Below are 72,089 nucleotides of genomic sequence, written 5' to 3'. Positions count from 1 at the left end.
TCCGTGGGTCTGGTCCAGCCTGCGATAATCCGAATCCACTTTTAGAGAGCGCTGATAAGACAACCTATTAAATGTAATTATAAAATGGGTGGTACAAATTGTTAGTGCGGCGGCGGCGGCGGCGGCGGCGGCGGCTATCTTCAAAATGTCTTAATGTCTTGAAATAGCCCTGGTGATTTAAATCATTTTAGCATTTCCTTGCAATTAGCTTTCACATAATAACACTGAAGCTAATTTCCGCACCGCGTTTGACATTATAAATGTAATTGGCTCCCATTCACATCCCCACTGTGACACATCTATCAAGCCTCTCGGGCGACATTTATGTGTGTGTGTGTGTGTGTGTGTGTGTGTGTGTGTGTGTGTGTGAGCCGCTGTGCATCTCCACCATAAACAGTCACCTCTTTTTTTTTTTTTCCTTTTACCAAAATCTATCAACCAGCATCATCATAACAACCCGCCATCGATCGCCTCTCCCCTCTTTCAATTTAACGCCCCCCAATAAAAATAAGAATCCACAATGCATTCTAATTACACTTCTTAGCTGACCTATGTAACGACTGCTTCCCAATGAAGGCTCATTAATTGGCCTGTCACAGTTCAGTTGGAGGCTATTGTGGCACTGTCCTTTTCGTAGGCACGCCGCCATGACCGGCATCGCCGAGCGCTCGTATATAAGAGCTCCAATAACAGTTAAAATGCTATTAAAGCGGATGAGGCACAGCTCCGCTGCTGCTCCCTCTAATTTGAGACGCTGACTGGGAGGCTGTGTGGAATCGTCTCCAGGGAAAACTATTCCCCACTGACTCCAGCATATGTTGTGACCACACACACGCACACACACACACACACTCCGGTGCACATCTACTGTATGTACATACGCACACAAGCAGATATTCAAATGGCCACTGGAGTGTAAAGTCTATTTGATAATATTATGGTCTTAACAATCTCCCTCTTAAACAAATATTCCAATGCATGTAAACACAGGGAGACTAGTGACCACTGCACACAGCCAACAGCAGATTCATATGTTATATTCATAAAGGACATGGGTTGAATGGACCACGAGTGTATTCATATACACTAGCTTTTGTTACGCCTTTCAAAGCCATTTATGGTTCAGGGACAACGCAAATGATCATCTCCTCATGAGTAAATAAGTGATTTTGCCACACTAGAACACATCTTTCAGAGGTTTATTATTCCGAGGAAATGAATGGTCAGATTTGAATACAAGGCAAGGTAATCCTTTGATACGAGGCAGAGCTCTGTGAAAAGCAGCCGGCTCTTGATGGATTATTTGGTAATTTCAGAGCACTTTGTTGATTTGAAGCTAGCCTTGCAAGGGGATAACAAAGCAATGCTTTTGACGTGTGAAAATTATTCTCTTTTTTTTAAGGGCAATCTGTGACCAAGTTTTTCAAAAGAAAATGAGTAAGAGAATAGAAGGTTATTTCTGCTGGATAGATGCCAGTTTTCAAGTAGCCATCCGTTCCTACCCGAGCTCCGTTCTAAAAGACGGCCCTTTGTTTGGAGTTTGAATGGCGCGTGAACATGAGTGGACACGGACCAATCCACTTCCACCAAAGCGCACAAATCACTTTGTCCAAACAGAATGACGAGGAAACAAAAGAAACAATCAGTGATGATAACCATTAAAAATGCAAAATCCAACATCTCAGAAAAACACGCAGAACAAACTAATTATTTTGAATGTGTATATGCTCGGTCTGACTTCAGCGTCGTGTCTTCATAACACAGATTTAATGGACTGGTATTTAGAAATAAAGACTCTTCCATACGTACGTAACACCATTAATGACCAAATTAACCCAGAGTGGATCTTAATTACATTTAGTTCCATTTGGTTAGTCATGCAATTCACACAGATCCGGAGATTGTTTTTTTTCCAAGGAAGTTTGCTCTCCGCTCCGGACTGACACCGTATTGACGTCTCTTTATGGGACGTGCGGTGATGGATATTTCTCTTATTGTCAACAGAATCCCATGAAACACAAACACTATTCAAACACATCACTGTTGCACTGGGTGACATGTTCCTTTATTACTGTGAACACACGCGACGCAACTCGGTCTCACATCGCCCACTGGCTTCGTCCACATTTCTACATTTTGGTTTGGTAATTTCACTTACCGCCCCTTTAACTTAAGATAGCAGCGCTGACAGGAGTGAGGAACATGTCCCAGTTAATTCTACTCGTGTCTGGTTCCTTCGTGACGAGGTTGTTTCATGACGAAACAATGTTTTACCAAAGCGTAGTGGACGAACAATTTAAGAAACACGTGTTTTGGGAAGTTGAGCAGGATTTAGCCATTAGCCTAGCGCCGCTACTTTTGTTACGCACCCTTTTTTACAGATTGACATCTTCAGTGGGATTTAGAAGACAGATTAGAGGAGATGGATAGAGAAAAATAGTTTGTCGGCCTTAAGTATGTAGCTTTTATGTAAACCTCCACAAAGCGTGATTATCTCCTCCTGAATTATTATTTATCCGACTAAAGGAACACTTAGTATTAGTGGTTTGATACAGACCCGTCCATTTCTGTGTGACACCGTCCCCTCTTTTGATTAACATTCACTCCGTGACAAGCTCTCGACTGCCACTCACCCAGTCATCTGTCAGCGTGATTCAGTACTATACAATATTATTCAAAAGCATACTTGAATCCTAATGAGAATCCCATTGACAAGTTATTGCTCGACCCGCTGATGGACATCGATTTAAAAGAGAGAGGGGGTCCGGTTTGGAGTGGGAGCCCCCTCGTCCCTAACCCCCCGAGCTGGAACAGCCAGCAGGGCAAAAAGAACAGCCACCGGCTATGAAGAGTGCATGAAAAAAAGAAGAGTCATCGTGCGAGAGGCAGCGTTTGATGGGATCAATGGTCTCTGAACATTTAAAGATTCAATACAGATGTCGAGCTGCTCTCTCCTTTCATCTCCCTCCATTCAGGCTTGTTTTTAAAAGCTTTATTGCAACTTTCGTGTATATTTGCTTACAGCTTGTTTATCTGCCCACCGGAATGAGGCGTGTCCTCATACTTATGGCCCCTCCAAGTCCAAGGCTGGCATGTAATAACGAAGACAGCACTTTCAATAACCTTGACAGACAGATTAAAAAGAGGATTCAATAGCTACTCTTCCCCACGAGCACTCCATCACCGAGGCCACCATCCTTCAATGCCGCTCCTCTCTCGCTTTATCGTCGGCTCCTGTCAGTCACTCGGTGGCTTGACAAAATGGCCTCTGTTGCTCCCGAGGAGGCAGCGCCGCCGCGTATCTGGCTTATCCCTCCGTTTGCGGGTGAGAGAGCTGCAGAAACAGCGGGAGAAGAGCCTTATCGTTGAACGTGAAGGGTTGCTGGTGTGTTGCTCGCGAGGATATCACCCCACTTACCGCACGTGGGGGGCTGAATGACGCTTCCATGACGAGGTCGCCATTGCGCTGTAACATTGTGTGCACATCGTGTCATTCCCATGCAACCGCTTCTCGTCTGTCACAGTCGTTGCAGCGTTTCCCCCACGTAGGTGGCCCCGTCAATCCCCATTACGACCCGCTTTTCCACGGGTTTCTAAACAACCCCGGCTAAAAGCGCCTCCGCCAATCCCAGCATCCCTTTCAAGCGCGGAGCCCCCCTGAGCTCGCAGGCTTTAGATTCCCCCCTCTCCCAGTTTCCAGCGCGGCTTTACTCGCAGCCTTTGAAAGTTCACAGCCTGGCTCGGAGGCACGGAGAGGCAAATCAAACTGCTCAAGGTGGGCTCGGCTCACAGGTGAAAGAAGAAAAAAAACACCCTGATGTGAATTCAGGAGACATGTTGCCTGCAGACGGGGCAAAGAGTTGAAAGAGTCCTACTCGATGCCAGGCGTCAACGCCGAGGTTCACTTACTTACTTGTTATTTCCAAGAGCGTTCGGACATTTTTGTCCAGTTCTTAAGGTTATTTAAGGAAATGAGCTTAAAAAAAAACACGGGTCGCAATTATTTTAAGCCTTAACCTCTGGACAACTTTCCCTCCTCATCACATTCCTATTATTTCCAGGTCACAGTACACAGTCTCTACCAACAACAGTGTTAGTGATATATCGGCTAATTAATGGTTCCTACTGCTTCCTAATTGCCGTGCCCTCTGACCTCTGTTACCTCCTAGGAGCCGCTTTCCGTCCCAAGGGCATTGGCTATGCCTGTGCTCAACCAGTCGCACACACACACACACACACACACACACACACACACATCTATGCGCACAGCGAGCTACCCCTGTGATCCCTGAATGTCAGGCTGAGGGCATCCCGAGGCCAGCAGGCCTCTTAGCCTAGCATACCGGGAGTTGATAAAGAGCATGGCAACACACAGTGGGCAGTTTAGCCACTATAATCTTGGGGATTACGGGTCAAAACGATTCCAGACACAAGAACATACAGAGTGTGTGTGGCCACGGCGCGGAGAGTGAATACAACGTGTGCTGCCTCATACATCAGTGAGCATCACTTGCCAGAGCTGCTTCCGTGACCAAAGAAAAGAAAGCTGCACCGATCAATATTTTTATTTTAACGACAGATTGTCCGAGTCAGACGCGTTTCACACCAACAGGAACATTTCCAGAACATTCTGGCAGGAAACCTTTGGAAAAATGTCTGGAGCAACATTTTGCGTTTACATGTTGAATTTTAACTTTATTGATGAGTTGGAGAACAAGGTTCGTTGCAGATACAGTTTAAAGAGAAATAAAGCACACATAACCATCAGTCAACACAGCTCAGCACTTTTATCAATCATCTTTGCTCTCATTAAAGAAAATGTACAGAGCAGCAGAAATACTCAACACATTAAGTGTGACGTTTAAGATTTATTGAAATAGTTTCTGGTGGAAATGCGGACGTCTCTGTCTATTTTCGACCCCATTAGATATCCACTGACTGATTCCATTCTGCTGTTTATTAAGGCACTCGTGGGATTCAATGCATTAAACATCCCCTCAAAACTTAATCTATCGCTTAATTAAAGTTGTCGAATATGAAAACAGAAGCGGCCTCGCGAAAGAATTAACTCCAGCCCTCCATTGTGCCTCCATCCGAGCTGCAGACACTTGTGAACCGGCTAATGAAGATGTGCTAAGATACAGATTCAGTGCCATTTGCATGCAATTACAGCACATTGCTTAAACGCCAGAGCTGTCAGCATCCATGCGTCCGCATATCCCGCATCCGCCGTTCTCTGGAGAATTCCCAACAACGACCACCTCCTCCTCCTCCTCCTCCTCCTCCTCCTCCTCCTCCTCCTCCTCCGTCCCTCCTCGTCCGTTGCTCTGCCTTTGCAGTTTTGAGGCAAATGGCTGTCGTCCATTCAAACGTGTGAAATTGTAATCATAGCTGTCTGTGGCTGGGTGTAATTAATGTGCTCCATCACCAAGGGTTTTGATGGCCAGTGGTGGAGGACGTGGGGAGGCGAGCCAGCGGAGGAGATCGGCTAAATGACGTTCTATTATGTGGAGTGTTTGGTCATTTGTAATAGCATGCGGTACGGAATGAGCGGAGAGAGAGGATTGTCCTCCTGGTGCCATCATCATCTCATCATCATCATGGTGTCCATTAATTGCATTGTTGATGGCGGTCGCTAACGCGGCAGGTTGGATGTGATGAGTGTTTGTGTGACGGAAATATCTCACTTTTCTGGCAATTTTTTTGCTTTTGCAGGGAACTGAAAGTCGTCTGCTGGGAAATTGACCTGCCGTGTTTCACAACAACTTGAGTTTTGTACCAGTGATAAACCAACCTCTGCCTGGATGGGAGTGAGTTGTCTGCCGACAGCAGAGTCATTAGCCGAATGAGTATAAGAGGATTCTGTGTTTCAGTGACGGTGTCAGTAAACAAGAGGCCAACAGGGAGATAAGAAAACGGCAGCGAGGGGAGTCGGCAGAAGACTGATGGGAGAACACGCGCTCGGCGGCGTATCCCATCAGTCTGTGCGTCGCACACCCGTCTCCGCTTTAGACAAATTAGGATTGAGTATGCGGCTTGACAGAATAAATATATCTTCTCTTTGTGACGGAATCACTGGGACTAAACATGACGAACAAGCATTAGTGTCACGAGAAGCTGAAGCAGGGAGCGAGAGGGAGAGGGGAAGGAGGGATGGAGGATTGTGCTCAGCTGCTCTCTGCAGGTTTTTCCTGTTATGAAGTTGTGGAATTCCTTATACGTTATGATGCTGTAGCGTCATATTTTGGGAGAATGTTATTCCTGCACATTGGGATGTGCAGATAAGTTTCAGCAGAATCAAATTCCTCTTCCTCACCGTTATTTATCACGTCTGCTCCAAAAAATTACATTTATATTCTATGAATTTGTTTTATCGGTTATGTTTGTTTTGTACTTGTTTGCAGATGTTTGCAGGTAAAGTTCCTCCATCGTAGGAGGTAAAGAGGAAGACTGTGGGCGAACAAAAGCACTTTTGTTAAGTGTTGGGGTAAGATCAAAGTGTCAGCAGTATATATATATATATATTAAGTAACAACGCTTCCTTCAGCAATTTTCTGCTTCTGTTATTAATCTCCTACATTTCCCAGAATGCCTTTTCACAGTATATATGGGAACTTCAGCTGCCGGCTTCACACTGGTACAGAGAGCAAACGCATTAGTCATAATGATCGCAGCATTAGAGGAGGAGGTCGCGTGGTCCAGTGAAAGTCCGAACACGTGTGTGTGTGTGTGTGTGTGTGTGCGTGTGTGTGTGTGTGTGTGCTTGTGTGTGTGTGTGTGTGTGTGTGTGTGTGTGTGTGTGCGTGCGTGTGTGTGTGTGTGTGCTTGTGTGTGTGTGTGTGTGTGTGTGCTTGTGTGTGTGTGTGTGTGTGTGTGTGTGCGTGCGTGCGTGCGTGTGTGTGTGTGCTTGTGTGTGTGTGTGTGTGTGTGTGTGTGTGTGTGTGTGTGTGTGTGTGTGTGCTTGTGTGTGTGTGTGTGTGTGTGTGTGTGTGTGTGTGTGTGGATCAGAGAGACGACGCTCGGTGCAGACACTTCGTCTCTGTCTCCCCATGATGCATTTCTCATTGTGTAATTGCTGCAAATGGATGAAAGATTCCGTTCGTCTTTGATTCTGAAGGACTGACACCAAAACCTGACATTTACTGTGGACGTTTAGATGGATGCAACAAAAATGTATATATATATATATATATATATCTCTCAAGGTGAATAAGAGAAACGCAGATGCAGCTGGTGATCCGCTCTCTGATCTCTGAGATAGTTAATCCTGATACTTCCTGTGAGTGCTGACCACACAGGTTCACTCCTCACACGGGAAACCTCTCTATGAGTGTAGTCGTGCTCAGTGGAGGAGAGGGGACTCAGATCATTACTTATGATAAGGTATAACATTACAAAAATGTATAAATACTCTATTACAAGTCCTGCATTCAAACTCCAAGTGAAAGTACACAAGTAACGGTAACGCCTGACGTCCACACTACTCCAAAGTTTTCGAGCGGTTTTTGGGGAAGGTGGGAAACGCTGCTGGTCCCGTTTGGATGAAAACTCCGGGGTTACGTTGTCGTATGGAACGGGAAAAATGAGAGAAGTTTAGAATCGATGATGCAGTCACCTGTATTTGCTTCCTGATTGGCTCTTATCGGTTGCAACCCGATGAAAGCGTCGGTCACACTTCCTGTCAGTGACAGTTCCACCTCGTCGTCGTCGTCGCTCCAAGACCATCCTGGAACCATCCCTGTTCCTCGTCCGTGGTATTTTCTGTAACTAAGCAACCAGCTTCCTGTTTACACCGACACGCACGTGAATGTGCACAGGATATATATATATATGTATATAAATATATGTTTTCAGATGTGTTAGTGTGGACGGAAGTCACTTTTTAAAATGAAATGGCAGTGGCCAGTGGTAGCCGGATTAAAAGGCCTTCGACGTTTATCAATGAAAGAATTGAAATGATAAAGATCAGAAAAATAGTGTGTGTGAAAACCCACTGGACTAAACTACCTGGTCACATCAGACCAGAGCAACAGAGTCTCAGCTGTGCAAAGTTTTTCCTCAACACTTTCCCACCGTGGCAGTAACAAGTGACACTGACGGCGAAGGCAATTAGGATACCTGATCTCAGCTCCGCAGAGCGGGTGTGGACTTCAGTGGGATTAGGCAGATCTTTGTCATGTAGATCTGTGGAAGGCCTCCGGCTTCAGAGATAAAAAAAAAAAAGGAAAGAAAAAAGAGGAGTAGGACTCCTTGGTGGAGGAGGAAGAATTAAAAGAGAGTGATGGGAGTGGAGGACACAGAGCTCTCAGCTAATGACAGGGCTACTCTGCATCACTGCACTGACTAATGAGCACTCCAATAAGGGCGAGCTTAAAGACCATGTGTGGGGATGGGGTGGCCGCTACGCACACCATGAGTATCGTACCGTAGGCGACGTGAAGGTACGCGTGAGTAGAGGTGTGTGTTCATGTGGGGGAAAAGACGGACGGAAGGGAAATGAAGGAAGGAAGGGAGGATGAAAACATGAGGAAGGAAGGAGGGAGGGAGGGAGGGAGGGAGCGAGTGTTTCCTGAGAAGATCCACGGTGCGTGACAACGGAGGAAGCGCTTAATAATTCACATGATATTGATTTAGTTACCTTACTTCCTTCCTCACTCCCACGCCCCGAGAGAAAAAAAGGCCCACCTGTAGGTTCTTACTTCCCCCAACACACACACACACACACACACACACACACACACACACACACACACACACACAAATTATGAAAATATAAACAAAGAGGCTGTAATCAGATTAATGACCTTCGTGCAGATGGAGTCTGTTCGATCTTGAAAACAGGTAGAGTGATGGAAGCAATTTTATATTTTTGCATTATGAGATTTAAAGATTTTTTTTTTTTAAATGACATCTATATTGTCCGATCTAATCTCTATCTCTCCTGGTTCTGAATATTCATCATCCCTGTTTCATAATCCAGACGCAGCCTGGGTGGAATGTGTGTGTCGACACTTTAAGGAGGAATTAAAAAGGTGTCGTACGCCTCGAGTATTAACGGCTCATCATTTCATCCACTCCTTGATTCCACACAAAGAGATCAGGGATATGTTTTATTTTGATATATTTTAACTTTCTGTTTCTAACAGTATTGAAGCAGAATGTTCACTGACTGTGATGACGAGGAGATTTCCTGTTCTTCATCGCCACCCTGAGGATTCGATGGGTAAGACTTTATGAGAAAAGGCCTTTTCCACACGAAACTCAATGTGGAATTCAAATCCAGGGATGGAATTTACAGTATTTCACACAATACACTGATGCTCGGGCGATCAATGCTCTTTAGCATGTGGAGAAGAGTTAATTAGGACTATTAGGTATATTTTCATAAGACCAAACCCATATTAGCATTGTTGAACGCTATATTAAACGGATTTTATTTAGCTTTACTCAAGCATTTTTTGGTATTTGTTTTTCCAACTAAAACATCCACGGTTGGTGGAATAATTTATAGATTTGTAGTCGTGTCAAGGGAGCCTTTCACAGTCACATCATATCTGCATTTATGTTTGCTGATATGAAAACTTTTAATATACAGAAGAAACTTCTATACATATATTTATATTTTACTTAAAGTAAATTATAGTTCTTCATATATTGGTTGTATTTATTTTTTATTTTTTTGTTCATAGTTATTTATAATGAAGTAAAATCATAAAATCAAAATCAATAAAATAAAGCCTCAATCACAACTATTTTGTCACAATGGTTTGATAATGACATATTGGGAATCAATTAGTTTTGATATATATAAATATATGTCAGCCATTGTATTGATAATGTTTTACTTCCTAATATCAATATTGTCTCCCATAAATCCATACAGCTCAGGCTATAATAAAAACTACCAGATGAATAATGATAAAGGAACAATGCAGCAGAAAACAACATTATGATATTACTTGATGGATCCGTTGTGATGATATTTACATATTAACAAAAATGAAATGACACAAACTGGACTTGAAAAAGCTTCAACTTAATAATAACAACTTGCACAAAGCGTTATAAGATTTTACATTATGTGCAGAAATATTATTTATCAAGTATATATATATATATATATATATATATATATATATATATAGGTGATTATTAGTTACTTTGTTGTAATGTTTCTTTATGGTATTCCCAAATATTAAAAACAACAAAAAAGCTTTGAAGGAAGAACTTAATGTATTTGTTAGGTAAATGTATTATTTATTGTTTATTCTAACTTTATAACTTTATTTAGCTGTTAGGAACCTGATTTGTGCCAAAACATCAGTGCACAACATACAAAGAGCTGCCAACAGTGGTCAGCGCAGCTTCTGACTGTACAAGTGAACAATAAATAGTGTTAAAATCAAAACATGAAATTAATATTTGATATATTTATATATGAAAACAATACATTAAATGATTTGTTGAAAAAAATTACATATGATTCCCCAAAGATGAAGGAGTCACGTAATGGATCTGATGAAATTCAGTAATTATTTGCTGCCCAACTATTTTAGATTTTTCTTCAAATAGTAGAAGAAAAATGATTTTATTTGTCTTAAAAGATAAATACGTCAGTGTCTGTACTTCTTGAGTGCAGGTCTCACTTCTAATTGAAAATATATTTTCCTCCCTGTTCTCCGACAGCGATGTTCGAGTCCGCAGAAGAACGTTTGTGTCGTTCATATCACACTGTCTATTTATCATCAGTTTGGACAATATGGATGTATCAGACAGGCGTGACATGGAAAATTAAGAACAATCAGTAAATTTGGTGTTTTTAGCAACATTAATGTTTGAAATTGACATTTTCGTATTAGAAGGTTTCAGATTATTCATCAGGGAGGATTAGCTGTAATTTCAAGCATCTGTTAAAAGTTTATTAAACTAAAAATCTGAACTAGAATTATAAAAAGTATTATTTGTCTTAAAAAAGTGTGCGGGACATTTTTAAATTATTATATATTGATAGCTCAAGAGCTGGAGGCCGCTGGATGAACAAGAAAAAAAAACTGTCATCAAAGTGTTATTATTTCAGCTTTGATAGAAAAATCACCATTAATATCTGAATCACTGAGTCTGGTTCCATCATTTATGCAACGGTGCTGCCACCTGCTGGATCCTCAGGCAAAGAACACTCATATTATATATTATAGCCCATTAAGCTTCATATTCATCATCTACTGTTACTGTATATCCCACCCCATCACTGTAACTGTCATATACCTGAAACATAAACTTGCTCAACAATTGTGATTATAATAATTTTCTGGAGGTTTCACATTTTTTTATTTCTTTTAAAATTTTTGATGCATTTAGTAAAGTCGGGGATAACAGCCTGTAACATATACTGTTTGATAGAAAGGATGATTACTGGAAGGAGGCGTGTGTGAACATTAAATATCACTGTGTTGTTCTGCATCTCTCTATGATCTTTTATCACCTTTGAATGACTTATGACTGAGAGAAGAATCAGTTATTCAGTGTCAGTGTAGATGACGAGTTAATGGATCTGTACAGTAAGTCAGGTCGTAACGGTGGTTTTCTGAGGCATGATGATTGTTTTATTGATAACGTGAGACGCACTGAGAGGAAACTTGGCCATTCTCTCCTTACAGAGTTTCCCCTGTAGCATGAATATTTAAAAAACAATCGAGCAGACGGAGGGTTCTTTTCCACTAAGCTATTCACCACAATACATGAAAGAAAAAGAAAAGAAAAAACCTTGAAAATCAGACGAACAGGGAGAATGAAATGAAACCTCTGTCTCCTCCTGCAGCTCACACATCCAGAGAGGGGATTGTGTTCCTGCGACCCCCCCCCCCCCTCCTCGGAGAGAGAGATTGGATTGACAGGTGAGCCTACGGAGATGTGACATAGTGCCGTCCAGTAAGCATTCCTCTTGAAACCTTGAACCCCCTGCTCTGACGTATCCCAGGTGTATTAGTGCCGGTAAACCTATCGCCCATATGAGGTTATTGCACCTGGGGGGGGGGGGGGGGGGGGGGGGGGGGAGTTTACTCACTTTCCAAGTGAAAAGAGCTGTAACACTCGAGGAGGTCGAACAAGAGGCATTCCTGTTCCTGTTTTGTCTATTTAGGATTTTTTTCCGAAAGAAGCAAATCAAAATAGTGTACTTTATTTTGAACCAATCCCACATGTACATGCCAGCTGTGCATCAAAACCACAGGGGGATATAGTCCCTGACACATTCACTATTTCCTCCTGTTTCATTAATATGTGCTGAAATCCACAGTGCCTGACTTTAAGAGAAGAACTTTTTAAAATGTTATTTTAGTTTTTTAGGACAGAAAAGGGAGAAAAGACTTTACTGTCTCATGGGCTTCACTGTCCTTGCACAGCGCGCTCCTCCTGAACGCTCTACTGAGCAACACTGAGGAGATAAAAAGCGAATCTCTTCATTGAACAGTTTGGTGAACGTGGCCCGAGCCTGTAAACCTGCGCTGCATGTGGAGGGTGACGGGTTGTAACAGGTGATGAGGCCTGTGAAGCTCCCCAGTGTGACAAATGTGTTTTTCCTCTGAGCTCAGCTGCTTCTAAAGAGGAGACGAGGGGGGAAAAGAAGAGCGGCAGAATCCCATCAGCAGCTCTTGGGAACGGAGCATGGAGGCTTTTGGAGATAGAGTGAACTAACAGGGCACTCAGCCGCTATCGGTGGCTAAACAGTTGCTCCTCCAGGATCTTATTGTGCTGCGCCAGGACGTCTGGAGGCAGCTCGGAGCGCCGCTCCTCCTCTAAGTGACCTCTCCAGACGCGACAGGGCCTCTCGTCTCCGCCGGGCGATCGAGCCGTAGTGACGGAGGGAGATAGAAGTTAATTCGACACGAGCCCCAAGATGAAACCGAGCTCGCTGCGAGTCGCGAGGTCACAGCTGAGGTCACCCGTGATGGGGCGGTTGTGCCAAAGCCATGGCTCCTCTTTCAGGTGCGATGCGTAGCGGCCTTACTCTGCTCATTTAGGGTCTTTGATACTGAAATTCAGGGAAAATATTGTACTTTCACTCAACGTCAGAGCCCGTAGGTCAGAGGACAAAGGAGCGCAGGATTCATTTGCAAATTTGGTCGATAACTGCGCCGATACAAAGGTTAAAAAAACCACAGAACTGTAGTCAAAAGACATTAACATCAGACAAGAGGGGGACATCGTAACAAATACTTTTACTTAAAGTAAATGTTAATACTTCTGTACTTTAACTAAATTAGTTAACTTACAGTCCATCTTCACCCCAAACAATATGGTTGTTTATTAATGGGTCAGAATTATGACGATGTGTGAACCTAAAACCTGGTGTGTGTAAGTGAAATGGCCAACAGAGGGCGATGTGAACCTTAGTTCATCCATGAGAGGAGCCCTCGTTCTGTCCATGCAGCAACATAACAACCACAGCTTTCCTTTACTGCCCTGATCAACTTCCTCAAGACACTGAGATGCAACACGTCCCTTCACCTGCTGCTCTTCACTAATCACCCCCTCATTAAATATTCATCCCGGGGAGAACACCGCCGCACAGTGGGTCAGCCACAAAGGGGACTCGTCACCTCCACATAACTTTGCGGGTGAACTGAAACCTCATTGTCTACGTTTGGACGACGCTTCTATAGTTTCCTTTGCCCTCGATAGGCCGCGGCAGGAGCTCCTGTTACACCAAGGCCGTACAAGGTGCCGTGACTCCTCCGCCGCCACCGCAGCAACCACACCATCAGTTGCTTTAATTAATTGTGTTTAATTACATCATTATCATTGGAGAAAACCAGGACTGTGAATGTCTTTGGTTACAGACGACTGGTTGTTTTTCACCCTTGTTTAACCGACAGCAGGTCGGGATCAGTCTGAAAGACCAGGCTGAGTTGATCACGGCAGGATAATGTTTGCGTTTCTAAACAGCAAGGAAGAAGAAGGTGTAATTGGTTCTTTAACTAGAAATGTACACTCCGCTGATGAGAACGAACGTTCGATAGCTGCTTTTCTTATTTTCTAAGTTCTAACTTTTTTTCAATCTCAACTTTCAGCAAGAAAGCTAATTGCTGTATTTTCCGAAATGTCAAACTGGTGTTTGAAGCTATTTTTGCACGGACGCTTTATGATTCCAGGCTTTGGATCTTCTGAGAAACAGACGCAGAGGCGAGAGTCACGACGACTCCTGAAGGACACAGTTGCCTGACTCATTTTCTCTTCACGTACTCACATTTCTCTTTTCACCTTGGTACTGTATATATATAACGGCCCGGGATCCCTAAGAATAAGTACGGTGGCCCTGAGGGTCAAGACACAGAAAGGAAGATGACATTTTAAAGAGACATTCCGCAGCAATACCACGATTCCCTCGCAGATTAAAGCTGCACCATGAATTTTAACCCTTTCTTTCTTACTGTCAATCAGCCGACAGGTTTTCCGTACCGTCCTAGAAGACGAGTGTCAGTCGGCGATGTGTCACTCGATGCCGTCCGTCAATAAAGCTGACTGTAGGAGCTTTCTGCAGTCGTTTCTCGATGCCATTAGCCACAAATCAATGGAGGAGATTGATCTGTGGGCAACTTCACCTTGTATGACATCTTTGAAATGGATCGTGGTGTTTGACAGGGTCGATGGCGTGTGCAGTAATGTCTGTGGATTACTTGGATGATGTGAAATGTCTTCACAATTTTTACATGTTAGAGGCCAGAATTCAAGGGATTTCAGAGCAAGCACTCTCAGAATAAATGACCTTTGACCCCATTAACGTTTCCTTTGGCACCGTGACTGTCGTGTCCTCTTGTTTGTGCCAGGGGTTGTTCTTGAACTTGAGCAGTCAGCTGTCTCTCCAATTAGATTAGATTCAGTTACTAGTTGGCACTACTGTGTGGTAGCTTGTACTTGGAAGAACAGTAAGGTGAAGTTGCTAACAATACGAGATTCAGAACATCCGCTGCTGCTTCCTGGTGCTGCTAAGGGCTTCATCCTCACTTCTTCACGATGTTGTTGAAGATGTTGGAAACATCACTTTTCAAAGTTTAAATTTACTTTTTCTTCGTCGCATGCTGGAAGTAGTCGGTACCAGACGGAGAACTGTGGCCACAGAGGGATGAACATGGTCGGGTACACTGCCCAGGGTCGACTGAGGCATTCAGGCCATGATTGGTTGGAGTTAAGGGACTGAAGCGCGTCGAGAAAACATTCTCCACACCCTCACACCACCATCACACCGGCAGCAGCTTGGACTGTCGACAGGCCGGCAGGTTGGGCCCATGGACTCATGCCAGATTCTGAGCCGACCATCTGCTGCCTCGAGTCGGCAGGAATCCAGATTCATCCGACCGGGATACATTTCAGAGTCTTCACCTGTCCGGTGTTGTTGAGGCTGCTCTCGGCTGACAGGAGCGGAGCCTGACGTGGTTTCCTGTTGTTGTAGACGCGTCCACGTCGAGGAGTTTGTACTTATCGTTCTTTTCTCAGATGATTTTCTACCTTTCTGTCCGTTCTCCTCTAAACCTTCGCTTTTTTTGTAACAACACAAAAGGGTTTTTATCTGCATGCTAATCAATAACCATGTCGTCTGCGTGTCTGTGCATGCCTCCATCTTTTGTCCACAGACCGTGTTTCCGTTACTCTGCACACAGGTATCAGTCTTGGAAACCTTCTCTCTGGCAGCTGCAGACATCCTACTCTTCCCTGGAGGATCCCATTCTTGCCAGTCGCTGACTTCACACTAATTCCTCTGCCAGTGGAGGAAGCACGATGGGAAATCCCAGAGAGGGAGTGTGATCCTGTAGCTGCCACACAAAACCTCAGCTTCCTGAAGAAACTGTAGAGGAAGAGATAGTATTTTTCTCTTTTAGGAAAAATCCTTCCAGGAGAGGCGGAGGTGAAGAAGTTGGCTTTTTTTGTGTGTGTAGTGTTACGGGGAGCCGGCGCTACACAAGCCAGGGATGATCCATCCAGTGATAGGGGTAGGATACGTTGCCACGGCAACCCTGGCTCCTGATCCCGCAGATCGGCTGGAGCTGGCACAGAATGAGAGCGAGCGAGCGAGTAGGAGAGAGACAGACCGGAGGAGGAGGAGGAGGAGGAGGAGGAGGGTGAGATGACTTTAGTTGGCTGCCAGACGTTGTGACAACAGCACAGTAATGAAGAGGAGAAATGGAGCCATGGCAGATGAAGAGCCAGACTCTCAAGAGGGAAAACCTCTTAATGGTGAGGCCGTCCGAAGTCATCAACCCTCCATGAACTGACAAGACTGACACAGAAATACACACTACAGTACTGTGGGGATGAGACACCAAACTGTTTAATATTCATTTGCTTACTCCCACATTTAGGGAAATACAGTAATTCCCTTTTTGATTTATATTTTTTTTTACCAATACCAATATTTACTGGTACCAATACTCTATCTTTTTTAACTCAAAGGAACCCGTCCACTCATTGGACGGTCGGTGGCACGACCCTGGATGATGCTCCATCAGTGGGTGAGTGTGTACGTCTGCTACAGACGTGCTCCATCCCAAAACTATTTGGTGGTGAGAAAGAGTTTGTTGGACAGTTTCCTTGTGAAATACTGGAAACTTTCATCTCTGTGGAGCCTCTAAATTTCCTTAATGGGGTTTATAAGCTGTAGTTGCCTCAAGTGACCCAGGTGACTCTGACCAATACCTTTCTAAGACTTGTACTGAACGTTAACCTAAATTGATGCCTTTGCCTTTAGAGTAAATTGTGGCAAACTGCTTCTATCATACCTGTTTCATGCTGTAGCCAAGAAAACTTTCAATATTATAGGGCTAGATTTGGACCAAACTGTACTTGGTACAATACAGAAGGGATTACCATGATAGAAGGTTATTCAGTAGGTGAACAAAGTCTAAAAATACCTAAGTCTCTGTCAACACCAGTCGCAATATATAATAATCTTGGTCTAATGTAGAATGCATTGTGCTGAGAGTGTACAGCAATATGATCTCCATTCAAATCTCTCATCATTTAATGATCTGGTAAAAATGGTTGGCAAGGTGAGTTTATGGAAGAAAATGAACATATCACATAGCACTTCACACTTTTGACTCTATTCTTGTCCAGTTTTATATTTAAATTTAAAATGAGTTTTGCTGCCAAGTGAGTGATATTTTTTGGGATTGTATTTGGTTCCAATATCATCCATTAGATTTAAATGGCAACTCACCATTATTGCGACAAGATGATTCACCTTGTCACTTGTTTGTGATTGTGTAGCTGGTTGAACATCCAGCTGCTCTGCGACTGTCACCGTCTGTACAGTAAAGGCGATCACCACTTCATTTAATTACACACACACAGTGGAACCCTCAGATGTTACAAGTGGAGCTGAGTGTACAGAGCCTTCTGACACCGCAGCTCGATTTGAAGTGACAGAGAATTTTATTGAGGTCTCTCAGCTCCGAGTCATTACAGGGCAAAGAAATGCTAAATGCAGAAACAGGAGCGCTATGCTCATGGGTTTGGTGCTGACCTGAGACCTGTGCCTCCACTTTATGAAGTTTTATACTGACAGTCACAGAAATTCATGTATGAGAACAAAACACCTCGAGTGGAGCAGCAGTAGGTCCGGGGGGGGGGGGGGGGGGTGACGCATGTCATGGGATGACACCTCTCTGTGGCGATGAGGTGTGCGGTCGCAGGCGTTCAGCTGTGATGGCGACACTGACAGAAGACAAAGCCGCGGGTTTGCGGAGGGAGACGCTGGCGGTATCTGGGAGTGACACGTGGGTTATCGCTGACACGCCAACACTGCGTCCCTGCCACATAGTTCCCATGAACCACTGAGCTCCCGGGAGATAGCGAGACAGGCAGATGAGGAAAGGTGAGACATTTATCTGTGGAAGAGGCCGGCTGTGGAAAAACGTCTGGGACCAAACTGTGGATGAGTGAGCGCACTGACAACAATAACCAGGACAATCTGTTTTTACTTGAACTCTATACCTTCGTCAGTCTCTGACACGTTTGCTGTGGATTCATTCTCTTGTGATCTCTCTGGCCGTCGGCTGGAGATCAGGGGCCAACACCAACAAACCCAGACACAAATAAACCTCGGAAGTATAGAGAGACGGAGATGGTCATTCCTGGGTGTGGGCCGTCGTTTGGCCCCGGCTGATCTGTGGATTAGGGGCCAAGACCCGGCTGCCCGATCTAAATTGCTCCACATACTGAACAGATTAAGCTAAAAATGAATGGACCAACCTCGCTGATGGAGTCGGGCTTATGGGGGGATATTCTCCTTTCAGCAACACTCCCAGCAGCAGCAGGAGGCTGGAGGCTGAAGGAACTGAGCTCATAGGACTTCCATTGATGCTACTGTTCTAGCATCATGGTGGCAACCATTATCACTGTGAACATAAATCATCTACAAGCTGGACACCACTGTCAGCATGATCATCGTTATCATCATCATCCTCATCATCATCGGCAGTTTGACTTGCTGGCAGCAGCAGTCCTGGGTCAATGTCGACCTGTCAAGAACTTTTGGTCCAGGCTGACACATCTCAACGTTCGGATTGACGGCCGTGATGTTTTCTTCTGATGAATCCTTTTCACGTTCCGTCTTTCCTATGAACCCTCCCACCATGAGGTTAACTTCTCATCACAACTTCCTCTCAGGAAGAATTGTTTTTCCTCTGGTGATGCGTTTCATCTCGTTCCACCATTAATGACTTTAAATTTAGTCAGATACTTCTGTTTCTGACCAATCAGCACATGACTTTCCCGAAGGCCACAGCTGTACTGTGTGGAAAGTGAAGTCTCAGGAAGCAGATGATTTTGGTAGAATGATAACTAATGCAAAATGCTATTCATACTAGCACAAAATGTATCTAGAAGACGTTGTTTCTGCGTGAAGCCTGCGGAGATGCCACGTAAAGAGATTACAGTCAAGGGATATCCAGATGCCCCAGATACAATCAGATCCATATAAATATTCATACTCCAACTCACGTGCTGTTCGTCCGTCCCCGAAGTCGTCAATGAGCCGACGTTGAGTGGATTAGGCTGCGCCGGGTTTGATTTACTGACCCCGCCGCATGAGCTTCAGTTCATTGAGCCCCTCTCCCGGGCTGAGGTCAGAGGAAATGCCTCGTAGTAATAGAGATCCTTTACAACCACCAGGGGAAATCACTGCTGATTTGTTGGCAGCCATGTTGGCTTTCTTACACTCACAAAAGCTGCAGAGTAAACCCCACCGTAGGCACTAAGCTCTAAATCCTGTGTCACATAGAGCGGTCGGCGGCTGTTTGACAGCAGACGGCGTCTGTAAATTCTACATGACAAAGCCAATTTTAAATGATCTAGCAGTGGACAGTGGAGGCGTCAACCATGTGGTGTTCGATTGATCGGAGCGGGGAAGCACTCATTTGGGTAAACACGTCGAGAGCAGGTGGGAATTCTGTGTCTGCTCTCGCTCCAGGACGGTGGAGCAGGATGGATGTTTGCTGTCCAGAGGTGGTGAACCCCGCTTGAAGGACAAGGTTCCTACCTCGTGCAACGCTGACCTGGACCTCCTCGCTCCCAGAGTGGCGGTTTGTCACCGGCCGACAGAGTTTGGTAGTCTTATCTCATTGGACGGGCCCAAGGCGAGGTTACTCTCGACACTAATAACCATGTTTCTCTCTCCAATACATCATAATGACGGGGACGATCCCACGGGGCAGCGTTGTAATCATTCATCTGCTGACTCAGTGCCAATTATAAAGTGTTTGTTTCTGCTCCGTCCTTTTTCAAACATGCCCCCCAAACAAAGACGTAGCTACCGACTAACTTTATTGTTTTTGCCCCTCAAGTATACCAGTCACAAGAAAATGGCGAAATCTTAGAGAAAATTCAATTGATTTGAATAAAATTGATTCCCGGGGTTTCAGGAAGTGGTTAGCACTGCTGCCTCACAGCAAGAAGGTTCTGGGTTTTAAACCTCGTGGATTTTCTGGACTTTGTCTCTGCTTGGAATGTTGAAATTCTATAATAACATGGAAGGAAGTTGAGCCATTAAAATATTAATTACATAAAGAAAATTGAGCAAGGGACCAGAGTAAATTATATTCTTACTTAAAAATAATAATAATACATTTCTTACTTCAGCATATAGACTTTCCTGACATTACTCCACTGAAGAGGAATGTTTTTTCCTAAATCCATGACGTTGACATTGACGATAAAAATGCATTTTTATCGTAAATTGTTCTTATTGATGAGATTTTTGCCACCTGCCATATCAAAATATCAAATGATGTTGATACTGATATTTGGTAATAAGCTAGTAGGAATATTAGCTCATCTCCAGGCTTGTACAAGCTTCATGTTGCTCATATTCAGTGTCTATAAATTATGCTTTATTACTACAGAGTTCCAGAACAAAAAAGAAAATCGCTTTATGAATGAATTTGACCTTAACATCTTTGGAGAAAGTGACTCTCTCTCTCTGACACAGCTTTTCCGAAGAGGCAGAGACTTTATACCTGTAACACAGCAAATATCTCCTCCAATATTCCCAAATCCGCCGGCTTCACATGGGAATCCCCCGGCGTGTCTCCACTGAGCCCTCTTCCACTGTTTAATTTCCACTTTATAATTCATTACACCTTTTCACAGCATCTAAGGGATGAGACTTAATTTCCTTCTCTCGGCGTGACTCCTAATCCCGGCCAGTAGGATGCGGTCTCATGAGGCGTATTAAAACAGAAAGTGATGTCTCAGATAAACGGTTAAGTAAATACGAGTTTTTACTGTTTATAGCATCAGTTCCCATAAACCACGGAGCTTCCTCCCCGACGGCGTCCGGCAGGAGACACAGCCCCTCTGGAAGATTTCAGGACCACGAATGTATTTCTTTGTACAACAAATTGATTGCAGTAGCTGAGATGATACTGTCTGGAGCAAAGTGGTGGACTGACAGAACCCTATCCCAAGAGTTGAAAATACGATTGCCACCGTGCACTGGGCTGTTTCTCCGTCTTCACTGTGGCTCGTGTTCTGGCCCCAGGGCAGCGCCAGTCTGTTCCTCCAGTCTCTCACAGTAATGGAATAATAAACGTCTCAACACGGGGGTCTGGGTATATGAAGAGCATTTGGTGCAAACGTACATCGTCTTGATGTCTTTCAGAAAGGAAGACAAAGGTCGACATTTTGAATTGTGACTTCCAGGTGAGATCCAGGTCAATATCAGTGAAACGTTATACCTAGATAAGGTATAAAATACAATGCAATAACAATAAAAATGCTAAATACAGTCACGAATACTAGACACAATGATGTGTTCAATCTGTTGTGAGATATATGAAAATACAAATGGAGTGATTTGGAATAGCAAGTAAGGCTCGTGTAAAAGGGAAAAGAAGTGACGCTCCTCGGCAGCACCATGGTCAGCTCCTCTTCCTCCTCCTCCACCCTTAGCTCCTCTTCCTCCTCCTCCTCTTCCTCCTCCTCCCCCTCCTTTTCCTCCTTTTCCTCCTCTTCCTCCTCCTCCTCATCTCCCTCCTCCTCCTCCTCTTCCTCCTCCACCTCCCTCAGCTCCTCCTCCTCCACCTCCCTCAGCTCCTCTTCCTCCTCCTCCTCCTCTTCCTCCTCCTCCTCCTCCACCTCCCTCAGCTCCTCTTCCTCCTCCTCCACCTCCCTCAGCTCCTCCTCCTCCTCCCCCTCCCCCTGCAGCAGCAGCACCAGGTGTGATTACCCGGATGTCCGACCTGAACCACGGCTCTCTCCATTAACGACACACCTGAGCCGTGGCGTCACCACTCATCGGCGCCTGGAGCGCGTGTGGCCGAGGGGGGAGAAGTAGCATGCGCGTTGCAGAACAACGCAGGGCCACTCACGAGCCGCCGTCGTTACAGTAACGCGTTACTACGGTTACGCAGCGCCGCCCCTTCTGTCTCCGTCTGCCGCTTTGTCTGCGCATCCGCGTGGGTCTCCCCCCTCGCGCCGTGCGCCGCCGTGCGCGCCTCCATCCCTCCTCCCTTCACAACAATAGGTCCTCCTCCGCCTCCTCCACGCGCACGCGCTCGCGTACGCGCGCACGGCGCTTTCGAGGAGCGACGGCGAGATGTTGGCGGAGCCGCGGACTGTCGCCTCGTTCCTCTCCAGCGTCACGTCGGCGAGCAGCGCAGCGGACGCGATGCCTTCACCCGCGGACGCACCGGACTCCGTGTAAAGGGAGGGAAGAAAAGAAGCACGGCAGTACAGAGGAGGAGAGATCTTTTGTTTTCTTCCTGCAAGCATGACTGACTGGTGACAAAGAAACCGGGGAGCCCGCTCCAACTTGACGGACCCCCCCGGTGTTTTCGGACGCGGGGAACCGGCGCTCGCTCACTCGCTCGCTCACTCACTCGCGCAGCCGAACCTCCGTGTAAACACCACGCGTGTTCTTCCAGGGGAACCATGCCGGTCCGCAGGGGTCATGTCGCGCCACAGAACACATTCCTGGGAGTAATCATTCGGAAATTCGATGGACAAAGTGAGTATACGTTTCCCTGACGTCCAGCATCGCGCGGCTGCGCTTTGGTGTCTATTGTGTCTCCCGCTGCTAAGATCATGATGCACATGGACCAGTTCTATTTTTAATACTATGACCTGCTGCGTGTCAAAGGTCCTTGAAAATCATCATAAGTTTGGATGATTAACCTTATCACCCCTGGTGTCTGTCAGTTGCTCTCACTGCTAATTGCTCTTAAGGATTAAAAATGACTTTTAAGATCATAACCTTTAACAATAAACCCCGTAATTTCCCAGATTAAATTGTCCAATTACGTTAATCTTTCATCGATTATTTGCAGTGATGTGTTGCTGGAGGCCTGCAGGGTTAAAAATCATCCACTGTGCAATTTTACATCTGAAAATGTGGGAAAATATAATATAAAATATTTTTTATATACATCAAGTACAGAGCTATGCCAATCATAGAAAACATTTTGAACATTTGATCAAAACTGTTACATTGACTCTGCAACCTTACATCAGAAAATGTGCGAAAATGACCTTTAAAACATTTTATTTTTAATAATCGTGAAGTACAACGCTACGCCAATCATAGAGAATAATTTGAACATTAAATCAACACTGAAAAGTTTTATTTTATTAGAACCTATATTAAAGCACATAATCCCATTTGAACCAATTTCAACAATTTCAATATATTTTTCTTAATCTTCCTGTTTTAATGTTTGAAATAATAAACCGTTTCCTCGTTCACTTCAGTCTTTACATGATATTCCTCTCTAACCTTCACAGATAAGAAATTCATCATTGCGAACGCCCGCGTGCAGAACTGCGCCATCATCTACTGCAACGACGGCTTCTGTGAGATGACGGGCTTCTCCCGGCCGGACGTCATGCAGCGGCCGTGTACCTGCGACTTCCTGCACGGCCAGTTCACCAGCCGCCACTCGGTGGCCCAGGTGGCCCAGGCGCTGCTGGGCTCGGAGGAGCGCAAGGTGGAGATCACCTACCACCGCAAGGACGGTGAGTGTCTGTGTGGGCGGACTGGGTGGGCTCAGGTGGAGGGAACTCGTCTCTCTCCTGTTAAAGTGCACCCTCTTCCACGAGAGGGTGATCATCGCGTCTTGGTCTCATGTGTAAGTGTAGAGGTGAGACTTTTTAACGCCGTTTCACCCCGTCCGGGTCATTTTTAGCTCCTCCGTCGCCTCAATCTGGAGCGTTTTGTAGCAGCAAATCACAGAGTGCACGTATATTTATAACTCTGTGGGGCTGGAGGAGCAGCTGAGGCGGTTTCCTCCGCAGTGAAGTGATGCAGGCGCTGGATGGAAAGATGTGGCTCACTTCCCTGAAGAATAATTTGATGGGGGAGATTTTCTTGTAATGAATGTCATACTTCAATCTACTGTCTCGCTGCTCTTGAAACGCTAATGTACGTGGAGATGCTGACTCAGCTCCAGAGTGACAGTCACATCAGCTGGGACAGTTGGTGTTGTGACCTCTGACAATGACACAGGTACTCAGAGCTTCAAGCCTCATTATGTAATGTTGCAGGGCCGCCGAAGTTTAGGACCAATAGTTTTTTATAATCTCACACACACACACAGATTTAACACAGTATCTGCGTTCGTTTGCCGACATCAAAACTCTTTATTTTACAGGATAAATGAGGCAGAAAAGATCTAAGTTCCTTGATTTAATGAAACGTCTGAATGTGGTTTGATCATCTTTAATGGAAAAAAGGCCTCTTTGTGAAATCAAGAGTTCGTCAGCAGTCGAAAGGGAACAGAATAAGTGAGATGTTTTCTGAGCTGCCACTTTTGAATTAATCTTACTAAAGAAACTGTGGCATCAAATCATGGTGAATCGCACCCAGAGGTGAAATGGATTGGCTTGAGAACGGCTTCGCTTGGCGGTTACAAATGATCGTATCCTTATAGACGTTGGAGAGGTCAAAGGTCGGACGCGGGAGATACAGCTGCAGAAAAATGCTTGAGAGGAAAATCAGAGTGCAACCTCTGTTTAAAGTGGAGTGGTGTGTTCCCCCCCGAGACTGTCAATATGTTAATATATCATCTTTACTGAACTTTCAGTTTCCTGAAACGGTACAGATTAACGCTCCAGAGCAGATTAATCAGGGTCTGAGCCCACCTTTACCGTTACGTTAGTTGGTTCTCACCAAAAAGTTTTATGACACAAAGTGGTGTTGTTAACCTACAAGAACGTAGCACGAAACCTTCAAGACGCGCCCTGTTAAACATATCCTGTGGTAATATGTTTTAAAAAATCAGCAGCGGGACCATTAGCGAGTAACAACAAAAACCTTACGTTATGTAGAAAACCTTCTGGGAATATTTGTTGAGCTAATTAACCCAAACACAAATGTTGTGTGAAGGCTTTCAGGAGGCAGCAGGATGAGCAGCGTACTCTCACTTTTTAATCCTCTCTCCAGGAAACATCTAGTCCCTTTTAGTCAAAGTAAGTTCTGAACGGACGGAGGACCTACATGCGTCTCTTATACTGTACGACGAGGATTCATAGACGAGCCTTACGACTCCGATGCCTCTCCGGGCTTCTGTGTTGTGCAGCCGAGCCAGTCTGCATTGATCCGCATTAATGAGGACACAAGTACCTGCATGTTGCATTGATCTTCAAAACCGGTCCATCGGAGAGGGGAAATCAATGACGGCCGAACGCCCTCCCCTTCCCACCGCCGGGCCGGCCCACAGGAGACCTGGATGAAAAGAGGGGGGGGGGGTCTCATTACACATTCTGTATCCTGTGGCTCTAATTACCTCCGTGTTTTCCTCTCAGCTTTCTCCAGGGAAGGTCGTCCACCTGCTTTAACTAGGCGCACTAAATCACACGGAGCCTCCTTGTCCTTCGACACCACATCATGTTTGTAATCGTGTAAAACTACAGACAAACACGCGTTTTATATTTTATAAACGATCAATAGCCGAGGCAGCTTTGAAAAATCAGGGATCACCGGGAGAAGAAGAAACTCTAAATCATAGAATTGAATTTGAGAAACTTGATCCAACACACACATTTCGGAGCCTCTATCTCCGTCGTCCTGTTTTGGAATTCCAGGGGAATGAGCTGATTGCTCGTCTCGTCCTGGACCGCGGGGTCTTTGTTTTCTGAGGCAATCTCCTTCCCTGTTAATCCTGTGACCCGGGGTCTTCATAAAGGCATCGCCCGCTGTCCTTTACAGTCCGTGAAGGAGATTCTGCTCGTCAGCACAATCTCCGGCGGCGCTCTTTAATGCTTTGTGATTTCAGCGCTCACATATCTCTGTGACCTCTACAGGAAGTAACTGTCATTAAAAAAAAAAAGTGCTGTAAGGCGCTGAGCTGTTGACTGCACTTGCTCCAAGAGCAGCTTTTTAAAAACCCGCATATTCTCCAATATTCTATTTTTTCCTCCTCTTTTCCGCCACTGCTCTTAAATCATCTTTAAATCGCCCTGCTGTTGACAGATGTGGTTTTTCATGAGCCTAGATACAAAGAGATTCCTGATTTTGGTGAGTAATTTTTCACAGCTCACAGTTTAGCCTGGGGCTGCTGCTTATGTCAGTGCTGCTTACGAATTTAATAATAACCCAGAGATACCATCTGAACTGTGCCTCTATTTAACTCTGGGAAAGACAAATGTGTTTGTGCGATCATAGTTGTGCATTTGTTTCCACGTGGAACAAACAAACCTGTGACTTTGTGAGTGAAATTAAGGATACAGAAGTAATTATTATCTGTGATGTAGAGAGTGTAAGATATGAGACTGGTGTGTGTGTGTGTGTGTGTGTGTGTGTGTGTGTGTGTGTGTGTGTGTGTGTGTGTGTGTGTGTGTGTGTGTGTGTGTGTGTGTGTGTGTGTGTGTGTGTGTGTGTGTGTGTGTGTGTGTGTGTGTGTGTGTGTGGACTGCGACGTGGTAATGAGCGATAATGACAAAGAAAATTACACACACGTACAATCACATTAAATAAAAACTCCCTGACAACCAGCAGCGTGCTGGAGAAATCGTCACAAAGTTTGACTAAAGTAAATTAGCAATTAATTATTGGAAGGAAAAACAGGTTTAGATTGGAGGATTGTTTTTAGCCCTTCACTTTAAAGATGTATAACTCCTAACATAATGATCTTATTATTGTTAATTTCTGCACCCTGATACATACAAGCGCAGATTCATGTAATATGTAAATATCTAAAACTTGTGCCTTGTCTTCTGGAGTGTAATATATATATATATATATCTATATATATAGAGATAGATATATCTATCTCTATATCTATATCTATATCTATATATAGAGAGAGATAGTCATTTTATTTATCCCAAGCTGGGAAATTCCAGTGTGTGTGTGTGTGTGTGTGTGTGTGTGTGTGTGTGTGTGTGTGTGTGTGTGTGTGTGTGTGTGTGTGTGTGTGTGTGTGTGTGTGTGTGTGTGTGTGTGTGTGTGTGTGTGTGTGTGTGTGTGTGTGTACATATATATATGTATATATATATACACATTTGAATATGTGAGAACGCAAACAAACAAACACTTCCAGCTCAACATCTTATTTCATCGGCAGCACCTGATCCATCTGCGTCTTCGTTCACATACTCAAACAGAATAATTACAGTGTCACGTTCCCGTGATGAAGAGTGGACTCTCAGGGCGTACAGAGAAATCCATAAGCTCGGCAACGTGGTTAATGCTCTCGCTCGCAAATAGCAAGTACGTCTGAAAATGTCACGCCATGAATAGATTAAAGTTGGTTTGTGCTCCACTGAGATTATTTACTTTTTTTCCCCCACTTGTCTTTTAAAATGTCTTTAATATGGATCCAGAAGCTTCAGATTGTGACGAGTTAGAAAGATTAAAATAATTCAACGAGGATGTACAACGCTTTCAAACCGACTTGATTCTTTCTGTATACGTACAGTAGATGCTGCTGATGTATCTGCCCTTTGCTTTGTGGACGGCTCTTAAGAATAACAACCGACTAGTCAATGAGGCTCAGTAGCCTGAGAGCAGGCTGCACATGATAACTGATGACGCTATGACTTTGGATATATGCCCGAAGCGACCTGAGTTCAATGGAAGGAAACCATTGTGAGTAAAAAAAAAACAACAACCCAACCAATTCTCTCGTAGATCCACTGCCGTGCAAAAAAAGAAAAGCTCTCTCTCTGTTTCTCCCCCCAGTCTCGGGGTTGGGGCCGCGTTGGAGAGCACTGCGGAGTTTGTATCTGTGAAAGTCAATGGAAGGTCGTGAAGGCGAGTTTGACGTGTGTCGATGAGGGATGAAGGGAGTGAGCAGAGTACATGAAGGTGTCGAGGAGAGAGGATCCAGCAGCTCCAGTTGTATGTGTGCAGGTGGGGTTCCTCCTCCTTTTAGGACTACGTGAACATAAAGAAAGTTATTATTATTAAAGTAATTTGATGCAAGACCCTACGTACGACCTTGCCTTTAATTCTCATCAGCTCTCATGAGGCTGAGAGAGAAGACGGTGTAATGAGCGTCCCCCTCCCCCTCCTCACCACCTCTCAATCTGAAGTGACAGGGACACATTTGTGTTGTAGAAAAGGCTTCTATTTCCTCTACGCTCTGGATCTCATCTATAACGGGTCTCTCTCGCTCTCGATGGTTTCTCCCCCCCCCCGGCTGCACGATGGAGAAGCTCCACCGCAGGTCGTCGACTCGCGGTCGCTGTCCTCGGCTGGTGCCGTTATAAACCTGAGTGGGTTTTAGAACTGGAAGGATTTAAAGTAGGACTCTTGTTTTTGACCATTCGGACGATCTGGCTCTTGTCCGTCGACACCCTCCTGTTCACATCCTGTGCAGTACAGCGCTGTGTTGTCCTGGCAACCATTGATGGAACCATTATGTATCATCGCAGCGCTGAAATTCATCCTGGCGTGTCGGATCCAAAGCTGGAGAAACACAGTCACACAGTCCCAAACCTGCAGAGGCTGTTTTGCCACAAACAACTGCTGCAGAGGACTTTAGGTTAAACTACATTTCTGCAGCCTAAAGCCCCCAGATCAAATTCACCAGGGTTTTTCTTTACTGCCGAGTTTTGTTGATTTGTAAAAAAGTTGTAAAAAAATATTGCACCTGCCGCCGCCTTAAATAAAGATAACGGTTTGTGTCCACAGACGGATAAAAGATTTCCTGTCGTTCCAGTTTTTACCTGTTGGTACTTAGATCCGTGCACTTGATTTGTAAGAAGGTTCCTGGGATCAATAACCCCTTCCCTCAGTGGCCACCAGCTTTCTGTTGCTTTTTTTATTTTTAATGTCTCAGCTCTTGAGGAGGTTTTTCTGGTTTTCCAATTTTGCAATAAATTCAAATTCAGTTTCATTGAAACGTGCCCCAGGTATTTGAATGTGTATGTTTAAGAGGATTTATTAGGCTTTTAGTTTTGAATGGGCTAAGAAGATTAAACATTTGAATGGAGCTGGAACACACTCAAGTCATGTGACTGTCTAATATACAATATTTATCTTCGGGTCGCCAATATCCAGCACATGCACCAGTTTAACCTCCTGCTCTACAGCAACTGTGAGTTAATGTGGGTCATTCTGATGCTGCATCTATAGATTTAACACACACACACACAATATTATTTGATGGTAATAACACAAACACAGTCTGACAGCCCCTCCCCCTCCCCCTCCTGCTGTGGCTCAAACACCTCCCCCGTGTTTCTCCTCATATCCAGGGGCTCAGAGCCCCGGCCCCCTCAGTGCAGGCGAGATAAAAAAAAAAAGATGAGCTAAGAGTGAGCAAGACAGATTATATCTCCTATGATTATACCGTTTATCGTTATGAAATCCTGGTATCAGAGCGAGGTTGGTGTGTGTGTGTGTGTGTGTGTGTGTGTGTGTGTGTGTGTGTGTGTGTGTGTGTGTGTGTGTGTGTGTGTGTGTGTGTGTGTGTGTGTGTGTGTGTGTGTGTGTGTGTGTGTGATTCCATGATCGTTGTTTTTCTCCCATTCACAGATTGGATGTGTGGAAAGCACATCTGTGAATGAGCAGCCATTCATCAGCCTCTCTCATTCATCGGATCACGTTCAGTCCGACCCGATATGTTTTCATTCATGTCAACATTGTTTGACTTTTCTGTCCGGATGTATTTGTGGAATCCAATATTAACGCTGACGTGAGGTTAATGCTCGCTACGGTCGTTTAAACTGATGTAACAGTATCTTGATCACGATGACTCAATGATTATTAGGATCAGCTGGATTAGGTGAAAGGCTACATTCATGATTTTTTTATTTTTATGGACCGTTTTTAGAAACCCTTCCAGCTCTGAGGCGCCTGCAGAGTCACTCTGATGGAGCCTGAATCAGCGAGTTTCTTCAGAGCATCACGTACCGACACCACCTCATCAACATCCGCACATTATCAAGGACATTTTTCCAGAAATTTTCCTGTCGGCCCCCAAGTAAAATTTCTGGAAAATGTCCTGGAGTTGAACGTGTTGATGGCTGCAAATAAAAACTCTCGTCACGTCCTGCATATGTGTTAAACGGCAAACTCCAGAAAATGTCTGCACCCAATTTTCGGGAGTTCATATCTGAAAAATCTGCTTTAACCTCGTGTCAGAATCTGTTGCTGCGTTCGTCATATGTGAACGGCAAACTCAAACTCCAATTATCTGGACTTTTTCCAGGGTTCATGTCTGAGAACAGTGGATTCTGTTCAGCTGAGACAAACACAGGCTTTGGTAGTTGTTGTGTTTTATCTTCCTCCAGTCCTTCTTCTCCTGCAGGCAGGAGGCTGTACAGTACAGTTAGCTGGATCCTGGACACTTTGACAAAAGTAATTTTGGGTTTGCAGTGCAGCAGCGATCTCTCAGTCTGACAGGAGCCGGAGCCCGTCGAGCTTGAAGACCGTTCTTTCATCAAATGAGTTTGGGCATCTACAGGAGCACTTAGAGTACATCACCGAGTATCGTAATTGCTTTTGCTTGCACGTGTCACGCCCTCTCGTCAGCTTGTGTTCAGTTCCGTCTGTTTGCATTTACATGGAAAATATTGACAGCGATAGTGTGTTTCACGTTCTGAAACAGCTTCTCTTGTTTCAAGGCGAGATGTTTATGAAGCAGACGTGGCTGCAGCATTTGATCGTTGACACGTTCAGTTTCAACATATTAATAGATCATAAAAGATGATCATGAGGAGTGCATATTTTATTTTAAACATAGTGGTCGTTCTGTCAAAATCTGCTTTATTTTCTTACACATCTAAGTCACTTTACTTATCTCGTTTGCTTCACATTATAAATATATGAATGATTCTGTTCAGAGTCTCCTACATCACCTTTTCCAAACAAAACTTCATGGCGCCCAAAGCCGCAGACAGATTATTGCTGAATCTATTCCATGAATTGCTAAAGATTATCTTCTCATTCTCTGTCCACAGGAAGTACCGTGACAATTTACTTTACATAATAATAATCACAATAATAATAGGATTTCAATGTCACAGAGTGAATATCAGCCTCCAGGAATATCAATATGAAGCATAAGGAAAATAAGACACATTTCAGCCAGAACACAATGACCAGTGAAATGAATAAAATACAAACAATGGCAACAGAAGTGAATTAAACTCTGCAGCCGAGAGAGAGTTGGAAACACAATCACCACAATCAAGGACGAACTGAAACGATGACTAAATCTTCTGTATTCTGTTCGCCAGCGTGACTCATTCTGTTTCTTACTAAGCTTCAGTTTGCATTTAAATTATGTGTTGGTGGTATGAGGCCCAGATTTATTATAGATTTTATTAATTGTTTAAATAGTGATTTAAGTCCCCGACATTGGAAATAGGGGGGGGGATTAAAACCGAGGTCGCTTTCACACCTGCTTTGTTTGGTCCAGATGATCGGACTAATCCGAACCACAATAACGGGTGTGAAAGGTTCATCGGACCTAAAGAGGTGGTCCAGGACGGGATCACTTTTCCCTAGAAAGGTTCAACAAAAACACAAGCCCTCCTCCTCCTCCCGCTTTCTTTCACACTGTGAGAGGATGTGATAACCAAATTTTGATTTAAAAACAAGATCGGCATTTTCATGATGAGGGGAGGACGTCGGTTGCGTAAGTCCCTCCGATGTGGTCCAGATGTGGTCCTGGACACATTCCAGTTCACACCTGTAACTTGTATCTGTCCGGGTGTGATGGGATCATCAGCCAGTACCAGGTCTGAAACATGGTGGGAACCAACCCACGTCTTCCTGCTGCTGGAGGCTCATGACAGTGACATCACACACACACACACACACACACACACACACACACACACCCCGTGTCTAAAAGAGCAGGGGGGGGGGGGGCACAGGCTGCAATTTAAAATGATTTTGACGGAGATGCTCTTGGCAGCAGTTTCTCCAAATGAGGGATATCAAAATTCCCATATGCCACAATCCCACCATCACTGTCACACAAGCAGGCAGCCGATGTTAAACCGCTCTGTGTTTTTCTGAGACGAGCGAGTTGAGCAGATGCATCTTAATGGCACTGATCGATGTGTACGTGTTCACCTCGGCGAACGCACGTTGAGCTGCATTGTCTTAATTATTGATAGTGGAAATGGAATCCAATGAAATTTCCAGCGTGTTGAAACTAAAACTCGTCTCACTGCTCCGCATATGAGCTTCCACGAGGCCCGTTCGCTTAATAATTTACTGTAGGTTTGCTCCGTCTGCAAAGTGTGGCAACGTACAGTAACACTAACGGAGCCACACGTGATGTTTCAAATCACCTGCCTGTCCGAATCATCAAACGGTCCTAAATGTTTGTGTCTGTTTAACTTGGAGACTTGGGGAACGACCCGAAGATTTATGTGTTTCATGAAAACCAAATTTGACCATTTGGCTATTAGCAGCTGTTTTTCACCTCAGGACAAAAAAAAACAATCACGGCTTAATGATTAATTCAGTAGAGAGAAATGAAAGTGAGCAGTAAATGTGAGGCAGAGAGAGTTCAGGGGAGTGGGGAGACACGAGCCTGATGGAGAGTCTTTACTTTAACTTGGAGAAGATACTGGGGAGGGCGACTCAGGATGAATAAACCAAACAAAAGTTATTTTACTTGTGTAGGTCTCTCCTTGGACAGCAGCTAACCATTACAACTTAATACCATATTACAAAATGAATATTAGCCAAATAATCAATCAAAAGTTCCTCACCATTAACTAACCCTCTTTCTTCCGCCATGTCTCTGTGTGGCAACTCGAGTTCCGTCAATTTTCCACTTTCGTGGCATTTTTCCAGTCGGAAAACTCATTTTTCCAATTATTCCGAGTCCACATGAATGCACGGTCACATCCTCGGTTGGCCCCGTCGTCCAAGAAGCTGTGAATTGGTGTTGAACCAACTGGCGTGGAGGTGATATTGTGTTTTTTGATCAGAGTTAACGGTGAATCCTCGACGGCAGCAGAGTCGCCGTGTGTTGATGATGCGGCGTTGGTGTGAAAACACTGAAGAACTCGTCGTCGTCGTGCTGTGACTTGGCAGATGCTGAGTTTTCTTTCGGGGCCGTGCGGCGCTGTCATCCTGCCCAGCCATCTGCGTAGCAACAGATTACCAGGTAGCCCGTTAATCCAGGTGGGGAAATGAAGCCGAGTGGAAAATGTTTAAATCAATAAGAGCCACATGTCCACTCAGGCTTAACGCTTGACTTCGACAAACCACCAATATAAATGTAGAATACAAAACAGTCATAACTCAGCTTTTGCTCAAGGTTTGTTACGTGGATGTTTGACAGTTCTGCAAAGTTAATTGTTGACTTTCTCTCGAATTGCTTGTCAGCACTTTCCTCTTCTCTTCCATCCTCAGAGGATCAGAGAGACGGAAAAACAAAAAGCTCAGATTTAGTTTCTGTTTTTCTGTTTTAGTTCCTTTCTTTTCTTTAAAGACAGAAGACGAAGTGATTAGTGTTTGGGAAGAGGACGAGCCGACACCTGAGGTTTCACGTTGGGATGCTGAACTGTGTTTTGTAGATATCCAGGTCAGAGACGCTCATTACACTGCTGCTCCGTGTAAACCGGCTCCATCGCCTCCTCATTACATTCAGTTGGACAGAGAAGAGTGTGTGTGTGTGTGTGTGTGTGTGTGTGTGTGTGTGTGTGTGTGTGTGTGTGTGTGTGTGTGTGTGTGTGTGTGTGTGTGTGTGTGTGTGTGTGTGTGTGTGTGTGTGTGTGTGTGTGTGTGTGTGTGTGTGTGTGTGTGTGTGTGTGTGTGTGTGTGAGACCCTCAGCTGAGGCAGGATAGGCAGGCAGGTATTAGCATTTGCATTAGCAGCTGCTCTGTTGATCTGTTTGTTCCTTCCACTTCCAACACTTCATGTGTTTCCTTCCTGTAGAAAACCTCTCGTTTCTGGGGTAGAGACTGAGGCTGAAGGGAGAGCGAGGGACTGAGAGAAATGACAACAGGAAAAGACGTGTGCGTGACATGAACACACACACACACACTCAGCGCCTGGCCCTGCGTGTGGTTGCGGCTCTCGTGCATGTCTCTTGACCTTCCTCTCGCTCTTTTAAAATTCAAATGTATTTGCATCAGCCGGGGCAGGCTCGTGAAAACATGTGACATGAAAAAAGCAGCATGTGCATAAACAGAACATTCATTAACCTTCATAATTAATAATTGTATCCGGACATAATTTAAGTATTTATTTTTCCTCCAGCTAATTTATATATCCACATCCCTCCCTGTCTGATCATGTCTTACACACACACACACACACACACACACACACACACACACACACACACACACACACACACACACACACACACACACACACACACACACACACACACACACACACACACACACTGAACCATCCAGCCTCCTTTTTGTTCTTTCATTATGCTTTCTAGAACATAATACTTAGCTCCTATGAATAATAAATGCCCATGGATTCCAAGTGGCTTATTTTTAGAATGCACACATGCCTGCTCCACACACACACACACACACACACACACACACACACACACACACACAGGTCTCCTCCTGAGGCATGCAAAGGTCACACTAAACACACTGTCACGTGTGTTTGTGTGTATTCATGTTGTTTATTGGACTTTTTATGAATGATGAATGCTCGTGTGCACAATGTTTGCATGCCCCTGATTTTATTATTCCCACTATGGGGATTTTTGTATTATTTTAAACTTGACTAACTTGAAATTCCTAGTTTGTAAACGGTTCCAACTTTGTCATAGTTTTCCATAAACGGACGTGTTCCTGCAGCAGAGTAAAGATGATCTCAAGTTTCTGTGTGCCGGAGATGAATGATTGTAATATCTAACTTGGCTCAGCGGCTTTGCTTTTTTCACCGGGAGCAGTCACTTGTTTCCATGGAGACGGAAACATTTGTCTTTTTTATTTGGCGCTTTACAACAACACAAGAGGTTCCATATTAAAATCTTGAGTCAAGGACTCTTAGTCCAAATTTTCTTCCCAACCATTAAAAGCCATGTATTTATTTATTCTAAAATCCACCTCATCCCGACTGTTCCTGCTCGTTCCCTCCACTCGTCGTCCTCACCGAAAGACGGAGGAGGTGTGATGCTGCTTCTCCGTCCTCGACTCCTTTCCTCCCTCCGACTGAAATTAATGGCTCCATCCACTTCTGGTGACACTGATGTACTATTAGGGGGCAGCGTACTGCTTAGCCCAGCGGAATCAGGGCTCGCCGACACATAAATCAAACGCCGGCGGGGCGAAGCGCTCGGTCTGCTGTTTTTGCTGCACGATATGATTTTAGAGCCTGATGAGAGCAAAACGGCCAGAGACTAGAGATGTGTGTGTGTGTGTGTGTGTGTGTGTGTGTGTGTGTGTGTGTGTGTGTGTGTGTGTGTGTGTGTGTGTGTGTGTGTGTGTGTGTGTGTGTGTGTGTGTGTGTGTGTGTGTGTGTGTGTGTGTGTGTGTGTGTGTGTGTGTGTGTGTGTGTGTGTGTGTGTGTGTGTGCCGCCGGCTGCTGCTGCCTGCTGGGTGAACTATAAATAGCCTCCTGGTGACAGCAGGACTTTGGAGCCTAATGTGAGCGAGAGCATCTTCCAGAGATGTCCACGTTCATAATTTAAAATGTCTTCGTCCACGTCTCATTTTTTTCCCACGTTTGGCCGTCCTTTCCACATTTCCACTCGGCAAACTAGTGATTTCACCGCTTTAATCCCAAACAAATCATTAAAGAGTCCGGGGCGAATTTAAACATCTCATCAGCTGCTTTTTATTAAATTTCACCTCAGATAAGTGACGTGGTATAAACAGTGCGACCTCTGTTGCCTCTCTGTTCACCTCTTTGATAAATTAGCGTCATTTAGACACGAGGCATTAGCGGCGAGCAGCGCTGCGTCAGATTTACCTCCCACTGCGGCGCCATCAGCAGCTTCAACCGCTGAGCTTTCAGAGCAATTAACTTTTTCTTTTTTTGTTCTTCTGCCGTGAGGCTGAAAAGGTTTGTGCAGGAAAACGGTGAAGGATGAAGACTGTGATCGGTGAACTGGGATACACTGAGTGTATTGTCATGGGTGGATGTTTTTAAAACATGCTGATACACTGTGGAAGTCATTGTATGATACAGTAAAGGGACCTCTTGTGCTTTTCCTCATTTTGTGATTTACATATAACGACGTTGCGTTCTTATTTCATGTTGTTTAAGATTAATACTGGGAATCATGCAAAGCTCCTCTGGTGGAATCCCGTAATTAAATATAAAACTGGAAATGGTTTGTCTTTAATGTTAACTGTCACACACACACACACACACACACACACTCTGCATGTGATGTTACTGATTTCTGAACTTCCTCCTCCTCAGGTTCAAACTTCCTGTGCGCCACCCACATCATCCCGGTGAAGAACGAGGAGGGCGTGGTCATGATGTTCATCCTCAACTTCGACAACATCCTGGACGAAGGCAGCAGCGACTCGCTGGAGAGACTCAACCACACCTCGCCTTCCAAAGCCGAGCAGCGTGAGTAAAGGGGATGAAGTGTGGTGCGGGGGAACGGGAATGTGGAAGCTGTTGTTCCCAAATCCCTGCTGTGCTGGTGCCGTGTTGTAGACACGCAGTACATGTAACCTTTTCCCAATCCCCAGTGTATGTTGAGGCTTTGACAAGGACTTTTTCTTGCCTTGCTGTTTGTGATTCATTTCTTCAGCGCGTTGCCCGACGTAAAGATCTTCACTTCAACTCGCAGCCGTAATCACGAGTGCAGCTGCAGGAATTTCCTGGCTGACAGCTTCTTCTGGCATGTTGACACCGGCGTTTAGCGGACACTGATGTCTTAGCACCACCGTCATCTCAAAGGTCTGGCCCAATTATAGCTCTCAGCCTGCCAGCACGGACTGACGAACCGCTGGAGCAGTGCTGCTGGGGGGGGCTGGGGGTGGGGAGCCCTCCGCTTCCCAGAGCTGTCGGCGTAATGCCGTATAATGCCATTCCCCAGCGGTGTTCCTTCCCCCCTCTTCATTGTCATCGTCTTTCTCCACTTTCCGTCCATGACATATAAAGCAGGAGCGCGGAGGAGCAGGGGTCACCTCTCCACGCCTGTAATTGGACGAGGCCCTTAGCAGGCCGTTGCCTCATGGGGCGTGTGGTTGGAAGAGACACACACACACACACACACACACACACACACACACTCGAGACTCTTGCATGAATGGACTGTATGAGCTTTTCTGAGGATGCTAATTGCTCCGCCTCTGAGTTAAAGTGGGATTCCAGATTTGTTTACAAGGTTGAGTCTCCGTTCCTCCCTCCAGCACTTTCTGATTATTTTCATTAGCGATTAATCTGTAGATTATACTAACTTGGTTCATAAAATGGAGAAAAATGTGGATCGTGTTTCCCAAAACCACAACGTGATATTTTGTTTTGTCCACACACCAAAGATATTCAGTTCACTGTCACAGAGGAGCAAAGAAACCAGAAAATATTCACATTCAAGAAGCTGAAATCAGAGAATTCAGATTTTTTTTTCCTCATGAAAACTACTTGAAGCGATTAATCCATTATCAAAATAGTTGGCGATTAATTTAGTCGTCGATTACTAATCGATTAACTGTTGCAGCTCTGATTTCTTGGCCTCGTTTCACCGCAACCCATTCTACAGTTGCACTTTTTAACTTGCAGATGGACAGAGGTCAGGGATTTTGAATAACTCTGCATTAATTTCACAGGGCATCACAGACGAAGAAAGTGCAGCAGATGTAGAATCATCTCGGTGCAGCTGTGCAGTTTGTGCATCAGCAGCTGCCTGTGGACGGAGCCGTGTGATGATCCATGTGTTGCATTATCCTCCGCTCCTCCCGGGGAACGAGCCGCTCTGCATTAGGTGCTTCCTATCGATTGCTTCTGTCCCTTAGGGACGATTCATCCATCCTGAAACCCGGCGAGGGGCTTCTCCCCGTCCTGCTCCTGATGGGGCTCGGACACTTTAGCGGGCGGTTAATTCATGAGCCTCCAGAAAACAGTGTGAAGGGCCTCACTGCTTTCAGAGGAACTACCAGGGAGATTCATAGAGGAGTCAAGCCAAAATCTGCTTTGCGTTTGGTGTGAACTCACCATAAGACCTTTGCATACATTAGCATGTTGTCATTACTGTGGGCCATAAGTCAGACAACCACTTGAAGACTCAGGTTTCATTTTAATTGCAATCTAGGAAACAAAAACCAAATATATGGAATTCAGCCATATCCCCTGTCATGTTGCACTATTAGTTAGAAAAACAATACTTTGATTTCCCATGTGGTGGGCATAGAACGTAGAGCGCTGAAAAGACAATGTTTAAACGTTGGCACTAGAAAAACATTCAAATAAAGAAGTTGGTGCACAGATGAGGACAAAGGGAAATCAACGACATTATCCCCTCGTCTTCCTCCTCCCCATGTTTACTATCTTAATAAACTTTAATCAAACCTTTAATGTCCTCTGTATAAACCAGTGTTGTTCTCTGCAGCTGCTGAGTAAGAGGAGACCTGGGGGCAGCAGGTAAAACACTCCTGAGGGTACATGCAAATCAGTTAGTAAGCACATTATCTGCTCTGTTGATTATTTTATTTTTTTAAATCTGAAAAAAAAAACAGGCAGAAAGAGAAAGGACGAAGGCTTATTGTTCTAATCCTCCTGACGTCGGTACAGGAAGACATTTCACTCCCTCGACAACGGGATCTGAGGGCCCAATTAATATTCGATGCAAATATTACTATCTGGTATCATAGCAACAGGGGCCACTGAGCGTCCGTCGCCTGTGTGAAGCTGCTGGGGAGTTTTTGCAGATTGAGAGTGTCAGGGAACACGTGCTTTCCGCTTTTTTAAAATCCCAATTAAATAAGGCTACTTACCCAGCGCCGTGAATGTGTGACTGAATCATGAGCTAATTAAAGAAAGATTCATGGCGAGTGTTTATGCATCTGTTCGTGTCCAGGCGCAGAGTCCCCGAGTTTTAAATGTGAAAAGCTGTGGAGCACCATCAGTTGTCAAAGATATCAATATGGTCAAATCACAGTTCTCTCTGTTAGAGGAGAGAGTGTTTGAGCCTCTGCTCTACTGTAAAGACAGGACGATGCATCACGATCTGCAGGACATTGTGTCCAATCGCAGTCGGTAAAGAGAAGGTGTAAATAATAAACTGGAGGACCAGTCGGCTCCGGGAACAGAGCGGAGCTGTTGTTTTTCCCACTAGAGATAGATTTTGTTTTTAAAGCCTCCCGAGTCCCGGAGCTTCTCTCCTCGGAGTGAATGTCCTTCAGAGGTTCACTCTTGTTTTTATCTCTCTCTCCTTCTTCACCTGCTTTTTGTTTTCTCCGCCAACAGGATTCTCCTTCTCTCGAGAGGTCGAGTTGTTTATGTGTATTCTGTCTTTTCCATCACTGGGGGTAGAAACCAGGAGAACACTGGTCTCTTCCTTGGTTTGGCTACGTAATGGTTAACGCAGGTTTACTCTGTTAATGTAAATCAGGATCAATATAAACACTGATTGTGTCTCTTTTCTGTCGCCATCTCACTGTGAATTCAGTTTTTTTTCCGGTTCCATTTTCTTTTGCACAGATTTTAATTCTATCGTCACACTTCTGATCTTACTTCTCTTTCTTTACGCTTGTGTTTCTTTCCTCTGGGAAGCACTTTGGCTCAACTCCTCTTGTTTTTAATGTGCCGCACAGAACAAATTTGACATCGGTGACAACGTTCATGATTCCGTTGCAGAAACGAGAGCACAAATTTAATTTCTATGATAAATGAACGTTTAGTCCTTCTCTGTAAAATTGAGCATGATCTCCGGAACCAGCTCGGAATCGGCAGTTAAACACAAATGATCTTCTCCGTCGGCAATCTGACGAGAGACTCGACACCGACGCAAACAGACGCAGAGCAATTTGTGGAAAATTAGATTCTTTCACTCTCGTTCCAGTGGAAGGGACAATATGGGAGAACAAGACGATCGCTGCTCCCTGCTGAGCCTGGAACATTCTTTCTCTCCTCTATTTCACCTCCTGTTGTGTCTCTGAACACATCCTTAGCTGCTTTCTGTTCAGACATTGGAGTTGAAATAATGTGTCAAATATAACCTGATTTAATTTAGCTCAAAACACACAAGGCGACATGAGGAGGCTGGTCCATGAATTCAGGTTGTCACGGAGCTTCTGACTCTCTCTGATATGTAAAGCATATGCTCAGGCGACTAAATGATTCACAACATGCCGTCCATATGTGCCATTCTTGCGAGCGTTATGTTTGCAGATATTGTCAGACTTGTGTAGAGTTCATTCCAACTCTTTCCTGCGTAACGTTCCCTCACAAGTATTTGTTGTTACGATACCAGCGCCATAAATATCTTAGATTCCTCATCTCCCCCGGAGCTTTCAATCACTCATTAAAGATCCTTTGTAGGTCTGACTCCTCGATGCACCGCGACCACTCCTAATATTCCAGCAAATGTCCTCCTCCTATGAATAATTGAACTGGCGCCTGAGGCGGAATGGGCATTTGTTTTGATCTTTCAGGGTCTTTTCCTTTTTTAAAAGATTGCTGCAATTGGCAGGCTTTTCATTGCTGTTGGCAAACAAGCGCCAAATATCGGCGGGGACTTTGAAGACTGCGAGCGAGTTCTGGTGCAAACACCAGGAGAACCACGACACGAGGTCAGTGGGGGTTATGTGGATCCCACCGGCTCATTACAAACCCACGAGCACTCTGGTTGAATGCTGTTTTTGGTCTCCACTGTTACAGAGTGTCTGTCTTCACGTTGCCTGAAGGTGTATATACTGGTGTCAGATGGGGCATTAATGAAGAATAATATGACCGTTATGGATTCAGTTTGACAATTTTTGTTGCTCTCTTCTTCTACTCCGTCAGGGAAGGGGAGATTCTTTCGCTTCCGTTTCCCGGCCTTACCTCTCCTGGGCATCAGCAAGCAGTCGCTGCCCCAGGAAGACCCCGACGCCGTCATGGTGGACTCCCCTCGCCACAGCGACGGCTCGGTGGCCACGCACGACTACCAGCTCCCCGCCACCCGCGAGAGCTGCAGTCCCTCCTACGCGAACGACACCCGTGCCCTCATCGCCCCCAGCCACTGCTCCACCCCCGTGTCCGGGCCTTTGGACCACTCGTCGCCCAAACGCACTTGGGGCAGGATATACCAGGACCAGGCCGTTCCCCAGACCCGTCAACCGAGCCAGGGGGACACCTCTGTCGCCTCCCCGTCGATCCCGGGCCTCACGCCCACCGCCTCCAGAGAGAGCGTGTGCAGTATTCGCAGAGCCTCGTCCGTACATGACATGGAAGGCTTAGGCGCCAACTCCAAGATGCCGTTCAGAGACAGACACGCCAGTGAAGGTAGGAACCGATACTACAACAGTCTTTCAGCGGTTGAATTTCTTGTAGTCGTTGAGCGTTCAGGAGTTGTGCAGAGCTGTACACGGACAACTGGACCTCAGTTCTACCTGACTGGTGGGAAGGTCCAGGTATGTCAGGAGAGCGCATCCCTCCGCCAAGGCCAGAACACTCCGACACATGATTGTCTAGTTCTTACGATCCGCCAAGACTGAATGGGATCTTCCGAATTATTTACCAATTTTGAAGAATAATTCCTGGATCTCTCCCAAAATGTAATGACCTTTCACCATCGCAGAGACCTTTGATAGAATTTTCATTCCAATCCGTCCGTACAGACAAACCGAACCGATCACGTCCTTGGCGGAGATAAAAAAAAACAAAAACGCGCTTAGCAGTCGCCCACTCCTCGTGCAACAAAAACTTTCATCTTTTACACGAAGGGACTTATGAAAGAGTTTATTACTCGTGGCAAACATTCACTGTAATCTGACTTTATTAATAACCACACTCCTCGCGGTCCCAAAATAGGAGATGCGAGATGTGTTGTGCCAGTCTCTTAATCACTATTACAGTGAGTCATCGTCCATGCTGTGTGATATTGATCTTCCTGCGAGTCTAAACCTCCCATTAGCCTCTTGGGCCCCATTGCTTTGAGGGGAGACGTGCCCCCCAGTTTCCTTCAGGCCAATCAGTCTCCCACCATCTGCAATCATCATTCAAATAGCTCGGCGTGGCTGACCCAGTCATACATCTACTTCAGCCTAATGAATTGTTCATGGGGACAGTAGTGGTGGTTTGATGCCAGCCCCCATTTGTCATCATCGAAAAGCAGAAACTCATCTCCACTCCCCCCCCCCCCCCCTCTCTCTCCTCTCTGACGCCATGTTGCCGCCGTCGCAGACAATGGTCGCAACATCAAAGGTAACCAACTGCAGACCGAAGCATCTTGGATTGTGAAACCTCAGCACGTCTATGATATGACACATGTGTACTGTATGTAAAGCCTGCTTGCTGCATGAGTTCTCCACATCACCGCGGTTTGAGTGGAATGACTGACGGTGTGTGTGTGTGTGTGTGTGTGTGCGTGTGTTTGAGAGCACAAACCACAGCTCTGAATCCTCGCCGGGCGCCCAGGAAGGCTCGGCAGAATCAAAGACACCGAGCTTTGCACGCGCTCGCATGAAGCGACACATTCAAATCTCTCTCCTGGTTTTGTTCATTGAAGAAAATCGATGAAGCTTCACAAGGCGACGCCTCCCACTGTCTGTAACCTGTTTGTCTCTTCTGTGCGACCTCTGGCGAAGACCAACCCGACTGCGTTGCTCACCTTCCGTCTTTTCCCCCTCATTAAATGCAATGAACTGTAGCGGTTGCTCATGCTGCATGCATTTCACTCTACATGCTCTGACTCCCTGAAGGCCAAAGGTCGTCACTGGGCCTCATGCACGAAACAGACGTGATTACGAGATGATTTAGAAGAATTGATTTTGTCGTAGGAGTCAAGTGGAATGAGTCTGCTGTCACATATGAACATCTGAATTCTAGACTTGCCAGAGTAATGTATTTCCTGATACTGTACATGCCATGATATTTGTGATATTTGAAGTAATATTTACTACTGACCCGACAACCCAACCTCCCCTGCCATGATTCCACTTTGCCCTTCACCTCCTCTTTCTTTTCTCTCCTGGTTCGCCAGTGTCTCGCTCCTGGATGGCTGGGGGTATGGCCTCAGCTTTTTTTGTGTTTCTTTTTAAGTTATTATTATTATTTTTTCATGAGTACAATGATTTTTCCTTACTGTGGCATGTATTGAAGCTGCGCATGCAACCTCTCATCCTCCGCTGTCTGTTTCTCTGTCCTTGACTCTCAATCACTGTACTGTACTTTGGGGGAGCGGCCTTCCTCTGCTGGCTCACGCGACTGAACCAGCAGTTCACTTTCTATCACTCTCATTGGGCCACATGGTTGTAGTGTGTGTGTGTGTGTGTGTGTATGTGTGTGCTGTCACATAGTGTTGCGGTGTAGAATGTTTTCACAAGGATCCAGGGTGTTAATGTCTGATTTTTGTGATGCTGTGAACTTTGCGTCATATAATGATGAGACCTATTTGTTAATTTAGTAACACACTAATTTGCTGCGTTCCATTATACCTCAGAAGTTGCAGCTCGGAACGACGTCACACCCGAATAACTCGAGTTGATTGCGTTCCACTTATACATTTGCTCAGATGTCGAAGCACAAGCTGGACGCCTGCTAGACATTATCAGCAAAACTAGAAACACATCCACAGACAATAATTGGACAGTGCCATGTGTTCGACAAATTTACTGAGACACAAATAAGACACCGGAGCAGCCATCTTGGATTTCCAAGTCTGGGTAGGTGAAGTTCCTCCGACTTCCGACTCAGAGGTCTGTAATTCCAAGTTCCGAGGTATAATGGGACGCGCCAATTGTGTCCAGGCTTCATCAGACACGTCTTTGTGTATTTTCTTCTCCAACTGTTCTTCATTATCTTCTAATGAGAAACGTTGAAAGGCCTGTTCATCCTCGACCAGCCAATGAGAGGCTGTCCAGTTTATATCTCAGTATCTGTTGTATCGTCAGTGTTGTTGTGGTTGAACTCACTCCACAAAGATTCATACTCACACTCAATCATAATCAAACACTGTTTTCCACAAACCACATGGCCAGTTGCATCAGCAACGGCTCGACCGCGGTTCAAGATTTGGCGACTTTATCCTTGACGTCCTCTCTCCGTCGCTGTCTCTTTCAGGGCCGCTCAGCCAAATCAGATCCAGCCTGCTCGGCTCCACCTCCGACTCCAACCTCAACAGGTACAGCACCATCAACAAGATCCCCCTCATCACGCTCAACTTCTCCGAGGTCAACAATGAGAAGAAGTGTCCGTCGCCGCCGTCCTCTGAAAAGACCATCATCGCCCCAAAGGTCAAAGTGACGCACAACGTCACCGACAAGGTCACTCAGGTAAAGTGTAAAAACAAAAATCTTTTTTTCACTCCCTGCATATCGGTCGGACTCTAATCATAATAAATCACAAATCATGTAAGTTTGGTTTGTAAACACACACACACACACACACACACTCTGTGAGCCTCACCATGATTAATTGGAACTCACGGGGTCTGATGCGTCAAGCGGCCGAGGTGTCCGTCTCTTGTGGCAGAGAGTCAGAGATCCTCTTACCGCTGCCAGACGGTGTCCAGAGCTCAGGACGTAACTCTAGAGTTACTGAAGGGGGTTAGAGGTCATTGTCACCTTCCCTGTCAGTCGACGAGCTACGGTTAGCTGTGTTCCCAGGGGTCGGACGACTCCAGAGCTACCCGCTGTCAAATTCATTCAGCAGCACTGAGGGGGCAGGCCGCCTAATGTGGGATTAATGCTCTTTTAAACCTTTTTTACTGTGTTGTCACGATGTTATCTGCTCCGTCCTTGGGTTCACAATTACCGCTCAGCCTCAGAATTGTCACCGTGAATTACGCCGACTACTCCAGCAGTAACATTCCCCATTCCACAAGGAGTTTGAATTATTCAACTAACAAGCGGATACATAAATCATGGAAGCACTCGCACGTATCTTCATCTTCCTCGGGGTCCGAACACTAAGCGACGGCAGATGTCGTGAAAGTCGTCAGCTGCCTCGCAGATACAGATGAACGAAGCTGGTCAAATGACGCTGCTCTCATTTTCCTGAAATTGTGAGAATGCAAATGTTACTCTGGACATTTTCCAAAACCTTTCCTGCCGTAGAAAAGGAAAATGTCCGTAAGATTCACAGCGAGGGGGCGGTCTACCCAGGCACCACCCCTCGCCTGAATATTCCGGAGCTGAACGTGGAATCAAACCAGCGACATGTGCATTATTTTGAATGATGGATGATTAACCACAGGAACATGAAACGGCTCTACTCTTATGAAAAGTACCCCGACCAGAACAGAACAGAACCGGCGAGGGGGAGAAAGCTCATGCTCATTTGCATGTCGTTTGAAGCGCAGCCAAACAAAGAACAATCCCGGCGTAATCTCCCGACAGAGTTCATTTACGCCAAGTGCACTTAGCCACAGTAGGTGCGTTAAATTATTAAGATGGGATCTTTTATTTAGCAACAGATTGCAGCTGCAGCACGCTAATCCAGAACTGTCATTGTGCCTGCGAGCCAACTCCGAGGGGAAATGTATCACCGCGTACAGTTACCGTCTTGTTGGCATCATCACTGTTGATCCTGAAGTGCAAGATAATGAAAAAAGACTTTGCACCTCGTACAAATCTGTCTCCATGCGTAGGTCTCTTTTTATTTCCGTCAGAAATCCAAGCACGGTTATGAGAAAGTCAATCTCAGTTACTCGTTGACTTGTGACTGTAATGAAACGGGTGTTTCAGTCGCCCTCTTGTAAGGAGGTGGCAGCCCGATGAATAATGGAACACCTTCCCTTTGTCTGTACTTTTGCTTTCTGATTGATTTCAAAGGTTACCCCATATCGGCGGGTAAAAGCGTTTGACCCTCACCATGACACAAAGGGCAGAGTTGGTTTAAAATAACCAAATCAATTATTAACACTTTAGCCGTTATCTTGTGCGTTCGTTGATCCGCATGCGCCCGGTCGCCTGCTCGCAGTCGGGTGGTTATGATGGCGATAAGGCGACGTTGCAATAAGCGACGGGTGCCAAAACAGAGTCATTTAAGGTTCTTCCCACAGTAATCGTCTCTCTGCCCTTGCGGCTCATGTTCTTTACCTCGTCAGCCGCGAGCCTGACGAGGACCGAAAGGTTGGGCCTGTTGAGGCGCCAGACACGGATGAATAGACGTATCCTCCGCCCGCCACCTATAATTACCTCCACGTCATTGAGACTCATCCCAAATGGTCCATGGCGCCGCTGTAATATCCATATTAAAAAGGGTTTATACGCTAACTGCAATAACGGAGGTAATGATGCCGACATCCAGGCTCGCTGGAGTGGATTTTACTTGCAAAACACAGGGTTTATGCCGGCTGTTGTTTTTGTGTCGATGGTATTTTTATCTTTTACCTGAAACCGTTCCCAGATATTTTATTCTGCCATGTGATCGTGACTAAATATTTTACTCTTGCAGCTGTAATCTTAGGTACTTTTCCTCAACCTTATAAAATCCTGGTATTAAAGCAGCCTGCGCCGGAATAGATAATATTAAAGAAATATATAATAATTGGACCAGGTTTTTCATCCTTCACTTACCACATGAATGATTCCTGCCTCAGGTAATCTGCACGTGCATTAGGTTTGTACAGTATGTACAGTTGTAGCACTGGAGTTTAACTCCTACAGCTAAAGATGAATCACATGTCATCAAACATGACCTAATCCTTTTTCTATGATGATATACTTTTATTGAGGTGGTTGATGAATTCTGCGTCTTCCTCCTCAGGTTCTGTCTCTGGGTGCAGATGTTCTGCCTGAGTACAAGCTGCAGACGCCACGTATGGACAAGTGGACCATCCTCCACTACAGCCCCTTCAAGGCGGTGTGGGACTGGCTGATCCTGCTGCTCGTCATCTACACGGCCATATTCACGCCCTACTCCGCCGCCTTCCTCCTCAACGACATCGAGGAGCAGAGGCGGCGGGAGTGCGGCTACTCCTGCTCGCCGCTCAACGTGGTGGACCTCATCGTGGACATCATGTTCATCGTGGACATCCTCATAAACTTCCGGACCACGTACGTCAACGCCAACGAGGAAGTGGTCAGCCACCCGGCGAAGATTGCCATCCACTACTTTAAAGGCTGGTTCCTCATAGACATGGTGGCCGCCATCCCGTTTGACCTGCTCATCTTTGGCTCGGGATCGGATGAGGTGAGGTCGTGTAGAGCACAAGAGTCTTTGTCACATTGCTCGTCAACATCGTCACCTGCCGAAGGTGCGGCGCATCACTTCCTCCCCGTGGTTCATGACGTGGAGCCAAAGCTCCGGCCGTCATATTTCTGAGCTGTTTCCCTCAATGTTTAGACGACTAAAGCAATCTGACGCTCGGCTGCTTTCCCTCCTCCGTCCAGACGGGACGGAGGAGGGAAAACCACAAAGTTATCTAATGCTGCGAGAGAGAAGTTCATAGAGAGCAGAAACAAATCGACAGCAAAGACACTTGAGGTTTAATTGTTGATTTCATTTAGATTTTAAACTTAAGCTGCTTTCAGACGTTCACTGATGATACCTACCTACCTACTTCCTTACCTACCTACCTACCTACCTACTTACTTCCTTACCTACTTCCTTACCTACCTACCTACCTACCTACTTCCTTACCTACTTCCTTACCTACCTACCTACTTCCTTACCTACCTACCTACCTACTTCCTCACCTACTTCCTTACCTACCTACCTACCTACCTACTTCCTTACCTACTTCCTTACCTACCTACCTACTTCCTTACCTACCTATCTACCTACTTCCTTACCTACTTCCTTACCTACCTACCTACCTCCCTCAGAAGTCAAACGTCCTCCGTGGTTATTGGCCGAAGCCCCTGCGTCGGTGTGTTGGTTTGCTGAGTCATTATTCATCGGAGTGTCGCTGTGCGGTGGCTCCATGGCTGGAGGCCGGGCCTGAGTGGCAGCTGGAGATAAAGGAGCAGACAGCTGAGCGACACCGTGGCTCGATGTTCGTCCTCCTAGTACTGCTGGATGACAGACTGGGTCTTTGCCGTCACGCGGTGACAACATGTATTTTTACCTCCTCCCGTCTCCCGGAGAAACTGAAAATGACATGTCCGTGTACAGTTTTAGCTCTCGTCTTTCAGGTGTGTTATTTTCGTTCGCACTGTGCAGAAGCTATTTTTAGACATAATCTCATGCACCTTTTGTTGCCTGGAAACCATCTTCGACAATATTAAGATTTGTTTTTTGTTTTTTTTTGCTGATTTCATTAGAAACGCAGCAGCTTCTAATGTCCCTTGAGATTCTGTCTTGAGTGGGATTTAAGCTCTGCCGGCTGCCGAGTGAAAATAAATGATGCGGTGCAGTATTTGCCTACAGGAGCAATTTGAGCTCCGACGTTGTTTTCATATCAGTCTCCAGTTGAGATTGTTTCCCTATTACTTCCACACTCACTTGTACATAGTGTTCAAATCTGAGATATTTGCACATTATAAGGCGTTTTACTCTAAACCTTACTCCTGCTCGTGAACAGATTCAACTAGCATCTCTTTTTACCCACAATGTCTCGGGGCACACGTGATTTTACTTCTATGAGTTCTTTTGGTACATTGTTTTCAAACGCTCACAGATAGTTAACAGGTCACATCAGACTGTACAGAAATAGACTGATGCTAAATCCTGCGGTGACAGCGGATCTTCACAAAAGGAAGCCGGTCCCTCTCTCTCACTGTGACCAGGCGGGATGTGGACACAGTCAGAGTCGTGTTTTACAACCACGTGCAATTATTCATCCCAAAATATTTTTAAAATGTTGGGTAATTTATTTTTCTCTCTATTCAGATTTGGACTAATTAGCAAAACCTTCTTGTTGATTTTTGTTCCTTTTCCTTTGTAGCTGTAGTGTGAAACCTTGATGGGATATATTTAGGCATAGTAATATTTTTTTTTAGCTGCATTGATAATATTGGGTTCACGTTGTTGTTTCATTGTTTACATTTGATCCGGTCAGTTTTGGTCTCACATGTAATTTGAGGAGAAGCACGGAGGTTTCTTGTACAACATACGTACGTCCTGTCGTCATCACGTACGTGGGCTGCGTTCACCTACGGTACTTGACTGTGATTGGTTTGTAGACGGGCGTGAGCCTGATAGTCGGCGTGTTGTCAAGTGAAACGGTTCAATCACAGCGTCTGTTGACGCCGGGCGTTTGTAAGTGGCCATGTGAGTCTGGAAAGCCTCAGCGGCAGATGGTCGGAGGGATATTCGGCGGATGTGTTTCATACAGCTGGTTTGCTAATGGGAGCTTTAGCTGGAAAATGCCTCCGACTTACTGTACGAGCAGATTTTAATCAACATCACACTCTGTGTCACCAGTGCCGGTCACTCACATGGAGCTCATCTGTTTTCTGTGTGTGATCCAGTCGCTGTGTTGGTTGTCGGCTGGCCAGATGCACAGAGGTGAGTGATGGAGGCTCTTTAATAGACCCATCACGAGCAGCTACAGCCTCCCGCATGAATCATCCAAGATATCAAAAATATCCTTCAGCCCACTTCCTGCTTCTAGGAACAATCCATGTGCTGTTTGCTCTCACCTGAAGGAGTGTGGACGTGAGGAGGCAGAAGTCCAGTACGCGGCTGCTGGGTAATGATTTCCCAGAGGATATTGGAGTGGTAGCACCTATTGGCGTTCCTGAAATCTCACTTCTTGTGTTTACACATTGTGCCACACTAATAGATCAGGACTTAAGGCCCCATCCCCCAATCCCCAACTCCCCTCAGACAAGACTGTTAATTTAATCAGGGTAGAAAATGGAGACGGAGGATTAAAGTGTGTACATTGTAATGTATGAATGATGCGAGCCTGTATGTGCTGACGCTGGTTTTATTTCCAGCCCCTGGCTTCAAGGCTTTGACAAAGCTTCCAAGCTGCTAATTTCCCACCTTCATATTCACTTAAAAAGAAGGTGCCTGGTTGGTTGAGTACGTGAGTGGAAACACAAGCCACCAGCGATCTGCAGGAACCTTTTAGTTCCTTGTTTAAAGTTCCCAATGCTTTTGGTAAAATTGTGGCTTTATTCAAATGGGCCTCCTCCTCATCATCATCATTATCCAAACAGCTGATTCACGAAACTCACCTTCCCTTTCTCATTCGTCTATTTGAATGCCATTTCTTCTTGAAGCCTGATTTTCATGATTTCCAGACATGCGTGTCCTGACGGTGATGGATGCCGAGTCCTTGAAACGTGTTTACAGCAGCGGGAATGATCCTCTGTCTCGTCTGTGAATAATATGAGCTGCATATGTTTCTGAATCTCTAACTCTGATCTGATTGTCCTCTTGACCCCCTGACCCCTGACTCGTCGACCCCTGAGAGGCGACAAACAACTTGTGCACTTTGTGCAAACCTCCGGTCTGATTTCTGGATTTTGATTTTGGGCTTATTGAAGGTCACATTTCCAAATGTTGAAAGGATGTTACAAGTAATTTACCTCAAATATATATATATTTTTTAACAAATTAGGATTAGGTAATCCTGACCAGCAGAGGGCGACTCCCCCTGTTGTTCCTATAGAAGTCTGAGACTCATCCACAAGTGACTAAATGTATATTCCTCTGTCTGTCAGACCACCACTCTGATTGGTCTGCTGAAGACGGCCCGTCTCCTGCGGCTGGTGCGCGTCGCCCGCAAGCTGGACCGCTATTCGGAGTACGGTGCCGCCGTCCTCATGCTGCTCATGTGCATCTTCGCACTCATCGCCCACTGGCTCGCCTGCATCTGGTACGCCATCGGCAACGTGGAGAAGCCTTACCTGGAGCACAAGATCGGATGGCTGGACAACCTGGGCGTGTCAATAGGTGAGCTTACTTGTCTTTTGTCCTGTTTTCAAAGAAACCACAGTCCTTTTTGTGATACTTCTAACTGTACTCTGTTGTCGTTATTCACCGTAGGAAAGAAGTACAACTACAGCGACCCCAGCTCGGGCCCGTCCATCAAAGACAAGTACGTCACCGCGCTCTACTTCACCTTCAGCAGTCTGACCAGTGTGGGCTTCGGCAACGTCTCCCCCAACACCAACTCCGAGAAGATCTTTTCCATCTGCGTCATGCTCATTGGATGTGAGTGACAGATGAGTGACAGTGCAGACACACAGCGTTTCCACCATGTCACTGCTGAAACCCTCTGGCTGCAGCGCACACACAGTGTTTCATGTAGAAGCTAGAACCAGACCTTGACAGGACAGATTACTAGACTGACGCCATAAGATGTCAATGTACAATTACCACGGTCGTAATTTAATGCATACACAGTGAATCGAATGTTGTATTTGGTGAAAGCAGAAGAAGAGGCAGGTATGTGCTTGCTTCCCCTGGCTCAACGGTCGCCTGTGTGGCTTTTCTCCCAGCTCTGATGTACGCCAGCATCTTTGGGAACGTGTCCGCCATCATCCAGCGGTTGTATTCAGGTACAGCCAGGTATCACCTGCAGATGCTCCGGGTCAAGGAGTTCATCCGCTTCCACCAGATCCCCAACCCGCTGAGGCAGAGGCTGGAGGAATACTTCCAACACGCCTGGACGTACACCAACGGCATCGACATGAATATGGTACGAGAGGAGTCTGTGAACCAGTGTGTGTTTTTATAATTCTGGTGGTGTGGTTCTTTGTCTGGCAAACCTCTCGCTTGCGTTTTTAACAATGGAGACCAAATAATATGCTAAGTTTGCTTCTTCTTTCCTCCTGTACAAACTCATTGAAGTGAGTTTGATGTTTCGGTCGCCAGTTGTGTGCTGACTTTCAGCTATCCTGTCCCCCCACAAATGCTCTCACCACATCAATGTAAAGTCCGGACATTTGACTGAAATGTGAGAATGCAAATGTCCATGAATATTGCTGCAGTCATTTTCAAGAACTTCTCCTGCCGGCCCCCGGGACAGGAAAGTTCCTCCTGCGTTCTTCATACATGAACAGATCCAGTTTTTCTGACATTTTCCTGAGTTCATGTCTGAAAACATAGTTTGTGTTTTCATCAGTATTATACTGTGCAATGTTCAGTGGTTAGCCACAAGTTGAATGAAAGCTACTGTTAATGTGTCTTTTCTCGTCCTGATACTGTTCATGATACTTATATAAGTTTGTCTTTTCCATGTCTGCCTCATGTCAAATGGAATGGCCGCACGACTCTGGTAAGAGCAGGAGGTACATGTGTTGACACAACTGATGAGCTTCATGTCGCTGTGGCTGACATCAGCAGTGGAATCTTATTAGTTTTTAACATACATATATAATATTTAGGTTTTCTGTTGTTGTTTCAGTAATGTCCACAACATGCATGTTATTATTAAAACACAACTGTCCTGTAAACGGTTGCTGTGATGCTCCACTAACTTGCATGCTGAGACACTATGGGGCCAATACTGAAGCAGTATTTGTGTTTGTGGAGAGCTGTGTAACTCTGTCTCAGTCTTAATCACATTTGTAAATGTGTAAAAGACTCGGTGCGTAGTGGGATTTGTAGACATGTCAAAATCTGTAAATTTACATTTCAGGCACATTTGCAGATCAGCGAGCGGCAGAAGTTTCGCAAGAAGCTCTTATGAAACGACAGCCCGAATTACTTGTAACACATTTGCAGCTTCTTTTACATGTTTACCAATGTGGTTACGCTCACACAGATTGAGATACAGTTACACAACTCTATGCAAACGCACGCAAATATTGTCTCTACAACATTTGCCCCATAGGACACACCCACACGACATTAACACTGAATGCTTCCTGCGGGTCACAGTAATGGTCTATCAGTGGTAGACTTGCATGTGGCCTGTCTCCATGTCTCCCTCTTTGCATGAGATCTGTGGATTCAAACACAACCCCCACGACAGTCATCTGGTACCAGAGACGGAGTGAATCATGCCAGTGAGAGTGGGCACTGCCAGGTCTCCCTCCAAGCCGTGGGAGGCTTGGCTGCTCGCTCGGCGGTGGCACCTGCGCTTGTTGTTCAGTCTTTCCTTTCCAAATCTACCAATCAGCTTTCCTCCTGAGCAACAACAACACAAAAGTCTGTCAGGGCCAGAAAAACAGTTCAGTCTTCCTTTTTCCCCCCCTTTTCTTTTCTTTTTCTAACCCCTGCTGCTCTCTTGTCATTAGCACATTGCGTTTTGTGTGCAAATGACAAAAGATGAGAAGTGTCTGTTCTCGTTTCAACCGTCCCGTGTGTCCTTGAAGCCCCTTTCACAGCCCCCCACTGTCTGTTGTGTTGAAGTCTGTGGTTGATTAGTTCCGTCAGTGGTCACTGTATCTTTGTCTTTACAAGGGTAAGTGTATTACAAGTTTTTAGTTTTAATGCAACAGAAAAAAATGTGTCATGTAAAAACAAAGTATCACTTTTTTATTATACTTTCAACAGGCTAACACGGAGCGGTAGGAATGTTTGACCGATCACGGTTGGGTCATTTTTTCATATTTATAATATTTATTTCTGACAGTCTTTGACAGAAGATTGAATATTATTTACTTCTTTCTGGTCTTGCATGTTCCAGATGATAGTTCTGAGAATAGTTTCATCACAGCAGTGCATAAAGGCAGTACAATATGTAAAAAGAAACCTGTGTCTTTGAGGCTAAGCTGTCATTGATCTGCAGCGCGTCCGTCCCCCAACGTTCTCTCGTCTGAATCTGCTGAAAGGCTCAGTAACTCAGTCAGTTGTCAGCTCTGTGTCGGAGGCGGTTCCCTCTGCAGGGTTCAATAGGTTTTGAGATGAAGGAAAGAACACAAGTGGCAATTGTACAAAAATTTCTCTGGAAATCCTGTGAATTTGACCCGCAACTTCACCCCAAACTGCAAATTTTCAAACTCCTGCACATCCAAACTCTGACAGCTTGTTGTACAGACCAGTACTTTTGTGTCATCGTAAACAACTGTGTGCTGTGACCCACTCCCAGGTTCTGAAGGGTTTCCCCGAGTGCCTGCAGGCGGATATCTGCCTCCACCTCAACAAGAGCCTCCTGCAGGACTGTAAGGCGTTTCGTGGCGCCACCAAGGGCTGCCTCCGGGCCCTGGCCATGAGGTTCAAGACCACCCACGCGCCCCCGGGAGACACGCTGGTCCACTCGGGAGACGTGCTCACGGCGCTTTACTTCGTCTCCCGCGGCTCCATCGAAATTCTCAAAGACGACGTGGTCGTGGCCATCCTGGGTGGGTCGACCGTACACCTCCATCACTCTGTACAGTACTGTACTTCCTAATCAATCAGACAGCAAATGTTGCTCAGGCTTTTTCTGGTACTTCTCCTGCCAGCCCCCTAGTTGACTAGTTACAAATCCTCTACTGTACAGAGACATATTCAAAAAGCATCCGTTAGTTAGTCTGTCTGAGGAAGAAAGAACTTGACAATGTGACCATGTAGTAACTCTCCGTACACAAAACATCTCCACATTCCTAATTCACACCAGCCGCACATCGTCCCAACATTCCAGCCGGAGAAGCTTTTGCCTGAACTCACCTCGACGGGGGCGGGCCGACTAAATGGGGACGCTTCTCTTCTGCTGTGATACGTCGAGGTTGCCAGCTGAGATTCCTGCTGGGAACGTTGTGATAAGTTACTTCAGAGAAGAAGCGTGATTGTTGCCGAGCCCGAGATGAAGGGGAGAGGACGGAGACGAGTGGGGAGGACACACAGTGGGACGAGAGTAACAGAGAGGATATGTGTTGATGGGGGGGGGGGAGACACACGATTGTTCTCAAATAGATGGATGACAAAGGAAGGAGGAAGAGAAGGAGAGAGCCGAGCGAGTGGGCGGTGCAGGAATAAAAGACGAGCGACGGGAGAGACGAGTGTTGAAGGAAGTGGGCAGGTTGAGGAATTCTCCTCTCCTCTTCCTCCTCTTCCTCCTCTTCCTCCTCTTCCTCCTCTTCCTCCCAGCAGCCGGCAGGTGAATCCTACTGAGGCTTTGGCGCATTTGTTTTTCATTTTCATGCAACAATTAGGTTCGATTTCAAAAAACCAAACAAAAACAGTGACACAATCAGGTCAGGATGATGAGCACAGGCCCACGGACGGGGAAGTTGTAGGTCACGTACAGTTACGACTCAGCACTTCTCAGAGCTGCTGATCGCTCCAGTTTCGTGTGGTCGTGTATCACAGCACACTACGCACGAGAGTGACAATGTTACCAAGGTGGAAATAATCCGTCACGAGAACAGAAAAAGTGTTACGTTAATGATTCATTATTTTCCTCAGATCCTTATCAATAGATAAAACTACTAAAAAGTCATGTGAATAAAGTGTGTAAATAGGTAAATGAACCAACATCATCGTTGTCATGACAGTTTATTTTTGCAGATTATCCTCTTTCAACGCCTTTTAGCCATGCTGCTCCCACCAGGTGGTCCGTCTCCCACCAGGTGACCCCTGACCCTGACCTGTGCCTGCTTTCCCCCCGCAGGTAAGAACGACATCTTCGGCGAGATGATCCACCTGTTCGCCAAGCCGGGGAAGTCATGCGCGGACGTACGGGCGCTGAGCTACTGCGACCTCCACACCATCCAGAGGGAGGAGATCCAGGAGGTGCTGGACATGTATCCCGAGTTCGCCGACCACTTCCTCACAAACTTGGAGCTGACGTTTGACCTCCGCGATGAAAACGCCAAGGTAATCCAGCGCGCGGCTGCCGCCACCGAGTCCCGTCTCCGGTGAGGGGAGCAGTGAGACGGATTGGAGGCTTTTATGTCGTACTTCTGCTTTAGTGCTTTACAGTAAAAAAGACCATTAGGTCGAATTAAAGCGTCTGTATCTGTGCCCTGTCAATTCTCCTCAGTGCCTCACTTTATCTCCGGCTGTTAGAATAAAAAGCATCAGGGCTAATTCAGACATTTTTCTTCTAATCTGACATTTGGCTGGAGGACTGACACTGGACAGAACAGACAGACGCCATAATTCAATCTGTGATCATGATGAATTAGATGTAGTGGGAAGACAAACCAGGCCTGTGGTTTTTATGGGAGCGAGAGGGAATCACGTGTTTTTCCGGGAAGGAAAAGTTATTTTCTCAGACAACTGGAAAAAATTGGAAAATTGAATCACATCAAAAACAATTTGTATTCTTTAGTTTTTAAAGTTTTGCTCATTTTGTGCCAAGGTATATATTCACTTTGATCACGTTTCCCTTCGCTTACAGACGTCGCACCAACAAGCCACCGACTCCAACATGGACGACGTCAAGTGTGGAAGGCGGGTGTCGTACAACAGGAAGTCGTCCACAGGTCAGAGACACAGCATCAGTTCTGTAGTACTTTTAAATCAGAAATGATTCAAACGCCTACACAATTTATTCAGTTTACTAACTTATAATGATTCAACCTAATATCTGTGTCTGAGTCATGACCTCATTTTAATTTAAGTGTATAAAAATCTCCATATGGTTAAAATACTTTTAAATCATCTTAAATATCTTTTTCTCTCAAGTAACATTCAACGAGAGAACTAATTATTAAAACACTCTTGAGAAGTTTTATTCCAACTGCAGTGAACATATGTCGACTGCAGACTTTTGGGAAAAGACGGAGTCTCAGATTTGAAGTGCAGACCACGATTGATTATATAAACGTATTTTCACCATATGGAGGCTTTTATGTTACAAGGACAAACCCAGTACCAAAGTCCCACTAATGGAGAACTTTCAAAATTCATAAATTCATAAATATTTTACATTTTCAAAGCATCCTTTACATCTGTGCATAGATTCATGTCACTGCCAGCGGGAGCTTTGAACAGTTGAACGCCCAAAATAAACCTTAGGGATTTGGCAAAAGTATTCAAATGCATTTCAGCACCTGAGGATTTTTTTTTTCGGACATCAGTGATGTCCGGAGAATCTCAGTAATAATTGTACTTTCGAGACACTCAATATTATGTTTCATAAGTTCCTCGTCTGAAGCTGCATAAGCTGTTTTATGAAACATCTCAATCCTGGGTCAGTTTATATCTCACACAGTGAAAGATTCGGGCAAATCGAATAGGTCGCCATGGTTACGGGCCATCTGAATACACCATCTCCCGATATCACACGAGTGAGGACGGGGAACACAGTCCTGCAGCCTCCGTCCCTCAGGTGGGAGGGTTCATAATTCAGCCACATTATTTGTTCACAGTTGTAAACGCACATTTAAAAAGTGACGCGACGCAACGGGTTCACTTCAACACACCGGAAAATGTTTGTCCTCACTTCACCCGCGGAGCAGAACACTGACATAATGAGTCGACCCCAGAGGACAGAGAGCAGCCGGTGTTGCCTCTGCAGGTTGACCTCATCACCGTCTCTCTCCCCGCAGGTTCCCACATGAAGGAGCCGGCGGCCGCCAAGCAAGGGAGGCAGAGCTACGCCTCCTCAGCAGCTGAGGAGAGGATGGAGTCGACCGAGGAGGCTGACGACCAGGAGGAGGAGGAGGATGAAGAGGAGGAGGAGGAGGAGGAGGAAGGAGAAGAGAAAGAGGAGCAGAAGCCCTTGTGTTCTGGTGTCCTGGGTTACCCGGTCGTCAGGGATCACTCCCTGGGCTTCGGGCTGAGCGGCGCCACAGACGCACAGGCTGGAGACAACACAGACACCCAGGCGTATAAAGGTGACGATGGGGAAACGTCCGCCTCATTTGTTCCTTCGTTAGTTTTCATTCCGTCTCACAGCTGAGCTCAGAAATCCTGACGCACCAGAGGAGAATCTTCACACGTGTGTTTCACGATTTTAAGTCCTAGATTATTCTGCAGACAGTTCTCCCTTCAGAGGAACTGCTTCAGAGGCTTTTTTATTCAAGTTTTCCTGAACAGAATTTTCTGTTTCAGCCCAAATATAAATAAAAATAAACAACTGATTCTATAGAGGAAAGAAAGTCACATATAAATATAATTATATTGTCGTTTTGCTGTGAATCTACTGACTTGTCCTCTTACGTTGGACCAGAATGCAAATTGGCTCAGAATTTAATTTACAAAACACTGATCACCAGAGGAGGAATGTCACACCTATTAAAAAAATCCAAACAAGGATTATGTGTCATAAGGGTGAAACCTAAAACCCGATCAGTAATAGAAAGTAAGAGGATTAAATCCAGCAACCAGCCGGGGTCACATCCCTCTCCGGCGGAGGTCATGACCAAACTAAAGACTTACAGGAAATAGTTGTTAAAATCGTGTTTGTTTGTGTGTGTTATGTATTGTGTTATTATCTGATTAGTGGGGTCACATTAAATCTTTTTAGGAAATCTGAGCGACATGGTGTAATTGTTGATTAAGCTACCGTGCAAATTAGATTCAACACTGTGACGCAGTCCAGCGGTTACCCAAACAGCAGCACTGCGATAACTTCTGCCGCATGAATCTGCGCTGAGGAGAAAACTGTGAGCGTGTTGATTCTTTTTTGATAATTCAGCCATTAGAAGATGTGGATTCCTGTTTTATCTCCAGCCATCACTCGCTGTTCTTCCTCATCCCCCCAAAAAATCCCTCTGAGGGAGCGACAGTCCACCAGGGTCAGGTGTGTTTTCCTCTGTGGGATACGAGTTAGGATTCAATAGGCAGAGAAGACACGACGCAGGACGAAGCTTCCCCCCGAGGCTCTGCTCTAATAACACACATCCTTCTCCCGTGTGTTTGTACTCCTGTGTGTGTGTGTGTGTGTGTGTGTGTGTGTGTGTGTGTGTGTGTGTGTGTGTGTGTGTGTGTGTGTGTGTGTGTGTGTGTGTGTGTGTGTGTGTGTGTGTGTGTGTGTGTGTGTGTGTGTGTGTGTGTGTGTGTGTGTGTGTGTGTGTGTGTGTGTGTGTGCGTGCGTGTTCACGTCTCCCAGCAGAGCACCGCGCAGCCGAGTGGGTGCGTCAGCGTCCCGGCGACCACGCAGCGGAGTCGACCCGGTGTCGAGAGACGGCGGCCGGGGAGGACGACAGCGACACGGACCTCACCTACGGAGAAGTGGAGCAGCGACTGGACCTGCTGCAGCAGCACCTCAACAGGTGGACAGCAAAATAATTATATCTTGTCATTATTGAAAAAAAAAAATAGATAGATACCAGGGGAACGCTACTTTCTTCCTTTGTTCGGAAAATCCTTTTTCCATGCGTTAATAGGGGATCAATATAAGTATGCTGCAAGGTGGAATACACAGTTTAGAGATAATATACTCCGACAAATGAGCGATAAATAAATAAATATCCCTCGATCAATTACATAAGACGTGTTTGAACAAGAGTGTTTATGTCAGAATTATTAATGAGAAATTAGCTGTTTTTAATTTCCCCTCAAACTGAGGGGATGGATGTGTTCATATAATCCTCCTCCTCTGGTTTTATCTTAATCCCATTATATTAATTATATTGAGGACACGATGAAAATCATGTGACGCTCTCAATGTGTGTATTGACGCGCTCTGGAGGGGGAACTCCACATTCACACGTCAAAGTGTTTGTGTTCAGTGCCTCCGAGGTGGAGCCGAGCGGCGTCTCGTCAACGACCTCGGGTGATGTCCGCCGTTGTTTGAAAAATAAGGAAACTTCAGTTAGCGACAACGCACCTGAACGTCCAACTGACACATCGAGTGTGAGACCGACCGAATCAGTGACGTCCTAGAATAATCTTAACATCAAATAAATGTATTTTTAGCCTCGGAGCTGAGTCGGAGCACAAAGTGTGTCCTTGTACCGACGAGGCCCTTGACCTTTAGATAACAAGAGACACCTTCAGGATAATGTTTGGCTCCGTTTCCCATAATATGCTTTTGATTTTACTTCAACCTCAGTGCAACAATGTCATCTTTCAGATGTTCGCCATTCCGACTCCTTGTGATTCTGGATATAATTGGCTGAAAACTTTCCCAGAGACATTGTATTGTCGACGCAGCCGCCGAGTTAATGCGGATGTGTATTTATAGCGCGAAGCCACGAGACGCAAAGACTCGTGACGTCATCCTGTGAAATTGGACGTCATGGTGAAGTCAGAGTTCTGGTGCCAATATGGAGGAAAGATGACATTAAGAAAATGAAATAAACAGGATTAAATTGTATGAAGGATTAATGGAGGATTGTGAGATTAAGAAAACAGTTTGGTCTGGTCTGAAGCGCCAGCCGAGGCTACGGAAGCCTATTAGGGCCAAAAAGTACAAAATAAGGATTTTTTTGTGCAGGTGGTCATGTGAGCTAACGTTAGTAGTTTGAATGTCGAGATTAAAGTAGAAGAATATTTCAGACTTAATTCTTGAAATGCAAAACAAACACTAATACTCTTAATGCCGGCGGCACAGGGACGGTCCCGAAGCCAAACATTTTATTTTATCAGTCTACGTCCTGTAAAGAGTAAAAATCCGACACCTGGCAAAGGGACGAGGAGGAATCCCCTCTGCTCACTCTGCTCGTGTGGAGAGAACAGGTGATTCACCCTCTCACACACACACACACACACACACACACACTCCAGGACGTGATGTAACACGCTGCATCAGATGATGACACAGTGCAGCTGTGTAGTCGCTGCCTCACACAAACTCTCCAGTAATTATCAAAACCTACAGTTAAATTACCAACTGTAGAAATATGATAATAGAATAATAAATCAGTCGCAGGGACAAATGTTTCTTCCGTTACAGATATTTTAAATAAGATTTTAAATGTTGGACTTTTACTGATATTATTTATGAAGTAGTACATATTAATGTGTTTCCTTCATGCCCCACTAGATCAAACTGAATTAAAGTCATGTTCACCAGCTCTTATCAGGCGTGACATCTTCCTGGAGGCTTCACATTAACGTTCAAACCCTCTGCAGAGTCTCCCCCTAGTGTTTTCTACTGGTACTGACCACACAGCCACCGCCCCTCAGTGATAACACACCGTTACACTATAATTCAAAATATGTCCGTTGTATTTGTTCCTGAGGGGAGAAAAGGCGTTGACATTGATTTCAGGTTTGACAGTCGGATGAACTTGTTCTGATGACACCACATGATTGAGGTCACAGCAGAATTAATCCATAATCCATAATAATCTGCATCATTGGGTCTGTGAATGTTATCAGAAAGTGTTTGAAATCCAGAAGAATGATCCCACTTCACTGCACAGTTCCCTGGTGTGAGTGACTCACTGGGAACTGTTGTGCAGCGGCTCATCACATGTTTGTCATCAGTATTGATTCATATCATCAAAACTCATTTGACTTCTGAACTTCAGCCGCATGAATGATCTGTCTGTTGACGTTGCCGCAAAAATGTTTTCATTTTGTTGATGATTTTAATTTCCGTGTTTGGGTCAGACTGGAGTCGCAGATGACTGCAGACATCCAGGCCATCCTGCAGCTCCTCCAGAGGCAGACCACGGCCGGGCCCCCGGCCTACAGCACCGTCACCTCCAGCCCCGAGTACCAGAGGCCGGCGGTCAGGGTGCAGCCGGTGTGCGTCGTCCCGACGGAGCTGAGCCTCGGCCCTGCGCCGCCTCCGCCTCAGGTACCAGAGGAACGAGCCCCGAGGCTGCACAACTAACAAGACATGTACAGATTTTTTTACAGCAGCTTTAGTTAAAAAACGAAAACGGCCGATTTTCCTGTTGCATGGGCTAAGTTTGACATTTACTGAAGGGGGGCTGGCAGGAAAAGTCTGCAACAACTTTTGCGTTCTCAATTACAGCCCCTCAGGAACATTTCTGAAGAATGTGCGGCCGACACACGCACACATATCTTGTTCGTGGCCGTTTGTACGTCTGTCTCGGCCAAATGACTGATGGGCCCTGTCTCCCGCAGAGCCCCGGCCCAGAGGAAGTCCAGGACAAATCCAAAGAAACCTCCCCAGTCCTCCTGCACGCACAGACTCTTCCAGACGGGAACTTTGCCGGACTGCCCGAGAGCGACACGGACTCGGACCGGAGACGGACACAAAACGACGTGCGCTCTCTCGAGCAGCGGCACCAGGAGCCGCCGAGGTTCCCGTCCGGCCGACAGGCCTCTCTGCCAGACGTCCCCAGCAGCTCAGGAATGTCGGGACTCCAAAGGCCAGTTTCTGACCCGGGGCTTCCAAGCCAGTAGGCCTCGCCCCGACCTTTGACACTTGTCTGACTGTCTTCTCTCAAGCTCGACTCAGGGTCTAAGAAAGAGACTGAATATGCAAAGGAAAACAAACTCTAGACTTTCTTCCATTTCTTTTTGGGAAACTCTCACGGCACCGCCCCTTCTTCCTACTCTGTGGTTTAGATGTACACAGTCGGTTTCTACAGAGCTATTTATACTCTCTATATTATTAACGTGTGTGAGGTCATCATGTACTGTACATACTCCAAGTAGAGCACTGCCAGCAACACGAGGCACCTGACGGACCTTTTCTAAAGACCTGCATGTTTTAGTTCCTGCCGTCTTTTCTTTCCCTGCATGTTCCTCACTCGCACCTCTGCTCACCAGGTGAGTTCCTCGGCATGTTCACTCTCCACTGTAGCTGACAAGTCACGTTTTCTACGGCGCCTCGCTCGTCACGGGGACGAAAGCTACTTGAAACTCTTTTCTAGGCATTTCCATATTTCCAGCTAAATCTTTTTAGCTCCAAAACAATTCGACGCAGCTCACGGGGAGACCTGTGCCTACTGACTGTTCACCTGACACCTGAAAAAACCTTCTCCGTCACTCCGGCTCACAGAAACACGACGCGGCGCATTGAACGTGCACAACACGACTTCAGTCGACCTTTTAGAGCAATAATGACGAACATGTACAGGAAAACACAGCGCTGTGTTTCCAGAACCGATTTTCTACAACCTGATAAAAGAGCAGCTTTTATGTTGAGATTGAATTTATATCGGATCATCAAATGGAGAGGTTGAGGCGAGTGCGTGAAATCAAGAACAAAAAAAACTGCATGAATGAAGTTGTTAATTCATAGGTTTGTGAAGAACTTTACCGTCTGCGTCATGTCGACACCACGTCTGCATGTTGCAGTCAGAACCGAAGGGAGACGCCTGTCGAGGCAGTTTGGGGATTTTAAAGAGCAGAAGAAGAATCTTCTTACAAAATGACTTTTCTTTCTTCAGTATTTGGTTATTTCGTGAACCCATAACTAGACGGGGACATTGTCCTGTTGAGGTGCAGCTTAACACCCCGAGATAAACTTGCTTCTCCATCACTCTGTCTACCATGATACATTAAATAATTATTCTATCAATAATTTCTCCACTATGCTCGACTGCAGCTTGTCGAGTTTACTGCCTCACCTTTTCTCCCAGAGAACATAGCTGTTGTGATTGTGGCCAGATTAACGCCACAGAACTCCTCCCCAAAGACCACTGGTCCCTTGGGACCTTAAGTTCCAATGACATGTTCAGGAATCCCACAAAAAACAGGTTTAACAGAAACAAAACTTTATCTTTTTTAAGAAACATCCGCAGTCTTTATGATCCTCAATCTGCCTCGACACAAACGTTGTATAATCGTATGTAAAATATTAATATCTCGACTGCTGGGACAGGAAGTTAGATCCTGAATCCTTTTCGGTCGCATGCTTTACGTCTTCCATTATCTTCTCGTAATCATCAGAAAGAGAGAACAGCTCAGCCTTCGAATAGCCTTAGCTTTGTGAGCCTCTCTGAGTCCAGAGCAACACAAACCTGCTTCACACATGTAAATGTATTGAACCACGAACTGCATGAAGTCAATGAAGTAGTCATTTTAGTTTTCTAACCACACAAACTCCAGCACACGCTCATATTATTGCATGGAGACTCGACTGTGCGTGACACGTGTCTGGAGATGACACTTCCACCTATTTTTCAAAAAAGAAAAGCGTTTCATTTGCCATTATTTTTCTATATACCTGATTTATGTTTTTTCCTTCAACCCCCCGATGATGTGAGTTGGACTGTGATGACGGGACGATGATGAATGCAGCGCATTCGGCTCAATGTAGCATAGCAAGACTTCAGCGTCAGGCAGCAAGTTAAAGCCGAGGTGTTGCGTTGGCCGTTGGAGTCGATCGTCGTGACGACGCATATTGCACATTGACTTTTGTATCATTTCTGCAGAGTTCCCACGTCGACCTTCTCCCCCCGAGTTAGTTCGTTGGTTGAACCTCGACACTTCAAACGAGTTGGGGCTCGGTGCGCTGGAAACCTGCTTCCTCCTGAACCCTGGTGAGAAGGTGTAGGCTCATGGCGTGAAAGCCAACCAGCGTTGATGTCACTGATGAGAACGGGCGAATATTCATGGTGTGTGGCCAAAATTTGCTTATAAATATAATTATATATCTTATGACATAGATGTAGAATATATATAAAGTAAACACAACCCGCAAATATTGGCCCAATCTCTTTCGGACGTCAGGAAAACCACGACGCTAATTGGCTTTTGGCGACATCGCAAAACGTAAGCTCAAGTTCCAATTTCAAACTTAAGCGGGTGACAAAGTCATCCGCGACTTTGTACGTGACCTCATCGCGTGAAACATTTGGCTTCGCGTTTGGCCCGACTGCATGTGAGCGCAGAGAAGTGGGAGGTGATGAGGAACCTTCACGCGACAGGACGAAGCAGCAGCAGAACACGGGGCGCTTTCCTTTCTCCTTCTCGAGCACAGATGTAGAACAAAAGTTGCTGAAGTCGACGCGTCGTCTGCTGAACTTTCATGGGATTTGCAAACTTTTGCACAGATTAGAAAACTTACTAAACTTACTAAAGTTTCACCTTTTGAATCCAGTACTGTTCACAATTGTTTATATGCATTTTTTTTATTTTTAAATGTTTGCCACTGTATTTTATACAATGCAACACTTAACAGCTAATTTGAATGTTTCCGTTCTGAACTATATGTAAAAGAAATGAAATATATTGTGTAAATAGTCTGGGGGGGGGGTGCTCAATTGTATAGATAAATAAAACAGAATGCATACTGGTTATGAAGTGTTTATTATGAGTAACAAAATATGATATTTGCACCACAGCAGCCGACGAGCTCCAACTATCCTGTCTCAACTCTGAGATGACGACGACGGCTTCTGTTGACCTCTTTTTACTCTATCCTAATATTTTTGCCTTTGTGATTATAAAGTGTATAATGTCCAGTAACTTTCATACAGTCCCTTCATGAATCTTGAAGCAGAAGTCGAGCTGTAAACCACGAGGAGAGAATGATCCGTCTCACGTCGACCTACGGAAGTGACGGCTCCCTGCTGCATGGTGTCAAAATGTGACACTGCATCTGTTGACTGAACACATTATTTTTGATTTTGATGCCACACCTCTCCCTCGAACCCCATATCCACCACATAGTCAAACCCTCCTTCTTTCACCTCCGTAACATCGCCAAGATCAGACCCTCACTCACACCCCCCGCCGCCGAACGACTCATCCACGCCTTCATCTCCTCCCGTTTAGATTGTTGCAACTCTCTCCTCCTTGGCATCAGCCCCGGCTCCATCAAAAGACTCCAACTGGTCCAGAACGCAGCCGCCCGTCTCATCACCCACATCAAATCCTGGCACCACATCACCCCAGTCCTAAAACTACTCCACTGGCTCCCTGTCTCCCACCGAATCACCTTCAAGGTCCTGGTCCTCACCTTCAAGGTCCTGATCCTCACCTTCAAGGACCTGGTCCTCTCCTTCAAGGTCCTGGTCCTCACCTCTGGTCCTCACCTTCAAGGTCCTGGTCCTCACCTTCAAGGTCCTGGTCCTCACCTCTGGTCCTCACCTTCAAGGTCCTGGTCCTCTCCTTCAAGGTCCTGGTCCTCACCTCTGGTCCTCACCTTCAAGGTCCTGGTCCTCACCTTCAAGGTCCTGGTCCTCACCTTCAAGGTCCTGGTCCTCACCTTCAAGGTCCTGGTCCTCACCTTCAAGGTCCTGGTCCTCTCAAGGTCCTGGTCCTCACCTTCAAGGTCCTAGTCCTCACCTTCAAGGTCCTGGTCCTCACCTTCAAGGTCCTAGTCCCCACCTTCAAGGTCCTGGTCCTCACCTTCAAGGTCCTAGTCCTCACCTTCAAGGTCCTGGTCCTCACCTTCAAGGTCCTGGTCCTCACCTTCAAGGTCCTGGTCCTCACCTTCAAGGTCCTGGTCCTCTCAAGGTCCTGGTCCTCACCTTCAAGGTCCTGGTCCTCACCTTCAAGGTCCTAGTCCCCACCTTCAAGGTCCTGGTCCTCACCTTCAAGGTCCTGGTCCTCTCAAGGTCCTGGTCCTCACCTTCAAGGTCCTAGTCCCCACCTTCAAGGTCCTGGTCCTCACCTTCAAGGTCTTGGTCCTCTCAAGGTCCTGGTCCTCACCTTCAAGGTCCTGGTCCTCTCAAGGTCCTGGTCCTCACCTTCAAGGTCCTGGTCCTCACCTTCAAGGTCCTGGTCCTAACCTTCAAGGTCCTGGTCCTCACCTTCAAGGTCCTCCACCATCTCTCCCCAATACCTCACTGATCTCCTCTCCCCCTACCGAGCCACACGGTCCCTCAGATCCTCCTCTGCCGGTCTCCTCTCCACCCCCAAAACCAAACTCTGTGTCTTTGGAGACAGATCTTTCTCCAGGGCTGCTCCCAGGCTGTGGAACTCCCTCCCCACTCTTCTCTGTTTGTTTTCTTGTTTTGTTTTGTTTTGTATCAGCGCTTTGGGTTCATGAAAAGCGCTTTAAAAATTAAATATATTATTATTATTATTACCATGCTATACTATGACACTTTTTGAAGTTTGTAAACCTCACTATGCCATGACTCCTTCTCTGTCCTTGTTCTGCAGGAGTCCCTGACTCCAGAGCTGCAGCATCTAGATCCAACAACTCTATTATTATTATTATTATTACTGCCTCAGTGTCATTATCAGCATTATAATTATTATTATGAACTGGAGTTTTTATGCCTTACTATACTATGAGGTTTTCTCTGTGAACGTCAGGTGTTAAGTGGATCCCTGCAGAGAAGCAGAGAATACTTCAGTTCTAAAATATTACGGTACAGTAGGAATTTTAAAACGATGTGTCTGCTGAAGAGTCTTTGTATTTTCATTCATACAAATGTATATATGAGGGCAGTAGAGAGGCTGCTCTCCACTGCTGGAGACATCTTAGTAATGCTGCTGAGTGTTGAAGAAGTCTGTTGGTCTGTCTGTCTGTTGGTTGGTCTGTTGGTCTGTCTGTTGGTCTGTCTGTCTGTCTGTCTGTTGGTCCGTCTGTTGGTCTGTCTGTCTGTTGGTCTGTCTGTCTGTCTGTCTGTCTGTCTGTTGGTCTGTCTGTTGGTCTGTCTGTCTGTTGGTTGGTCTGTTGATCTGTTGGTCTGTCTGTCTGTTGGTTGGTCTGTTGGTCTGTTGGTCTGTCTGTCTGTTGGTCTGTCTGTCTGTCTGTTGGTCCGTCTGTTGGTCCGTCTGTTGGTCTGTCTGTTAGTCTGTCTGTTGGTCTGTTGGTCCGTCTGTTGGTCTGTCTGTTGGTCTGTTGGTCCGTCTGTTGGTCTGTCTGTTAGTCTGTCTGTTGGTCCGTCTGTTGGTCCGTCTGTTGGTCTGTTGGTCCGTCTGTTGGTCTGTCTGTTGGTCTGTCTGTTGGTCTGTCTGTTGGTTGGTCTGTTGGTCCGTCTGTTGGTGTGTTGGTCCGTCTCTTGGTCTGTTGGTCTGTCTGTTGGTCCGTCTGTTGGTCTGTTGGTGCGTCTGTTGGTGTGTCTGTTGGTCTGTTGGTTGGTCTGTTGGTCCGTCTGTCTGTCTGTCTGTCGATCTGTGGGTCTGTCTGTAGGTCTGTGGGTCTGTCTGTCTGTCTGTTGGTCTGATGGTCCGTCTGTCGGTCTGTGGGTCCGTCTGTCGGTCTGTTTGTCTGTCTGTCTGTCTGTCTGTTGGTCTGTGGGTCCGTCTGTTGGTCTGTCTGTTGGTCTGTGGGTCGGTCTGTCTGTGGGTCCGTCTGTTGGGCTGTCTGTCTGTTGGTCTGTCTGTTGGTCTGTGGGTCCGTCTGTCTGTCTGTTGATCTGTGGGTCTGTCTGTGGGTCCGTCTGTTGGGCTGTCTGTCTGTGGGTCCGTCTGTTGGTCTGTCTGTTGGTCTGTGGGTCCGTCTGTTGGTCTGTCTGTCTGTTAGCAGTCTTGTCAGACCAACAGACTTCTTCAACAATCAGCATCATTAGTAAGAAGATGTCTCCAGCAGTGGAGAGCAGCCTCTCTGCTGCCTTCATATATAAAATATATGTCTGAAAATGTATTTCTTTGAAGAACATAAAACATATGTATGCAATCAAGATTTAGAAGAATTTTATTTATGTTTCTTCTCTACTTGTGCATCTCCCCAATAACTCGTGTCTTTCTTATCCAGGGTCAGATGTATCTAGGAGGTAGTTTTACTTCAATTTGATTTACTTTACTTCAAAAATTACAAATTGACAGGGATGATGATTGTCCCTCCTGTTAAGGAATTTTCTTCTATCTTTCCTGAGAAACTGTTAAGACGAGTCTTCTCAGGCACCAAGCGAGGTCATCTCGTCTGTGGCAGGCCCAAACAATCATCGAGCAGCTGAAGTCTCACTCGAAGTGTCATAGTCGCGGGGAGATGACGACATTACTCAAAGCTGAATACACTACAGAGACCGGGGAGTGAACACTGGGGACCTGTTGATATTGAGCTCTTATGATAAATACTTCTGCTTAAGACATCCACGGTTTCCGTCTTCCTGATTTCACCTCCTACCTATAGTCCTCCACAGGATTCAAACGTTGTGAGCAGCTTCCTGCTGTCGTCCTGCAGGTAACACACATGCAGACACATTACAAGTCAAGGTTCAAGAAGCAGGAGACGTGCAATCAGTTAACAATGATAGTTATTAAGAATTAGAGTACTGGAACAGGAGAAGGAGAGAGAAATATTATTTCACGATACCTAAACCAACAAATCTATTGAGCCCAGGGAAACAGTCTGGATCTGCAATAAAAGGGATATATGTGAGCATGAAGACAAAAATGATCTAAAGTAACTCAAGAGGGAACAACCCTCCTACACCAACGATGAGAGTTCAATTGACCTTGCTGCTGATTGGTGGCGACACCTGAAGTGTCTGCTGGTCGCCTTCTCTTGGCTCAACAGGGCAGCGACGAGGATGAATCTCATCTTCAACCTGAGGCTGGTAGAGCATCTGTCAACATCCACCGGGACAAAGTTTCACTTCAAACTGATGTACAGATGGATCAAATGAACGTCAATTTGTGACGTCACTCTGGCAGATCAGAGGTCGCAGGTTCAAGTCTTATGAGACTCTGTGAAATCATCAAGTCCAACAGAATGTGAGGAGGATGTCAGAAGCTACGAGAGCAGTTTAAAGTGAAGGAGAGACGGTGGCGCAGAGGTCGCAGGTTCAAGACTTCTGAGACTCGGTGGTGTGGAGGGTCGTCTAGTCCTGGAGACGCTGGTTCAACCCCGTCACCGGTCGGACCGGTTGGTGATTTAACTCTTATGAGACTGTGAATAGATCGAGTCCAACACCTGTGGTGAAAGTCAAGAACTCCAAGAAGAGTCTGATCCCAAAGCTCATGTTGTTAGAGGAAGGACAGGTGGATCAGAGGACCTGGGTTCAAATCCTATTTGATCATATTTATTAAATAAGCGAAGAGTCAAATGCACCAGCAGAGATAACTGGAATGGGAAGAGTTCTCGATGGCGCAATGGGTTTGTCTGCAACTGCGGAATCGACATCTCCGAGAGACGCCGGTTCAAACCCAGACCCAAAGAAGTCACACTGTCCGAAGAATTGAGTCTTATGAGACTCGTTGAACTGATCAAGTCCCACGGACCGATTGAAGAGAGAAGAACTACGAGAGCAGATGAGAGTGAAGGAGAGACGGTGGAACAGAGGAGAAGTCTGAGAGACGCTGGTTCAAACCTGCACCGGATGGAGACAAGTCACAGATGAGAGGTTGAGAATCTGACTGTTTAATAATTATAACACTCAAAGTGAAGAGACAATATCACCAGGAGAGCAGCTCAAGCAGTTACTCTTTGGTTAAGATTCAGCCAGTCCAGAGTGGCTGGTTCAAGTCCCCCTGCTTACGTGTCTGAAATGTGAAGTTGTTGTGTTTTTTTGGGTGACTTGTTGTGACACAAAGACACGAAACAAATCCCTGTGTGACAAATCACTGTGTGACGTTCCACCCCAAAAACACAAATCAAATCACTGTGACAAATCACTGTGACGTTCCACCCCAAAAACACAAATCAAATCACTGTGACAAATCACTGTGACGTTCCACCCCAAAAACACAAAACAAATCACTGTGACAAATCACTGTGACGTTCCACCCCAAAAACACAAAACAAATCACTGTGTGACAAATCACTGTGACGTTCCACCCCAAAAACACAAAACAAATCAGTGTGACAAATCACTGTGACAAATCACTGTGTGACGTTCCACCCCAAAAACACAAAACAAATCACTGTGACAAATCACTGTGACGTTCCACCCCAAAAACACAAATCACTTTGTGACAAATCACTGTGTGACGTTCCACCCCAAAAACACAAAACAAATCACTGTGACAAATCACTGTGTGACGTTCCACCCCAAAATCACAAAACAAATCACTGTGTGACAAATCACTGTGTGACGTTCCACCCCAAAAACACAAAACAAATCACTGTGACAAATCACTGTGACGTTCCACCCCAAAAACACAAAACAAATCACTGTGACGTTCCACCCCAAAAACACAAAACAAATCACTGTGACGTTCCACCCCAAAAACACAAAACAAATCACTTTGTGACAAATCAGTGTGACGTTCCACCCCAAAAACACAAAACAAATCACTGTGACAAATCACTGTGTGACGTTCCACCCCAAAAACACAAAACAAATCACTGTGTGACAAATCACTGTGACGTTCCACCCCAAAAACACAAAACAAATCACTTTGTGACAAATCACTTTGTGACAAATCACTGTGTGACGTTCCACCCCAAAAACACAAAACAAATCACTGTGTGACAAATCACTTTGTGACAAATCACTGTGTGACGTTCCACCCCAAAAACACAAAACAAATCACTGTGACAAATCACTGTGTGACAAATCACTTTGTGACAAATCACTGTGTGACGTTCCACCCCAAAAACACAAAACAAATCACTGTGACAAATCACTGTGTGACGTTCCACCCCAAAATCACAAAACAAATCACTGTGTGACAAATCACTGTGTGACGTTCCACCCCAAAAACACAAAACAAATCACTGTGACAAATCACTGTGTGACGTTCCACCCCAAAAACACAAAACAAATCACTTTGTGACAAATCAGTGTGACGTTCCACCCCAAAAACACAAAACAAATCACTGTGACAAATCACTGTGTGACGTTCCACCCCAAAAACACAAAACAAATCACTGTGACAAATCACTGTGTGACGTTCCACCCCAAAAACACAAAACAAATCACTGTGACAAATCACTGTGACAAATATCTGTGTGACGTTCCACCCCAAAAACACAAAACAAATCACTGTGTGACAAATCACTGTGACGTTCCACCCCAAAAACACAAAACAAATCACTGTGTGACAAATCACTTTGTGACAAATCAGTGTGTGACGTTCCACCCCAAAAACACAAAACAAATCACTGTGTGACAAATCACTGTGTGACAAATCAGTGTGTGACGTTCCACCCCAAAAACACAAAACAAATCACTGTGACAAATCACTGTGTGACAAATCACTTTGTGACAAATCACTGTGTGACGTTCCATCCCAAAAACACAAAACAAATCACTGTGACAAATCACTGTGTGACAAATCACTTTGTGACAAATCACTGTGTGACGTTCCACCCCAAAATCACAAAACAAATCACTGTGTGACAAATCACTGTGACGTTCCACCCCAAAAACACAAAACAAATCACTGTGACGTTCCACCCCAAAAACACAAAACAAATCACTGTGTGACAAATCACTGTGTGACGTTCCACCCCAAAAACACAAAACAAATCACTGTGACAAATCACTGTGACGTTCCACCCCAAAAACACAAAACAAATCACTGTGACGTTCCACCCCAAAAACACAAAACAAATCACTGTGTGACAAATCACTGTGTGACAAATCACTTTGTGACAAATCACTGTGTGACGTTCCACCCCAAAAACACAAAACAAATCACTGTGACAAATCACTGTGTGAC

General features: G+C 45.5%; 1 protein-coding gene across 5 annotated transcripts; it reads left to right on the top strand.

Annotated features, from left to right (window-relative positions):
* Positions 1 to 21,756: 21,756 nt before the first annotated feature.
* On the top strand, positions 21,757 to 64,871 carry kcnh7 (potassium channel, voltage gated eag related subfamily H, member 7). 5 transcript variants are annotated; one of them, XM_047335817.1, is made up of 18 exons: positions 21,757 to 22,501; positions 23,275 to 23,505; positions 36,312 to 36,467; positions 40,851 to 41,330; positions 42,231 to 42,251; positions 43,030 to 43,053; positions 44,109 to 44,320; positions 46,758 to 47,183; positions 50,609 to 50,840; positions 50,934 to 51,101; positions 51,389 to 51,589; positions 53,924 to 54,178; positions 55,429 to 55,634; positions 56,161 to 56,245; positions 57,314 to 57,601; positions 58,822 to 58,981; positions 61,269 to 61,458; positions 61,752 to 64,871. In XM_047335817.1, the coding sequence occupies exons 1-18, from the start codon at positions 22,426 to 22,428 to the stop codon at positions 62,031 to 62,033; spliced, it is 3,693 nt and encodes a 1,230-aa protein (XP_047191773.1). In that variant the 5' UTR covers positions 21,757 to 22,425; the 3' UTR covers positions 62,034 to 64,871. The 5 variants fall into 5 exon arrangements, with proteins under 5 accessions (XP_047191773.1, XP_035494474.2, XP_047191766.1 ...); XM_035638581.2 differs by having other exon boundaries at positions 21,759 to 22,501; positions 51,389 to 51,588; positions 53,935 to 54,178; positions 58,819 to 58,981; XM_047335810.1 differs by having other exon boundaries at positions 21,759 to 22,501; positions 58,819 to 58,981.
* The last annotated feature ends 7,218 nt before the right edge of the window (positions 64,872 to 72,089 follow it).

Source organism: Scophthalmus maximus, chromosome 1 (assembly GCF_022379125.1).
Source record: "Scophthalmus maximus strain ysfricsl-2021 chromosome 1, ASM2237912v1, whole genome shotgun sequence".
Lineage (NCBI taxonomy): Eukaryota > Metazoa > Chordata > Actinopteri > Pleuronectiformes > Scophthalmidae > Scophthalmus > Scophthalmus maximus.
Note: the sequence above shows the minus strand (reverse complement) of the source record. Positions and strands in the feature narration are given on the sequence as shown.

Excerpts from the sequence above, each read along its gene's own strand:
- kcnh7 (XM_047335810.1), top strand. The coding sequence starts at position 22,426 with ATGCCGGTCCGCAGGGGTCATGTCGCGCCACAGAACACATTCCTGGGA. Across the intron at positions 41,331-42,230 it reads AGACAGACACGCCAGTGAAG|ACAATGGTCGCAACATCAAA; the intron begins GTAGGAACCGAT and ends CCGCCGTCGCAG. Across the intron at positions 44,321-46,757 it reads TCACCGACAAGGTCACTCAG|GTTCTGTCTCTGGGTGCAGA; the intron begins GTAAAGTGTAAA and ends CTTCCTCCTCAG.